The sequence below is a fragment of the Dendropsophus ebraccatus genome, chromosome 4, assembly GCF_027789765.1.
Source record: "Dendropsophus ebraccatus isolate aDenEbr1 chromosome 4, aDenEbr1.pat, whole genome shotgun sequence".
In the NCBI taxonomy this organism is placed as follows: domain Eukaryota; kingdom Metazoa; phylum Chordata; class Amphibia; order Anura; family Hylidae; genus Dendropsophus; species Dendropsophus ebraccatus.
In genome coordinates, this window is record NC_091457.1 from 96,840,226 (window position 1) to 96,912,314 (window position 72,089).

Consider the following 72,089-nt stretch of genomic DNA (forward strand, 5'->3'; position numbering starts at 1 on the left):
ACCGCTCCGGTTCCTTTCTCAAGAGTCATTAATTTTATCTTTTATCTTTTATTTTTTATCAATCTGACTTCAGCAGCAAAGAGAATAAGACAGAACACTGAAAGTGGAGTGGGAATATTTAGTTAAAGGGGTACTCCAGCCAAAAAGAAAATTTTTCACATAAACTAGTGCCAGAGATTTGTGATTTACTTATATTAAAAAATCTTCTGTGGTGTCCCACCACTGTGGTTCTTTTTCTTTTCTTTTTGTGTCTCACACACTTGTCCTAAAAGCTCTTTCCGTCAGCTTAAGTGGTGATGAAGTGTTCAGCAGTTATTTGCAGTGTTTCACCACTAGATTTCAGTGTTGTATATGTCTGTATTGCACAGCTGTAGTTTATGATGCGTCACAGTTGTTTCTGTACCTAATGGTCTGTGCTGACCAATGGAGATGCTTCTTTCTTTCAACCTATCTCTATCCTTTTATTCCTGCACACCGCCACCAATCTCAGGGAAATTTACCAGGGAACTTTTGCACTGGTGGGAGGAAGTGGAAGTTAGTCAGTCTTAGGTTCCTGTACAGAAAGGACACAAGACAAGACAGTCCCTACTGTAGTCATGCTAGGTCCTGGCTTATGCCAGGTCCCCTGACAGGGACAGGGGTGCAGATGCAGTGTAAGCTGTTAGTTCTTCTCTGAATCTCTGAGAAGTAGGACACACAGATCAGGCATCCCTGCTGAACTTAGCCAGGAGCCTGGCTCTGCCAAGTTCCTTGTCCTTGACAGACCAGTTGTAGTAAACACACATATGGAGAACGCAGAGACTTTCTTAGAGCAGCACTTCTACTTAAGATGCAGTGCTAAGCACTTAAGAGAGGACAAGTCAGAGAACACCTCAACCCACGTTGTTAACATCTCTAAAAGTGCAGGACAGTATCCTAGACAGAAGAACTGATCTGGATAGAACAAAGCAGCCAAGGGCCTACATACTCTGGCAGCGCAGGTGACACCGAAAAACTTCAGACACATTGCTCAACTCGGGTAACCAGGACTGGGTCTTGTGTCACCTTCGTAGGACAGGTACCCCGACACTGCAGGGCATATGGTGGTTATAGCGACGAAGGTCAAAACACGGGCACAAGTGTTCTTCTTCTTTTAAGTATTTCTTCTTCAAGTATCTCTTCTGCTAAAGTTCTGGCAGAGCACACTACTAAACTGGGTTGAGGCTCTCCTGACGAAATCCTCTGCTCTCCTGACTAACTCCTCTCTACTCTTCTGAACTCTACTCAGCACTCAACCAAACTAACACTACCGTTCTACCTCAGCACTTCCGCAAATCTCAGTATAGATCCAGTGAAAGCAAGTCTGTATCAGTCACGTATTATACTATTGCCCTGTATTATCAGAGACTTATCAGTAAAAATCTGTTTATTTATTCAATTGGGATTCAGTAATAATTGCACCAGCCACTGTCTACACCAGCTACACTATCCTTGGGTCACATTCACCTTTCTGTGGGTGGCGGTACCGACAGTCCAGGTGGGTCATATCTCCACTCCGGACCAACGTCAAAAGAGCCCAAGGGACCCATCACAACCTGGCAGGTCACCGACCATTGTGGAACAATATAGCCAGCCACACAATAAAGCAGGTAAACCATCACAATCGGCTGAGCTATATTCCACCAACCAACCACCATAGAAGTGGCGTCACCCAGAACAACTTAACAGGTGACCGATCACAGAGAAGCTACCACACTTCCAGTACTTCTGCAGTTCTATACCTAATAAGGGATTTTGCTCCTACATTGTTAACTTTCAATAAAACTGATATGTAATCTTTATTCTGTAGGTCAGTACAATTACAGCAATAGGCAGTTTGAATACGTTCTGGGTTTTATTTACTAACTTTAATAAATTAAAACTTTTTAGAAAAAAAATATTTTTAACCACCTCATTCTGACTTCCATAACCTCATAATTTTTTTTTGTCTATGGAGACATATGAGAGCTTACTTCTGGAGCTATGACCAGTAGTTTGTAATCAATAACCAATACACCACTAGGGTGCAATATAGGGAAGTCCATTTTTCATAACTCCCATGTTTATCTAAAACGTAACTTTTAATGAAATTATCCAATAGAAAAAAAGAGACACACTTTAAAATCTTATGTGGTCCGAGAAAGGTATAAGTAAAGTAGTATAAACAGATTAGACCGGGATCCTCCCGGTATTATTAGTCAGATTGTATAGATGCACTATTACTGCAGATTAATTGCTAGCGTCTTATGCGCTAATCAGTCGCATCATTAAGAAGAGATCACAGGCCCCCCTCAACATGTTTTGGCACTTGTACGTGCTTTTGTCAAGAGGTGGCAGGGTCTGGCATGTAAGCATGGGGTCTGGCGTGTGAGACTTGAGATCAGTAGTTTGTAGTGGCACCAAACTTGGTGGATGGGACATTTTATTTGATTTTTATTCCATTTTATCTGATAGATAATATAACCAAAAACAGGCAATTCTGGCATTTGGTGTCATTTTTTTGTTTATGCTTATCATCCTGTGTGATCTTTAATGATTTATTGTAATAATTTAAACAATTCCGCATACATAACATGTTTTGTGGGGGGTTTTAATATTTTTAATTTGAAAAATGGGAAAGATATTACCTTTTAAGGTAAGGGAGAGACGCACGGATCCTGTGGCCAAAGAGGAAGTATGAGCACATCCAAGTAGGAGTCGCTGTTCTAGTTCAATGGATCATTTCCAGTGAGATTTTGTTCCAAATACCGAGTGGTATCTCTCACATAAGCGGGAAGCAGTCTGATGATGGGTGACCATAACTCAAAGAAATTTTTAACTCTGGCTTCTTTCTGTAATGATGCCTCGACCCAGTCCATCCTAAGGAGATAGGATAGCTTCTCTAGGAGTATATGTAAAGTTGGTGTGTGAGGGGCCAACCAAGTTTGTAAGATCGTTTTTCTAGCTGCCCCAGAGATGTAGTATAATAGTCTAGTGTATTTGTGTGGAAGTAGCGTTTCAGTGGAGGGTAGTTGGCCAAAGAGAGCCCAAGCCGATTGTAGGGGGAATGAGTGAGGGATGTGTGTTGTAGCGAAGAGGTGTATTCTGTTCCAGAATGAACTTGTTTACTAATGATATTGAGTATGGAATTTGCAGCATTGTTTCTATCTTTGCAGATGAAACCAAGCTTTGTAGTACAGTACAGCCTATAGAAGATGTGCATATTTTGCAGGCACACTGAGTGTTTAAATTGTGAGCCCTAATGGGGACAGGGAGGAATAATTGGCAAAAGCTATGTGGAGTGCTGTGGAATCTGTGTGCGCTATACAAATAATATTTCACTCCACTAAAGTTGTTCTAACCAGACATGGCTGGCTCTGGAACTCTTTTGGTACTAAATAACTCACTCACTGGAACCTCTCCCCACTACTCTCCCACTAACTCCTTTTCTCTCCAACTGAAATCTGAACAAAAACTAAACTTACTCCATTTTATCCTGGACTAGACAGAAAGACACTTCAGGTTTAAGATTTTTTATTATATTTTTATTACATTTTATTACAATAAATTGACACATATTATCAGATTTTGCTTTGAGGACTGGTATGTTAAGAATTTTTTAAACTTACTCTTTCTCTTACATCCTGCGACTGGGTCTGAGACCTCTGATTGGGACTGGGAGTAAGGGGAGGGCCCTGCTTGAGGTCCCATCGACAGGGATTGGATCTCGGACAGCTTACAAATAAACATTTTGATAGGGCAAAACATATAATCAATCCAACAGTCAACCAATACATTACTTTTTCTGCAGCTGTACCTTGGTAGTGCAATGTGAAGCAGTGACACCAAGTGACAGAAGTAGCATACTACAGACCTTAGTCACAGAAGATATAGCGCACATAGGGGGAGATTTATCAAAGTAGTGTAAAGTAGAACTGGCTCAGTTGCCCCTAGCAGCCTATCAGATTCCACTTACTTCCATTTACTCCCCTAAAGGTGTTCTAGCCAGACATGACTAATTCTGGAACGCTTTTGTACTCATTAGATAACTCACTCTATGGAACCCCTCGCCACTATTCTCACACTGGATCTCGGATAGCTGACAATAGGAACTTGTGATAGGCTAAAACATATAATCCATCCAATCTGTGACACTGCATAATAACATCCCATACATTGGTAGATATGTCCCCTCCAATATGCTGGTAAGTCCTAGCTAGTGTGAACTGTACGGAACAGTGTGAACATAGCCATAAACAAACAAGCAAGCTAAGCTAGAGTCACTGATCATTTCCCATGACAAAACATAAATACTATAGTCAAAGAACTTAAGACTCTTAAGATTGCTTGTCATTTTCTTCATTGTCTCTATGTTTGCAAGACTCATCTGTGATGAATAAAAATCTGTTTCCATCTGCAGTGAAAACAAACATTGACCACCATGACATGGGCTGGGATAACACAGTTGTAACGTGATTAGTGAGGCGTCGCGCTGTGCCTCATGCCCACAGCTTTGCCCGCAGACATGCAGGTGTACAGGGTGTTGAAGAAGGAGCCATTGTCTGCTCAGGACCATGTCAGGGGCTTCCTGTTCCCTCTTCCTGACTGCGATCGCTTTGGGACCTTCAGCTCCAATGCAAAATGCATCTGCTGCTGGAGATGAGAATTTTCCCCTGTTCAGGAATCCTACAGGTCACTGTGGAAAAACAGAGTAAGAAGCAAATTCAGGACCTCCATGAAAGGCAAGATGCGGCTGACACATCACCCTGACTGAGCCCTGCCTGAATCATCACCATGACCGTGCACCATGTGACACACCACCCTTACTGTGACACCTTGACACATCAACCTGGCTTGGCGCTGCCTGATGCGTCAATCTAACTGTGCACAGATCCCCTGGACGTATCAATCCATACAAGAAACAAAGCAATTATTCGGCACTACAAACTTCAGTCCTCTCCATCTAAATATAGGGAGTTGCTGCTCCTTTTTCTCAATTATGTGGATTTATATTACCCTGACATATGACCCTGCCTAAACACTTCTTTAAAGATCACCCTAACTTTGCACTATTTAGCAATGCATAGTTCATGGCTCCTTACCTTACTGTATAGGAGGAGGGATTCCTGTCAAAATGACAGAAGCTGTGATCATGTAGTTTCTGTGTTAGCCTACACTAAGGTACTGTGTAGACAACATACCAAGCAGGAGACATACACTGTCTGCTTCCTGTTCAGAAACTAATTGCTGGGCCATGAGCAGAACATTGCCATTTACCTCCTTGTGAAAAGAGCAGACAGTGATACATAACTCACTGCTGCTTACTGTAGAGTAACAGGGATTCCAGTCAAAATGACAGGTGCCTCTGCTCCTTTGCTTGCAGTGTAGTAATACTCACCTGCTCTTGGCTCCTGTCTGTGGTGAAGCCCAGATTGTGTTTTTCTTCTGAGGACACAACACAAAAGCAAGTAAATTTACATCATATGCCTGGTCACTCAGTAAGCTGTGGTGTTGGGAGTTCTGCTCTTGTACTAGAATTTCCAAAAGGAATCGCATACTATTCTGACTCGAAGAAATTCACTACCTGACACTGGCATAGTGGAAATTTTCAGCTATGTGGAATGATGACCAAGTGTACTGTACATCAAATATGAAAGGATGGTAAGAAATGGATTTCAGACTACCAATAGACCAATAAACCTCAAAAGACAATGCAGCAAAGCAATGCAGCTGCGTCCTAATGGAGTAGAGGCAATATAATAACCCCCGAAGTGATGACAGAAATAGAAATATACTAACCATAAAATCAGGAATATTCACAGGATTATCTGGAACTTGAATGGGGATGTGTATTGGAGAATTGGAGAATTGGAGAAAGACGCAAAGACTAAACACTTAACCGCTGGGATTCTTGGCACAATGAAGTAACAACTAGCAACATCCTTTTAGCTTTGTATTTCTGATGAATTTCTGTTCTGTTGTTCTGGCAACAACTCCCCCACTGTCAATAGAGGGGATCCTACAGAAGGTGTCAGACATAGTTGGGAGGGTGAGACATGATTCCAATAATAAACTTCTGTGATGATCTTAAGCTGATATTTTGACACATTGTGACAGCTATTTGGAGTCATTCATGCAGACGTCGTCCGGGCAGGCAGAAACATGACCACCATGATCAATGATGATAAAAGTGAAGATTCCAGGCAGAATAGTGAAATCCCTGCACTAATGTGAGACAAGAGGAAGCCACAGAATATGTACAGAGAATGTTATATACATGTGAAGTATTTTAATCACTAAGGCCTAATGCACATGTTCAGTATTTTTTTCATGTCCTTAGATTCCTCCCTCTATCCACCCATACAATGTGCTAAAAATTACGGATTGGGTATCTGTACTGCATCCTTTCAATATGTGACTAATAGAGATGAGCGAACCTCGAGCATGCTCGAGTCGATCCGAAACCGAACGTTCGGCATTTGATTAGAGGTGGCTGCTGAAGTTGGATAAAGCCCTAAGGCTATGTGGAAATCATGGATATAGTCATTGGCTGCATCCATGTTTTCCAGACAACCTTAGAGCTTTATCCAACTTCAGCAGCCCCAGCTAATCAAATACCGAACGTTCGGGTTCAGATCAACTGGAACCCGAACCCGGTTCGCTCATCTCTAGTGACTAATGACTCCTTATCCTTATTTTTTTACCGCTGCCAAAAAGGTTACAATTCGTAGAAAATAGCGGATCCCATTGAGAATTTGCAAAAATATCTGGGTCTGCAGTAGGTCATGTCCTTTTTTCAGCATTGGTTTGCGTCCTTTTAATCTACTGATCGTGTGAAAAGCCCAATAGACAACAATCTGCACTAACTAAGTACAGAAATGTGGATCTGTATATTACGGGAAGTGTGAATAAGGCCTAAGATTTGATAGAAAAAATATAAGTATTGTAATCACTAATATGGTATATAAAATATATTGCTTTAATGTACTGGGTTGACATAATATTTGTTGTGTAGCTTTTTAAAATTGGTGGAGCCAGTGCATACAACATAGGAAACACCCACCTGCAGCTGTCTACCTACACTGTGCATAGGCAGAAAGTAATGCTGTGAAGAGTTATGGTATTTACCTACACAATATGAAGCCATCTACAGTTCAAAGTATATAGTAATATGCACGTCCACTTAGTGCTGGTGGACGCACATGCTCAGTCCCTCCTCCTCCTAAATTCAGGTTCCTGCACAGTGATACTCTGTTCCATACAAATCACACACTAGAAATAGGACTGATAAAGATTGCTTCTGTGAACCCCCTAGCAGCCCACAACACTACTAAACTGTTATTAATAGTAGTTCTGAATTTATTCTACATGTATGAAAATAAAACATGGAAGAATCTTATTAAGACTAGATAACATTGTAAAAGAAATCATCAGCTCTGAGATAAGTTAGATGGAGAGGTTTTGTGGCCTCTGAAGTAGGGAAGAAGGTTTCTGCTGAAGCAGAGATCTTAAAATGCAAGTAACTGAAACTCTAAAGTTTCAGAAACTTTAATAATACAATGGATAAACACATAAAGCTATGACTGGCACCTCTGATAAAAAGTAGGTTGATGGATATACAGTATATAGCATCTGCTGCCAGTTTTATATGAAAGATGGCACTTCTGCATGCGAGGGGTCAGAGAGGAGCAGGCATGGAAGCCTCCCCCAGCAACTCACACGGCTGCTGAGTAACTGTCAGTCTGTTTAGAAACTGGAATATTGGCTTCCATAGCAATTTCAGTCCAATGTCACATCATTAATAATGCAGGCTGGGCTGCCAACCATTCGCTAGCTGGCAGATCTGCAAATCAGCACAAATTCTGCTTCCATCACTATACCAGAAACCTCAGGTCTGTGAGTCCTACAGTGACAGGCCAAGAGCCACTCAAAAGCATAGAGGCTATGAGGAGGCAGCTGCCACTGGAGCGAGGGAGACCGAGGCTTACCCATATAACTGACCTTCTGCGCCATCTCACATGTTATGTGTGCAACAAGTTATTTTTTAACTGTTACCCAAATTTTACTCGAGTCCAGAATGGAAAACCTGCCATGTAATGTAGCCATGTGAGAGTATGTACTGTACATGCTTAATGTATGTACAATGCTTAAAGGACAACTCCCATGAAAAACTTTTTTCCAGTAATTGAAGCACATTACAAAGTTATATAACACTGTAATATACTTCAATCACCTGTCTGTCCTCCTTCCCTATCTTTTCCCCCCTCAACCCCCCACCAGGAAGTGTAAGAAACTCCTTCATACCTAATTACTGTCGTCACCAGGCTCCTCTGTCAGCTCCTTCTAGTGACGATGAGTCATCAGCAGGAGGGCGGGTCTAGGTACTGTTACACCAGCCTCCCCCTCCCCTGCCTGGTCAGGTGACTCAGCTTGCTCAGCTCCCATTGGCTGAGCAACTGTAAGCCATCTGACATTCTGCAACTCAATAATGACTGGTGACTGACTCCCGGCACATAACCAGCTACAGGACCCTCTCCCCCATACTCCCTCCCGTCCCCCATACTCCCTCCTGCTGCTGAGTGGACTCAGTGAGTGAGTGAGTCATGTCACTTGCTTATCTTTCTCCTCACTCCCGGCATGTCAGCTACACAGACCCCGTCTTATCTTTCCCCTGCTGCCCTGACCTAATTAGGGACGGCGATCCTGCAGAATGTACACTACAGTGAAGTGAAAGTATGTGTGTGCAGCTTCAGTGTGTGTATATAGCAGCCTGACTGAAGAGAGCGAGAGAGGGGGTCATGTTTAGTGTATGATGGGAGTTGTAGTGAATGAAGGGGCAGGCACTTGCAGTGTCACAGCAGGGGGCTAGCTTGTCGCAGCAGCCAAAGTGCATCATGGGAAGCTGAAACCAGGAAGCAAGGAAGAAATGAAGAACAAGACTAGAAATCAGAAGGTACACAGATGGTGGGAAATTCAAACAGTGACAGCTCAGGAGGAATGATAAGTATAAAAGCTATGTTTCTGATTGGTTTTTGTTTTTTTTTTCCTTAGAGCGGGAGTTGTCCTTTAACATAAGGATTTATCTGTACCTGAGAAAGCTGGGAGCTAACCAGCATAGCTCCCACTAGAGCTCCATAGAGGTTGTCATGTAGTTGTCAGATCTTCCCAGTCATGCAGTGATACATCCCATGCTCCTACATCATAACTAAACATGGCAGCTCCTGTAGGAGCTCATATGGCAAGCATCCTGGCCATATATATATATATATTGTAGGGATCTTCCCGGGGGATGGTGTGTTTGGACACAGTTCACAGCAGACTTGGACTTGTAAAATAACAGCTTGGCGTTTATTTGCAGCATAAACAGTCCATAACAGAAATATAGCAACACTGTGCTTTAAGAACAAAACAAAAGGTCTTGCCCGTCTGGGCGCTAACTAACAAAGCAGGTTACCTCTCTGGCCCTTCAGTCGGCAGTATTGCGGGGTGTGAACAGGCCCCAGCAGCGGCTGTCTTCCCAGCTCTCACCAAACAGCATGCAGGCTGTTCACTCCTGTCTGAGAGCAAGGACCTGTACACTGAGCCCACCTTTTGCCTTCTCAGGCTGATTGGGATCAGAGCTCACCTGATCCCAAAACCCACACTGGATCGAGGGGGAGGGAATGGCAAGTCCCACTACCAAAACCTACCTGCCATTCCATGTAAGTCCAGGCCCGGCAATACTAAATAATAGCTCAGCAGCATAACACTGCTGAGCACAGATGCCTCCTGGACTCACCATCTCACACTATGTATCAACCTGGGTGAGATGTACATCCCCTCGAGCACTTTACCAGTGACATGTCCACAATATATATATATATATATATATATATATATATATATATATATATATAGGGAATTTTCTCTCTTCTTCTGATGGCTTCCCCTCTAACTCCTCGGTGTGGTGCAGTACAACTGTGTGCGTCAGGTGGACAGAATTCCTATGCAGATCTTGGGAGGTTTTCAGCACTGTGGAGATTCTCAGTGATGCATCGCTTTAAATCCCACCGGCAGCCTCTAATCCTCACATTCGGATCATCTCTTCATTCTCGCTATGCTCATCTCTTCAGCAAACAGGAATTACAGTGAGATCGTCTTGTATGGGTCTGACCTGAGCGCAGAGCGAAGCACTGACCCATTAAAGATGCTTCTCACATGTCCAGCAGCTGCAGCAATGACCTGCACTCAGCGCCAGAGATCTGACACCTTCCCTATGACATGTGAGCCTAGATGACCACCTCCATTGTTCAGGTAGCGCATTTTCCCTTTCACTTACACAGGGGGATTCACATAGCTGCAAATGTTGGAAAGAAAAGCAGGATTTCATCAGTACAGAAGCCACTCATGAACAAGAAGTCCAAGGCAATAGAAGATATGGATGTACAGAAATCTAATGAGCACTCATCATATGTGAGAATTAGGGATGAGCAAACTTTTGAAAACTAACTTTCGTGAAATTCAGATTTGGCCGAACCGAACCTAAAACGAACCTTGCAATAACGGCTGAATAATTGCAGCTACAATAGTGGGAGTCGGATAGGGTATAGTTTCGTTTAGTTGCAGTTGCTATTACAATGAAAAAAGTGGAAAAAATAGTGAAAAAAAATTAGCCAAGGTGTAATTGATTACACAGGACATAGGACACAAAGTTCCTTGGACCCAGTAGGGTGGAAAACAGACATTTGACAGTGGACCAGCAGCAGTAATAGTACTGTATTGGACCCAGTGTGGAGGAGGGGGAGGAGGAGGCAGTAGCACTTGATTGCAAACAGTCCAGTATGGTTGAAAAGAGACTATTTGAGGAGGAGGAGGTAGAACCTGATTGCACTCAGGCCAGTATTATTGAGAACAGAATAGTCATGGAGCAGGAGGATGTTCAGCCTTGGAGTGGTGGCCTGGGATTCCTCGCTGATGATGTTGGTTACCACACTTTCCAGAATACGGCCGAGTGGGATGATGTCCTTGATGCCTGCTCACATTGCGTCCTCAAAAGGGATCAACAATTGGCACAACATGTTCGAATAAACCTGTGCACTATGAGGTTTATCACATGTGCCATACAAAGTGTATGACTCCCTGCTGCACTGCAGAGACAATATTCCTCCCATTGTCGGCTACAACACCGTTGTATTGACCTGGGGTCAGCCATTCATATATCTCCCTCTCCTCCCTGATGGTCCGGAGGAGCTCCTGCCCACTGTGGCTTCGTTCACCCAGGCTCACAAAATGGGGGACAGCCTGACATCGGCCCTGACATCGTTGGTAGGACACCGGGGCACCTTGGAATCGGTGGATGGTTGCAAGCTGGTGGAGGCAGAACTTGTGCAGAACTGGCCCCCTAAAGCTCCGGGGAGGTGACAGTGGCAAGAATGGGCTACCTTTCTGGTGGTCTTCTGGGGGAATGTTGACCCAATGGGCAGTAACAGACATGTACTGCCCTTGCCCATAATTAAAGGACCAGACATCAGCAATGGGGTGCACGGTCTTGGACACCAAGATACCCAATGAGTCGCCAACATTTTTCTACACAACTGTGCAGTGATGGGACAGCTGATGGGACTTTTTTTTTGGACTTTTTTGTTTCTGGGACAGTAATGGGACTTTTTTTGGACTTTTTTTTAATAACTTTTTGGTGTTGCAGGGGTTTTTCTATTTTGTTAACCTGATTTTAAAGATATGAACTGATTTTACCTTAATAAATTTGATAAGTTTGAACATTGAAGTTGCTTTCATGTGTCTTGGTTAATACTCACAGACAGCTGTCACATTACATTTTTGATTAGGCAGCACCCAGGTATATCTGAGGAGACTAATTTAAGGTCTCACCCTAACAGGGGTGATGTCACACATCTTGATATTCACAGAAAACCAGGATACAAGGGATTATAGGAGTAATAATCCCTTGTATCCTGGTGTATTTTGTGAAAAAAAGTACAATTTTGCGTCACCGTTGTTATTTTTAACAGATTCGTAACCAATTTTTTGCAAAGTTCGTAACAAATCTGGTTCCTAACGGTTCGGTTCGCTCATCCCTAGTGAGAATGCAGGAACTGGCAGCTAACATAATGAATGGAAAAGTGTAAAACATCCACATTGCCTACTGCTGCCCCACCCACTGCCAACTGATGACACTCACACTGCCAACTGATAACCCACCCAGTATTATCTGCACGGCCACCAAATGACATTGATACTGCATCTCGAATCAATATCCAAACTGAACTGCTCCCCAAAGTGCCATCTCAATGTCTGACCCCCGGAGTGTCAGTATCATTTACACAGAACCCCAAAATACCATCCAAAAATATCGTCCATGGTTGATTCTAAGGCACAAAACCACCTTGCTTTAATTCTGTACCTTGGTCTCAAATCTTGACCTTTACATAGATTCCTTATTGAAATGAGACAATTATGCTGGAATGTGGCTAGATGGGATTTTTACAACTGGCAAAAGGAGATTTTTTCTAGTTTAAGGTGTCACGACCAATGCTTTAAAAGGTACCTCGCCATCCCTTAAAAGGCCATTGTCATACTGTACATACCGGTAATGGGTTTCCAGTGATGCCACTGTCTAAAATGTCAGTTGTAGCATAACAGAAGAAAGATATAAAGTAGTATGAAAAATTGTGGCTGCTCCTGGTTTCTTAAGGAGTGACACAGTCCTGACTCCACTGGCATGCCATGGTCCTGGCCTTATCTATGCATTGTGTATGCACTAGATGCTGCTGTAGCTGCCTTGTAATATTGTGTCTCAGATTGTGGGATTAGGGGACCAGGAGCACATGCAGTTTTTTTTCTTCATGCTATGGTGAAAGTTTATGGGGGTAAACATATAATTATGGGAATTGTCATATTCTCCTATATTTGTTACTAATATAAGTGATATTAGAAACATTGTTGACAAAGCTCTTTATGTTCTGGCATTTCTATGGGATATGGGAAAAAGTAGCCAAATGTATGACCTTAAATTAACAACAGAGAGTAGAGTAAAGTAAAGCACCATTGTCTGTAGACACTTGAGTTTATAGAGTCAGGCTATGTTCACGCCACGTATATTTTCGTAAAATCACGACCATTGTACAATGGCCGTGATTATTGCAAAAATATACGTTCCATTGCTGCCTATGGGATCCTGGCCAGAGCGTATACACATAGTATACGCTCCGGCCGGGATCCCTCGCAGCGCCGCAAACAACTGACATGTCAGTTTTCATAGTTACATAGTTCATAGTTTTCATATCAAGCTTTATAGTGTGCTGTGATGAGTTCTGATGTGGGCGCCTGCATCAGAACTTTGCGGCGTAAAAGATCCTCCGGCCGATACTGCAGTACTGGAGGGGATGATCTTTTCAGAGACCGGCCGTTCAGTGACCTGGCTGGGTCACGGAATGGCCGGTCTCTTACGACGTGTGAACATGGCCACAGGGGTGGATGCTTCTTTTGTGAAAGTCTATTACCAATACCGCAATCCTTGATGCAGTCGGTAAAAATCCAACCTGTGTAGAAATGAGATAGTTGGAGGAAGCCCGCTATGAAGATTTTTGAGTTGTGGCCAACAAGCTTACAATCTAATTCTTGTAATGTAAGTCCACAGTCTCCTATAGGTATCAGGGTCCCATATTCACACAGCAATTACTGTAGGCATTATTAAATCAGGAATCCACAGATCTTAGTAGGAGTCAAACTCCATCTCTGTTTTTTGACCTGGCGCCAATCTATGAACTGACGCCCTCCCTTCACGGTGCACTGACTCCAAATGAAGTTGATGATTACAGTTACGACATAACCCAAATCTGAAGTGTGAACAATGTAATGATCATGGCGTCCTCCCAGGTTTGGTGAATAAATGTGAGCCTCCCATCATCATCTAGATTACATAAATATCAGATAATCATTAGGCCGCGATGTGACTCAGCTAATGATGGCGGCAGAACGAAAAGTGGGAAATAATCACGAGGATTTATTAGGAAGATCAACAAAATGTACAGAGTAATGAAGAAGTTTATTGCAGCACACATAGGTTGTAATTAAACTCAAAGCCATTAGTTTCCTAATCCCATGTAAATCTAGAACATAAACAATGGTGCATACTTGTGTACCAGCTATTTTATGTAGGAGCAGGGAGTTGACAAGGGGAAATAGGTTAGAAAAATATGGAATAATGAGATTTCCAGTATGCAATATTTATTTAATAACATATTCTCAAGCAAAATAAATAAAACTTAAAGTGTTACGGCCATTTGAAATAACGTTTGATATGTCATCAGGCATGTCAAAAGTTATTGATTGCAGCGGGTCTCACTGTAGAGGCCAACTACATTCTGCAGATACAGCTGTCAATGAAATCCTACTCTTTTGCTTCATTATAGTCTAAGAAGTAAAAAAAAGCCAGATCTTCAGCTGAACATGGAATTGTGCGCACTGCTCTCCCCAGCTGCATCTCCAGATCGCAGTGGGTCTCTGCAGTGTGTGCCGACCAGGGCAGATTGGTAGGGTTGTAGTCCCGCCAAAATGCCTCGTTACCATATGAAATAATCTACTAATATCCCCCAAACGACGCTAAGGATCAAGGTAGAAAAATTACCTTCTTCCTCAGTGCCCTGTGTACTATAGGAATATATACCAGCAGAAGATAGTTTCCCTTTAAAAGCTGATGAGCAAAATATTCATCTTTATTTCATATATAATATAATTTTTTACACATTCAGGCTATGATCCCACAATGTAAAAGTAAGTACAAATAACGTCCGTTGTTGCCATACAATAGCTGTTGTTAATGAACATGAACATTAATAATGCCCATTGCAACAATGGCTGTTATTGGTACATTGTGGGAACATAGCCTTATGCATGTTTTATATACACTGCGTATATACTTAATTTTTTTAATAACTTTGCTGTTTGCAATTGAATTGAAATTAATTATTCATTTGATTCAACTGATTAATAATATAAATTTATTAAAAGAATATAAAACCAGCATTTTTAATTAATATTTTCTTTATTTTCTATATTTATTTCTCATTTTCACATAACTTGTTTCACATAATGAGCACAGACTTTGCCTTTGATGATTTTAGGGGTAACTTTACAAAAGTAACTTATTATGTATTATTATTAGTATTTTTTATTGGTGTTATGAAGTAAAACACATTTGTTATTTCTACTCATGTAGGTCAAGCAACATCAAAACGAGGGAATTTTTTTTTTGTCTTTAAAAGCGAGAGTCTTTTTGAACATTAATGGGTGGCTGATTTTTATTTTTTTTTCACATGGTTGATGTTCTGTCAAACTACACAAAGAGGTTATGTGACAGCGCTCATAGAAGTTTAGCCAAATATCCCTCTGAAACGCATTCTCCAGGGATGGTCCCTCGCAGTGAAAAACGGCTGTAAGTTCATATAAATATTGAGGCAGGGAGCCAGAACAAACAGGGCTCTGCAGCTTTGCTTATTGCACAGAATTCCTCTTTTCTCTGCTCCCTCCAGCCATTTCTCTCTTAAAAGCCAAATTCCTTCTTTTTTTTGGCAAATTGGAATAAACATTTGTAAAATATTTTGTGTAGTTTTAAAAAAAAATTAAGTTATTTATACACAACGCAAATTTAAAAAGTAAAACCTCTGGTTTCCCAGCAAATGTGGAATGTAGTGTGACCGCTATTAGATAGCTACACTGGAGAATTTATATGTAATATTGAGATGAGTAACACCCAAAAAATGTTAAACAAAAAATTTAAATTTTGCTTTAGGTAAAGGTGACATTGATATGAAAAATACTAAAAATCTGTGCAATTCATCATCATCATTCATACATAAAACGTCCAGTTATTGATTAGATATCACAGCTCTGACTTATTGCACATAGGCAGAAGGCACCCAATGGAAATTTATAATTAATATAATATGTAAAAATTTTATTAGAATTTACTGGCAGTGAAGTTCAGTTTGGCAGGTTTTAGCAAAAAAAAAAAAAAAAATTACCAACAGCCCTAAAACTCATTTAATAACACTGTCTAATGCTGTTTTTTTCATCTCTCTAAGGGTAAACACATGGGGGGGGGGGGGGGCGCAGATTCTAGGTCAGCTGATTCTTTTTTTTTTTTTTTGCGCACAGAAAAATGATAAGGAAACCTATGCCAGCTCAGAGCTGGCGTAAGACTCCCTCCGAGCGTTTAGAGTTTATGTAGAGGCAGCGCGCCTCTACATAAATCGGCGTGCTGTCAGAGCTGCAGGGACATTTTTAAGCCCGGCGCAAAAAAAAATATGGATTTAATAAATGTCCCCCATGGTGTGTGATTGTAACTAAAAGCTTGTTTAAAAACACCGCGATTTTCTATGATTTTTAAATTAAATAATAATATAATGTAATACATTAAAACCAACAGATTCCGCAGCACTTTACATAGTTTGTCAATTTTGGTCCCTGTCCTCATTAGGGCTCCCAATCTAAATTCGCCTCTCTGTATGTTTTGGAAACCCACGCAAACACAGAGAGAACATACAAACTCTTTGCAGATGTTGCTCTTGGTGGGATTCAAGCCCAGGATCCAGTGCTGCAAGGCTCCAGTGCTAACCACTGAGCTCTAATAATGATCCCTCTGTTGGTAAATGCCTGCCAGTGTTAAGACACATACCAACAAATAAAGCAATGGTTTTTCCCAGAAGGTACAAAAATTCCAAAATCCAGAAAATTTCAAAATCCTGTTTTGGAAGTGGCAACAAGTTTTCCCCATGGAACGTGAAGAAACAATGGCTTTTACAAATGTCAAAAAATAATACAATTTTTTGGAGTAGCAACAGGATTCACATCCTAGAAAGTCCCCAAAAGTGGCACATAGACCATTGTTCTGCTTTTTTACAACAATTAGTACACCCCAAAACACTTGGCACTCTAAGCTTTAACACATATTGATTCAACTGACAGAAGAGATGCAGAACACTTTGTGCAGTGCTGCTTTAACTACAATTATTGTGTTTGTGTGGTCCTACAGTACACCGTTCTGTGGTGTGCCCCCGGATAATGTTATAGCGGTGGGGCGGCCAGTCACTTGCTAGATGGAAGTGTGACGCCAATACTGTGGTGGATGGCCGAGATACAGCGAGACCTTTGGGTTTTGTCATGTGATGGCAGTGCCTGGTGGGCACACAGGTGTGATGGCACGCCTGCCTTTACATAGTATGGCCATTCCGTGACACGGCCGGGTCATGGAGCGGCCAGTCTCTGCAAAGATCATCCCGGCCGGTGTAACAGGCCAGAGTATACCCTCAGCCCAGACTATACCCGGGGTTAAAATGGCCTAGGCTAGATTATTCCCCCGGGTATATTTTGGCCTAGGCTATTTTATACCCCGGGGTATATTTTGGCCTAGGCCAATTCATACCCCCCCCAGGCCATTTTATACCCCCATGAAATTAGCAGCACTGAGTGATAGACACAAGAATCACTTCAGTTTTTTACCATTTTATTGGGGATTCGGCTTTGTCTGCTGAGATAAGTGAGAAGCTGCTGATGGAAATCTTAAAAGTCTAAATACATTGGGGCAGATTTATCATTGTGTTTGCACTATTGTTTTATTTTTATTTTTTGCTAATAAGGCTAGGTTCACACTGCGTTTTCAGCATCCGTTTAACGGATCCGTTTTTTGTTAAAAACAGATTGCAAAAAAACGGATGCATTTGTGTGCATCCGTTTTTGATCCGTTTTTCCATTGACTTCCATTATAAAAAAAATGGATCAAAACGGATGCGTTTTTTTGACGCATGTACTGTTGACACTACTTTTTTGACCATTAAAAAAAACTGATCCGTTAAACGGATGCTGAAAATGCAGTGTGAACCTAGCCTTCGGAGATTTGTGCAAAATTTGTGCAAGATTTATTAAGGGTTTTCCATCAGTTTCCACCCCTGCACCTTTTTTCAATGTTTGCACTGGGAGGGGGCAGGGTTTTCTAGTAACTACTTTTTTCATTAGAGTTAAAATTTTCAGTTTTTGCGCAAAATCCTCCCCTAGCGTAGCTTTTTAGCAAAGCTGTGTTAGGCTGGGTTCACACTGCATTTTTGCAGTCTGTTTTTTTCCATCCACTTTTTGCAAAAAACTGATGAAAAATGGATGAAGAATACGGATGCCTGCTCAAAAAAATACTGCCTGCTCAAAAAAAAAAAGGTGTAGATGATAAATGCCCCGCATAGACTTTTATTACTTCAACCAGAAAAACTTGGCTGTTCATAATATCAGAAAATCATAACATCCTGAAACTTTAACTTTACATTGGCCAATTAGGCTGGGTTCACACTGCGTTCTTGCATTCCGTTTTTTTCATCTGTTTTTTGCAAAAAACGGATGAAAAAAACGGATGCATTTGTGTCCATCCGTTTTGATCCGTTTTTCCATAGTAAAAAAAAACGGATCAAAAAATATCCGTTTTTTTTATGGACGCAAAAACGTAGCTGACACTACTTTTGTGTCCGTTAAAAAAAACGGATCCGTTTTGATCCGTTTCTTTTACAATGGAAGTCAATGGAAATATGGATCAAAACGGATGCACACTAATGCATCCGTTTTTTCCATCCGTTTTTCGCAAAAAAACGGATTGTAAAAACAGATTGAAAAACGCAGTGTGACCCCAGCCTTATCGGGTGAATATGAATCAGTCACCTGAGCAGCACATGATGTGTCATACACTGATTAACACATGACGTGTCATACATGGATCAGTACATGATGTGTAAAACACCGATCACCACATGACGTGTCCTACACCGATCAGCACGTGACATGACGTGTCCTACACCGATCAGCACATAACGTGTAATACACTGATCAGCAGCACATGACGTGTCCTAAACCGATCAGCACATAACTTGTCATACACGGATCAGCACATGACGTCATACACGGATCAGCACATGATGTGTAATACACGGATCAGCACATGATGTGTAATGCATGGATCAACATATGATGTGACCTGGAAGCCATGCAGAGATAGGAGACAGCGCACTTTTTAACAAAGTAGAGACAGTGTGAGAAAACCAGTGAAGTGATAACATTGTGACCTGGAGAGATATAGTATATTTTAAGCAATTTTACACCCCCCCCGGGGTATACTCTGGCCTAGGCTATTTTATACAGCGGGGTATACTCTGGCCTAGGCTATTTTATACAGCGGGGTATACTCTGGCCTAGGCTATTTTATACAGCGTGGTATAGTTTGGCCTACACTATTTTACATCCCGGAGTATAGTTTGGACTAGGCTATTTTATACTCTGGCCTAAGCTATTTTATACCCCGGGGTATACTCTGGCCTAGGCTATTTTATACCCCGAGTATACTCTGGCCTAGGCCATTTTATACCCTGGGGTATACTCTGGCCTAGGCTATTTTATACCCCGGGGTATACTCTGGCCTAGGCTATTTTATACCCTGGGGTATACTCTGGCCTAGGCTATTTTATACCCTGGGGTATACTCTGGCCTAGGCTATTTTATACCCTGGGGTATACTCTGGCCTAGGCTATTTTATACCCTGGGGTATACTCTGGCCTAGGCTATTTTATACCCTGGGGTATACTCTGGCCTAGGCTATTTTATACCCCGGGGTATATTCTGGCCTGGAGGGGTATATTTTGGCCTAGGCTATCTTATACCCCGGGGTATACTCTGGCCTAGGCCATTTTATACCCTGGGGTATATTCTGGCCTAGGCCATTTTACACCCGGGTATAATCTGGACGGGGGTTAATCTGGCCTGCTACACTGGCACTGCAGTACCGGCCGGATGATCTTTCCTGCCGTAGAGTTCTGATGCGGGCGCATCAGAACTCCCCATAGCACATTAGCTCCGGCCGCGTGCTTCATAGTGTGGACTGACATGGTTTCCTACGGCTGCTATTCACTGAATAGCGCCCGCAGAAAACGGACATGTCAGTTGTTTGCAGCGCCACAAGGGGTCCTGGCCAGAGCGTATACTATGTGTATACACTCCGGTCGGGATCCCATAGACACGCGGCCAACGTATTTTTTCGTAATACGAAATACGAAAATATACGTTGTGTGAACATAGCCTAAAGGCGGGTTGTACCCTTCTCCCCTGTGGTCGGTGTCCTGTCGGGTTGCTGCAGGGTCTCTTGGAATACTGTAGTCACAGGTGTTGTTGTCACAGATGGCCAGAGCGGTGTAGTAACCCTCCAGAATACTAGGACTCGCCACCCACAGAAAGGGGAGATGTCCCAAGGTTGTGGTATAAGTTCTGTGCAGGTGGTAGCGAGTAATCACAGACTCAGGTGGTAATGTTGACTGGGTTTACTTCTTGTAAATGTGCAGCAGGTAATACAACGAATCTTGAAATACACTTGATACAGTTCCAATAAATACACAAGAATAGAACCACCAGATCTGTGTGATAAGTGCTGAGTAGGATGTAGTAGAGTTGATAAGGTTGTACTGAGTAGTAATGTGCTCTGACAGGAGGTTGGAGTGCATAGAAGAATACTTGTAGAAGTAGTGCATCACACAGCTTGTGTGGTGCTTCAAGAAGGAGGTTTGTAAGAGCTGACTGTTCTGCGCCTTACCCATGCGGGGTACTGTCTAGAACTCACTTGTAGGGAAGACCTGGCAGAGGGCCAGTCCCCAGGTAGAACCACAGTGGAGAGCTTTCTGAGCTGCGTCCTTTCTCCACCAAAGCTCAGCTCCTCTCTCACCCAAGGAACTAACTTCCTAACCAACGTGTAAGATGCACTGTGGTTGGGTGGAAAGAGTGCAATAGAGAAGGGGAAAGGAAAGAGAGGATAGGACAGAAGAAAAGAGTAATCCTACTGGTTAACAGAATCAGGAGGCCCACCTGACTGCTCCAGCCCTCCTTCATGCCGACCCTACCCTCCAGCACGCCATTAGCTGCTCAGCCGCGATTGGCTGAGCATAACAGAAGCCAGAAGCCCAGACGTCTTCTGTTATGCTCAGCCAGTCGCGTCTGAGCAGCTGATGACGGGGGAGCATGGGGAATAACAGAAATTACAATGTTGTATAACTTTGTTATGTTTGTTATTTAGTGAAAAATTTTTTATACCGCACTACCCCTTTAATTCTGGCCATATGTAGCGTTAAACAACGGCATTAATAAAAACAAAGTTCTTGAAAGATCACAAGATGTGACACTACTATTGATATATACACTCCACTGACTTTGTAATGATCTTTTCATTTTAATTTGTATGTACAATGTCTCAGACTAAGCCTGCTGCCTCCATCATTCTGTATCATTCTGCACTTTGCCCTTCACCTCCATTCCCTCCATGAAGAATCCTGTGGGACTAGAAGAACGAGAGACTAAACACAAGCATTACACAGGAGGATTTACTAACATGAAGGAACTGCATCTGTCCATCAAACTCGTTCCTCAGCTCTGCTGTGTGTATGTTGTCAATAGTGTTTACATTGCATATTATATGGTGTATGCTGTGTATTTTATATTATGTTGTGTATGCTTTATAATGTATATTATGCACCATATACTGTATTTTGTATATCATATAGTATTAATTGTAAAGTGTATGGTGTATATTGTAACGTTTACTTTGTATAGTATATACAAAGTATATAGCTTGTATTGTATAGTTTGCCCCCAGTGGGGGGAAACCCCCGCCCCTCTATGTCACTGAATGGAGGGGAGTTCCTCCCACTGGGGATGGATCGACCCACCTCCGGAGCTTCATCCCGAGCCGATGCTCGGTAACAGACCGGCGCCGCGGTTCAAAACAAGGACTGCGGCACCGGCTTCCCTGCACTGGGGCCATTCTATTCATATTCAACACAGGGTTCTATTAGACGGGCCGATAGGGGCCCGATAATAAATGTAAACAAGCGCTGATCTGCTAGATCGGTGCTCGTTTACTGGACCTATTACACGGCCCGATACTCGTTTAACAAGGGCTGCATGGACATTTTTACCGATGTCCTTGCAGCCCTTGCTAAACTGGTATACATTACCTATCCCGGGTCCAGGGCTCCTCCTGCTCCTCTTCTCCCTGGGTCCCACGCGCTGCAGCTTCAGAGCGACCTGTCTCAGCTGACAGGCCACTCAACCAATCACTGGCCACGGCAGTCCCTGCCTGTGATTGGCTGAGCTGCCGTCAGCTAAGACAGGTCGCTCTGAAGCTGCAGCGTGCAGGACCCAGGGAGAAGAGGAGCAGGAGGAGCCATAAACCATGGATAGGTGATGTATTCTTTTGCAAATTGTTAGCAGCCGACTAGAGATGAGCGAACCGTTTGGGCTGGTATGGGATCCGGTTCAGATTTTTCCAAAAATTTCCGATTTTTTTTTTTTCTTGCTTTCTAAAATGGCAGCCACCATTCTAGAAAGCAGGAAGTGTTCCGGGCGGGAAAACCGCTTTCCCATGATGCCTGGAACACATCCAATCAGCAGGGATCTTGCACTAGCCCACCCCCTGTGTAACGTCGGTATTGCTTTAAGAGGAGTGGTCACATGACCGCACCACGCAGTCTGCACAGAGAGAAGAAAGAGGTTTTTACTGGCTGCAGTGCACACAGCTCGTGATTATCAAAACGCTGCTGGTGCTGCTGCTGCTGTTGTGTACTACAGACTACTGAAAAGATATTGTAGGAAAGGAAAGATTAGGAAAGCGGAGAGGAGAAACATCTAGTTAATGAGAGAGAAATATAGAGAGGGCAAAAGATAGATAGATTAGGCATAGGACAGCAAAGGGTGCACGGAACAAAAACGTGCTGTACAGATATACAAGTTCTATACTTCTTATTCTGAGAGACAAAATACCTGGTGCAGGTGTATAGCATAAAAGTCTTTAAAAAAAGTGCTATACATATAGACAATTTCTATACTTGGACCCTTCTGATAGTGTGTATATCCCATCCGTCTTATCCTGACAGACAAAAATACCTGGTGCAGGGCCTTAACTGGCATCCAGGTTGACTACTGGTGTGCCTGCCCTTGCCTCCATGTTGACTACTGCTGCTCCTGTACTGGCCTCCGTGTTGGCTACTGCTGCTCCTGCCTGGCCTCCATGTTGACTATTGCTGCTCCTGCTTGGCCTCCATGTTGGCAACTGCTGCTCCTGCCTGAGCTCCATGTTGACTACTGTTGCTCCTGCCTGGCCTCCATGTTGGCTACTGCTGCTCCTGCCTGGCCTCCATGTTGGCTACTGCTGCTCCTGCCTGGCCTACATGTTGACTACTGTTGCTGATGCCTGTCCTCCATGTTGGCTCCTGCTGCTCCTGCCTGGCCTCCATGTTGACTACTGTTGCTGATGCCTGTCCTCCATGTTGACTACTGCTGCTCCGGCACTGGCCTCAAATGACTATTGCTGGACCTCCACTGGCCTCCAATGACTACTGCTGCTCCTTCACTGCATTTGTGACCTTTTTCCTGCATAGACCCAGTAATGGTGAATTTCCTGCATAGACCCTGTAATAGTGAATATTGAAGTCTAAAAAAAATTGACTTTGAGATATCAAAAAGATAATGATGTTAATGACATGAAGAGCCTTAAATTCAACCAAATACACTACCCCCATATCATATAGATGCTTTAAACTATGAAATCCGAAGAAATCCGAAATTCGGTCGAACCAAACTTTCCGAAAAAATCCGGAAGTCCGGTCGGAACAAACTTTTGAAAAGTTCACTCATCTCTACCGCCGACCACGCACCGCTATTACACGTAGCGGTGCGTGGTCGGTGGCCGACAATTATAGGTCTGAACCTATATCAACGATCAGCCGATGACAACGATCATCAGCTGATCGTTGTGTTTATTACACGGAACGATAATCGTCCAGATCGGGCTGATTTGGCCGGTTATCGTTCCGTATAATAGTACCCTTAAAATGACATTGTAACACTTTGCTTTAAGGATTACAACTTATATTAACTAAAAGAATTTTCAGTTTTATAAATGTAAATGTTGTGCAGTCATGACCTTGCTGAGCTCCAATGTTCCGTCTAAGCCTTAGCAGCTGAGTAGAGTGGTTAGGGAGCTAGGCGATGTTCCATCAAAGGTTAGCAATCGATACATGTTTTATAGCAAGCGTAAAATATATCTCTGATATCTAAAATATTCTTGTATTCGAAGCATTTGATTACTTTTGTAATTTCAGAAAATGCATACAAAATCCCACAGGGGTTAAACTCTAACCCTGGCCATTATTCCTGAAGGCAGCTGTCAGTCACAGCCATTCTTCAGTGGGTAATCATGCAAGTACAACTTTCCTTCAATCACAGTTATGTATATGTACTGTGGGGTGTGGAAAAGGGAGTCAGGGGGTTACTAAAAAAAAAAAAAAAAAAACTCCATAATATAGCTCACATTATTAACCCCAATGTGTGGTGATGTGGTGGTAGTGTTAAAGTTTCGCCACAAGATGTCGCTGTTGTTGTATTGTGTTGTGTTGTATTGTGTTGTATTGAAAGGGTTATTGTTTATTTGTATGTCACATGGATCTGTAGACCAATAAGAGTACTTTCTTCTTCTATCCTATCATTTCTCTCTTTACTTCTTCTGTATGCACTCTTCACCCATTCACAGCACACCTTACAGGGGCTGTAGATAGGAAGTCACATGGGTAGAGGAAGTGTAGGGTCTTCTGTCGCTAGACTCTGTAGAGGGAGGACACAAGCCAGAATGCTCTCTACAGCAGTCCAGTTGGGCCCTGGCCCCCTGCCAGGTCCCCAGTCTCAGTGTGCAGTCTAGAACCAGACCTAGGCACATGTAACCTACAGATTCTTCTCAAGAAACTCCACTCAACACTATGCAGTGTTAAACCCTTCACTAGAGAGGACAAGTCAGAGATTATCTCAACCCACGCCGTGGACAAGGAGAGACACAGTGCAGGACAGTATCCACAAAGAAAGGCTAGGAACTGATCCAGATAGAGCAAAGTTGCTCGAAGCCTATGAACTCTATTTCGCAGCTCGGATGTAAGCAGGGAACCCTCACCATTCTGTTCATCCCAAGTAACAAGGTCTGGGGTTTATGTCACCCACTAGGACGGGTCCCCCGACACTGGTAGAGCAATAGGTGGTGCAAAGACCAAAGAGTCCAAACACAGGCACAAGTATTCTCTCTCTCTCTCTTCTCAAGTATTCTTCTACTTCTACCTCCAACATCCCGGCAGAGCACAGTACTACTTGGGTTGGGACTCTCACAACATCCTCCTCTTTGCTCTTCTGATTCTTCTATATACCTCTCAGCACGCAACCCAGTCAGCACCACTGTACCACTCTCTATACTCTCACTACAGATCTGGATCCTAAGCTATCAAGTGTCTTATCAAGTGAAACGTCTTATATCAATGCAAAGCTGTATGATCTGCTGCATATAATTATCCTCAGAGTAAAACAGACTCTGTGATTCCTCGTCAAGCACCAGCACAGTATAGACACACTTCTTGGATCATCTCCCCTTTCTGTGGGTGGCAGTACCCAGGGGCTGGCTGGCAAATTTTAGCCTGGGGGGCAAGCACACAGCAGTGGTCCAAGGGAAGCCGGCTAGCGGCAAGGACCACTCTTGCCCTCACTTATTATTACGCTCCCCCCATCAGTGCAGGGAAGGTAGATGGCCACCCACTCCAATACTTTCTCCAGCGGCAATGTTCTGACACTTCGGATAACATATTTGGCCCTTCCAGTCATTTGTAAATTCCTACTGCTAGCTGTGAAGGGGTCGGAGATCTCTTTCTTGTATAAGTCTATGGGACGGCTAAGTGCTGACATGGAAACCTCTCATAGACTTACATTGAGAAAGTGACTTCTGGCCCCTTCACATAGAGCAGTAGGAATTTGCTGGTCACAAATGACCGGAGGGGATGGATACATTATCTGAACTGTCGGAACAGTGCTGCTGGTGGAAGTACAGGCCCTGGGTGCCATCTACCGTCCCTGCACTGATGAGAGGAGGGTAATATGAACTGGACTTCTCCTTAAAGGGAACCAATTTGCACAACTGGTTTTCAGCTGCACGTATAGATCTACTGTTCAGCTCCCTGAGGCTACCAGCCACTGAGTATAAGATGGTGGTAAAACTGGGTGACCATATTATACTGAGTGTAAGATGCTAAGAAAGCTGGGTGACCATATTTTACTGAGTATAAGATGGTGGTAAAGCTGGGTGACCTCCATCATACTGAGTATAAGATGCTGGGAAAGCTGGGTGACCTCCATCATACTGAGTATAAGACGCTGCGAAAGTCAGGTGTCTCCATCATACTGAGTATAGGATGCTGGGAAAGCTGGGTAACCTCCATCATACTGAGTACAATATGCTAGGAAAGCTGGGTGACCTCTATCATACTGAGTACAAGATGCTAGGAAAGCTGGGTGACCTCCATCATACTGAGTACAAGATGCTAGGAAAGCTGGGTGACCTCTATCATACTGAGTACAAGATGCTGGGAAAGCTGGGTCACCTCCATCATACTGAGAATAAGATGCTGGGAAAGCTGGGTGACCACATCATACTGAGTATAAGATGGTGGTAAAGCTGGGTGACCTCCATCATACTGAGTATAAGATGCTGGGAAAGCTGGGTGACCTCCATCATACTGAGTATAACACGCTGCGAAAGTCAGGTGTTTCCATCATACTGAGTATAGGATGCTGGGAAAGCTGGGTAACTTCCATCATACTGAGTACAATATGCTAGGAAAGCTGGGTGACCTCTATCATACTGAGTACAAGATGCTAGGAAAGCTGGGTGACCTCTATCATACTGAGTACAAGATGCTGGGAAAGCTGGGTCACCTCCATCATACTCAGAATAAGATGCTGGGAAAGCTGGGTGACCACATCATACTGAGTATAAGATGGTGGTAAAGCTGGGTGACCTCCATCATACTTAGTATAAGATGCTGGGAAAGCTGGGTGACTATATCATACTGAGTATAAGATGGGTAGTAAGCTGGGTGACCTCCATCATACTAAATATAAGATAGTGGAAAAGCTGGGTGACCTCCATCATACTGACTACTATACAATATGCTGGGAAACTGGGGTTTCTGTATTTTCACTATAGTTTTTATCACTTTTGCTGGAAGTCTAAAATTATGTTATCCCTGGAGTTTTCCTTTAAATGGGCAATGTCACCAGAAAAAATGTTTCATATGTCATAAAAACATATAAAAATTTTTTATTGTTTAGAGTGTGAATGTTCAGACAGAAATTAATCAGAACAAACTTTATGGGTGTATATTGCACTGTATGGTTCTGTATGAGTACATCATTGTTCTGTATGGTTCTGTATGGGTGTGCATTGTTTTGTATGGTTTTATATGGTGTATATTGTACTGTATGGTTCTGTATGGGTGTATATTGTACTGTATGGTACTGTACTGTACCAGGACAGATTATCAAGCTTGGGGTTATTTACGCTAGAAAAAAAGACGTCTTAGAGGCGATCTGATCACAATGTACAAATATATGAATGGACAGTACAGAGATCTTTGTAGTGATCTTTTTACTCCTAGGTCTGTAAACATGACTAGGGGGCATCCTCTACGTCTAGAGGAAAGAAGATTTTATCATCAGCATTGACGCGGGTTCTTTACTGTACAAGCGGTAAGACTGTGGAACTCTCTGCCACATGATGTTGTCATGGCCGATTCATTAATAAGTTCAAGGGAGGCCTGAATGATTTTCTTGAACAATATAATATCACAAGTTATGGGCATTAGATTTCTGGTGATATGTTGGTCCAGGGATTATTCTGGTTGCCATTGGAGTCGGGGGGGATTTTTCTCCCTGTGGTGGGGCGATTGTCGTCTGCCTCGTAGGGGTTTTTGCCTTCCCTGGATCGACACAGTAGGGTTTCCCTAAGTTGAACCTGATGGACTCTTGTCTTCTTTCAACCTTATTTACTATATTACTATGTTACTATGTATGGTTCTATATGGGTGTAAATTGTACTGTATGGTTCTGTATGGGTGCATATTGTACTGTATGGTTCTGTATGGGTGCATATTGTACTGTATGGTTCTGTATGGGTGTGCATCGTTCTGTATGGGTGTGCATCGTTTTGTATGGTTCTATATGGGTGTGCATCGTTCTGTATGGTTCTGTATGGGTATTCATCGTTCTGTATGGTTCTGTATGGGTGTGTATTGTACTGTATGGTTCTGTATGAGTGTATATTGTACTGTATTGTTATGTATGGGTGTATATTGTACTGTATGGTTCTGTATGGGTGTATATTGTACTGTATAGTTCTGTATGAGTGCGTATTGTTCTGTATGGTTTTGTATCAGTGCGTATTGTTCTGGATGGTTCTGTATGGGTGTATATTGTACTGTATGGTTCTGTATGAGTGTGTATAGTACTGTATGGGTGTATATTGTACTGTATGGTTCTGTATGGATGTATATTGTTCTGTATGGGTGTATATTGTTCTGTATGGTTCTGTATGAGTGCGTATTGTTCTGCATGTTCTGTATGAGTGCGTATTGTTCTGTATGGTTCTGTTTGAGTGTATATTGTACTGTATGGTTCTGTATGAGTGCGTATTGTTCTGAATAGTTCCGTATGAGTGCGTATTGTTCTGTATGAGTGTATATTGTACTGTATGGTTCTGTATGAGTGCATATTGTTCTGTATGGTTCCGTATGAGTGCGTATGGTTCTGTATGGTTCTGTATGTGTGTGAATTGTTCTGTATGGTTCTGTACGAGTGTATATTGTACTGTATGGTTCTGAATGGGTGTATATTGTACTGTATGGTTCTGTATGAGTGTGTATTGTTCTGTATGGGTGTATATTGTACTGTATGGTTCTGTATAAGTGTATATTGTACTGTATGGTTCTGTATGAGTGCGTATTGTTCTGTATGGTTCTGTATGGGTGTGTATTGTTCTGCATGGTTCTGTATGGGTGTTTATTGTTCTGTAGGGGTCTGTATGGGTGCATATTGTACTGTATGGTTCTGTATGGTTCTGTATGGGTGTGTATTGTTCTGTATGGTTCTGTATGAGTGTATATTGTCCTGTATTGTTCTATATGGGTGTATATTGCACTGTATGGTTCTGTATGGGTGCATATTGTTCTATATGGGTCTGTATGGGGGTGTATCATTCTATCTGGAGCAGTTTTGCAGCATCTGCATTTTTTCCCCATTCTTCTCCTTCAATGATCAGGAGTAGAAAAAAATAAACAAGAAAAAAAACCCACAAATGTATGTGTGTGTGTGTGTGTGTGTGTGTGTGTATTACTCACATAGGCCAGGTTCACTCTCTGTAAAGACAACAGCCGTATTTTATACCAATGGCCGTAGTTGTGCAAAGAAATGCATGAACCTGGCCATACATTGCAAATACACATACAGACATAATGGTACAGACACATATACATAGTTTAGTCATACATACAGAGTAAATTCTTGAATGTAGGAGGTGTCCCCATAAAAATTTGAGATTTTATGTCATGTCGTACTATTTATGTGGTTTATGTTATTTCCTGTATATGTGGACGTTTTTACATAGGAAATATTACACGCCCTGTTCACACACGATTCAGGGAGCATATACATTAGTTGAAAACAGGTATAGGTTCAACAAGGCTAATTGAACATGTGAACAATGAACATAAAGGAGACTTTAAAGCCTTGACGTTTTGTGGTATAGAGCGGATAGGTTACTGTTCAGATAGACGAAAGCGTCTGCAAAAAGCCGAGGCCAAATGGATCCTGAGAACAGGAGCTCAGGGTAACCTCGGATGAAATGACAAACTAGACTACAGTGTCTTTTTGTTATATAATGTCTTTGTAGCATAGTGAATTTGTTTTTAATGTCACATTTTATCACTTTGTTTTCACTGTGAATCCCCCGCTCTGTACGTCACTGAGGTAGGAGGAGATTGAAGGTATTTAGTAAGTGACGTACAGGGTAGAGGAGGGTCTTCAGCCTTAGGAGGTACATATCAGCTACAAAGCAGCCTCGGGGAGAGGGTGCAGCTGTAGAGGGAACAGGGCAGCAGCTGCAAGGGGTTGGGGGGGACAAATGCTAATGTGATTGCTTCTCTCAGCCCAGCTCCGCAGACTCCCTCATCCTGTCTAAAAACAGAAGATGCAACAGCAACCCACAGATGCAAGGGCTTACCGTATATACTCCTCCCAGTGTACACACGGTAGACACCCGCTCTGTAGATATTAAAAATTAAAATATAATTTATTTTTTTTTTAAAGTGAGGATCTTAGCAAACTATTTGATCAAACAGAGTGTACCATGTCGCCACGTTAAGGCATCCTCGAGACATGGTCCCTACTCTAGCATTTTCACACTAGCAATGGCCTCTCCTGGGCTGAATAAGCCTACAACTGGGCAGAGAGGAGCCAAATGATCTCTTTTATAGCAGCCTTGGGACATGGGTGGAGTGCAAGCCAACAGGAGGTAGCCACACCCACCACATTCAACAGAAAAAAATGAGAAATTTTGGCAGCACATCTATGACTCTGTTCACACTGCAGGTTACACGCTGCTTGTGGCTTAAGTACAGACAAAAAACAGAAGGTGCAACAGCAACCCACAGATGCAAGGACTTACCGTAAGATCCTCTCTTTTTAATTTTTACTATCTACAGAGCGGATGTTTACCGTATGTACACTGTACACAAAAATGCCTAAACCACAAAAAAAGATCATTCACATATAAAGTCCAAAAACGCCAGAAAAAATGGCAGAAGAAAAGTGAATGCATGGGGGGAAAATGCATTGGCAGTTTTTCTGTCTTTTGTTGGAGGCCTGAAAAACACCACACAAAAGGGATGTGTTAGGGCACCCTGCTACAGCTAGAACATCACCTGCTCAGAAATGGACAATGAGGGAGCCAATGATAGCACAGTCTGAACACCAATCGTGTAGAGCGGAATAAGCTTCATAAGTGGCAGGCATTTCCCCGCTGTTGGACAGTGTCAGTGACTGAGGCTGCTAACTAGAAGGCCAAGTGGTGTGCACCTGAGGATCAACAGAAAAAGAGTAACTGACTGGCCCTGAATAGCACTGAACAAGATAGATGGGCCAAGTAAAAGCCATAACATCTCCCGTGTAGCAAAAATGCAAAAAACGCTGTTGTATGGAATTCTAATTAAACTGTATGATTGGTAACTTTGTCTCAGGGCCGTTTCTACGTCATTTTAAGAAAAGGGCAATTTCCTTCCAAAAAGGTGAAACCTCCCCCCCCCGTGTATGTGTGTGTATATATATATATATATATATATATATTTATTAATACAGGCTGGTATTTGAAACAGTAACTTATGCCCAGGTGATGTTTTCTCTGATTACAGTCACTCACTTTTCTTTTATATTTGGCCAAGACTCTTCTCTTCAGAATTTGCCATCACATGTGTGCCCCCACATAGTAGCCCCCTCTGTGGCTGCATTATCCCCCTCCCCTCAGTGCCTGCTTAAAGTATAGGCCCCCACTATGCCCCTGCATAGTATAAGCATTGTGTACTGCAGTCTCTATATAGTATATGGCTCTTCTGTGCAGCATCGCCCATATAGAATATAGCCCCCTGTCCAGCAGTACCCTGTAATATAACCCCCTGTCAAGTGGTCTCCATACAGTATAGCCCCCTGTTTATTACTTCAGTCCCCATATAATTTACCCCCTGTCCAGTGGCCTGCATATAGTTTAACCTCACTGTCCAGCAGCCCCTATGTAATGTAATGTCCAGCAGTTCCCCTATAATATAGCCCCCTGTCCAGCAGTCAACAGGTAACATGGCCCCATGTTCATAAGTCCCCATATAATATAGCCAACCCCCGTCCAGCAGTCCCCATATAATATAGCCCCCCCCTCCGTCCAGCAGTCCCCATATAATATAACCCACTCGCCAACCCCCATTGAAGTGGGCGAGCGCTGAGTCCAGGGAGTTGCAGAGGGAGATGGGCTGTGCAGGTGCTTGCTAGTGATGTGCATTGTGCCTATGGTGGTGGTGGGGCGCTATGCTGTGGTGGTGGAAATAAGCGGACAAATCCATAGATTACGGCGCCCCCTAGCTGTTGCCCCCCCCCCCCCCCGCGCCATTGTCCGGCATGCACAGTGGTAAACTATGTATATGTATTATATGTGAGCCCAGCCTTGTACTGGTGATACCATTTCAGATGAACTATTGCTGTGTTGCCCTTATAGTCCTAAAACCTGTCAGGAGAACTAAAAAGGTCACAACCCCTGCAACCATTTGTGGGGCAGATCACCTCCTATCCCATTTTCAGAGACCTGTCATGTAAAACAATATACAAGAGGGGTGTAATTTTTTTAAAAGCAATTTTGCGGTTTAAAAATGTCACACAAATAGAGATTTCAATGTTAGGGGGTGTGAACCAGGCTCCCTGTCTGAATAGGGAAACCCTTATGTTACTTGGATCTCATTTATTTAATGCATTGTGCGTTGTCCTACTAAGGGTGTTTTTGTCACTCCTGTGCACCTCTCAAAAAGCTTCTCACTTTATGTTAAGTGGTGATGAAGGGTGCTTTGCAGTTTTACCACTAGATGTCAGTATTTATTATATTTCTATGTATTCCTATGTATAGCACAGCTGAGGAAGGTAAGGGGGTAACGGTTTTATGTGTGCCATGTGCTTTTGATGACCTATAGGAGGTGCTCTCTACTTCTAACCAATCTCTTTTCTTCTTTCTTATGCACACACACTCATCCCCACAACTCACAGGGTAGATTACTTAGCCCCTGTAGGAAGTTAGTTACTTGGTGGAGGGAGTGCAGTTCAATCTTATCCAGATTCTCGTGAGAGAAGGACACACAGAGCAGACGTCCCTGCTGTAGCCGCACCAAGACCCTTGTCCGGGACTAAAGTTGAGTCAAGTCTAAGACACGAGTGTGTACAGATGTGGTTACAGACAACCAGTTCTTCCAGGCTTAAGCTATATCTACTATGCAGTGCGAAGCACCTTAAGGGAGAAAAGTCTAGGAACATCCTAACCCACATTGAAAAAGTGCAGGGCAGTATCCTGAAACACAAAAGGAACTAGCCAGATAGGATAAAGCTACCAAGGATGGTCTACGTATCCTATCTCGCAGTGCAGGTAACTGGGACACCCCCAGAAACTTAGCTCCACCCGGATAACAAAGACTGGGGCTTGTTTCATCTTATTAGGACAGGTAACTCAACATTGTAGGGCAGAAGGTGGTCAAGTACAAGTACAAGTAACTCTCTAAAGAATTCTCTCAAAGTTCCGGCAAAGTACATTGCTACATTGGGTTAGGACTCCCTCGACCAACTCTTATCCTCTCGTCTACTCTCTTCCACTCTCAACTCTTCAAGTACTGCTACAACTACCTCTCTGTTACTCACGTTCTCCAGCATCTCCTCAAGCACAACTAATTTCAAGCACTAAAGTCTATGTGAAGATTCATTTATTCTGCTACAGTGTACTGTACTACTGAGAGACTTTACAGTAAAGTTGTTCTATTTTTAATTTCACTGGGACTCTGTCATCCTTCATGCGCAGCCATACACACGCCAACTGTAAACCTTGGATTATTTTTCCCCTTCTGTGGGTGGCAGTACCGATAGTCGTTGTGGGTCAATTGTAACTCCGGACTACCGTGACAAGAACCCAAGGGACCTGAACAAACCAGGTAAGTTGCCGACCATTTAGGCATCACGGCCAGCCACAACACAAAGCAGCTACCAACATCAGACCTGTGTGCTGGACAAGCACCTCACCCCAATTGGAAATTGTCCCCCTTAGCACTCCTGACTGTGTTTAAGGAAGCACACAGCTGACTTAAGGGGTAAGGGTCATATATGAGGCACCAATGACACTAAAGGGAGATTCTGAGAATTCAGTGCTCAATGACTAATCCCTCTTCTACCTCCCACATATATATCCTATTTAGTGTCAGAGACCTGAACATCTTTGGCCCATGACCTCGGCTGTGTCATCTCGTCTCATGAAAGATGAATGCAGATTATCAATCCTTTTATTCCAGGATTAAAATGCTGTCAACAAGTCCCACACCTGGTCCCTCTTCTCTGTAAGAAGGACAGATCACTAAGGTGCACATGAGACGGATGGGGATAGGTATTTAAAGACCAGAAGAATATTCCCTGGAAATCTCTGACCCGAACTCATCTTACAAAGTTTGTATAAAGTTTTTTCTCGAGTAAAGGAAAGTAAAGGCTCTATTACATGGAGCAATTACACTATGAAACAATTTTACAACAAATGTTTGTTCCCAGGTGTTAAGGGTGTTTTCCTAATTTCACCTAAACTGAATAGAAAAAAAGTTATTATTCCCCATAAACTTTACTGTGGACGGATACCTGGCCTTGGTTTTTTCCTTGTCATTACATTGACTCATAGGGCCACTTAATATGGTGGTTTTGGTGGTCTCCCTACAGGAGCCACCCCTTAGCTGGGTCCTTCCTGGAGGGATATCTGGCTAGTCCTGTGTTTTGAGACTCTTAAATGAGGCTCCACTGGCTCTTTTTTGCATGTTCGTATTTCCCAGGGAGCAATGCACCTAGGATTTCACTGCATTGAGCGCTTTAACCAGCAGCCAACATAAGGGCATGGGCATTACTGGAAACTACTTCGGCAGTCAGTAAAACCTTGCCTGTACAATGCAGTGTTGTCCAAATAGACAAACAACAGCCAACAGAAAAGGCAAAAATACTGAACCTCAGAAGACAAATTTCTATAACCTCCAAAAGCCAAAATACGGTTATTCAAACAGAGAACAAGAAAACAGAAATAAAACATGAAAACAGGCCTAGAATAAATTAACTCCATAGTCTGCATTTGAATGATAGATCCCATATCCTTATAAAGGCTTACAATTAGAGATGCAAAACTGTGCGAAGCAAAACTGATCGGCGCTCATATCCCTCAGGCTGCCGGCTCCATGCAGAGGGAGGATGCCACCCGGGGACAGCCTGGAAACCTGTATCCAGGTTTTCCAGACGGTCCCTGGGAGGCTTCCTCCCTCTGCACAGTCGGCAGCCTAAGGGATATAAGCGCAGATCAATTTTGCTTTGTATGAAGTAAAACGAATCTGCTTTGCTCATCTGTACATACAATTAGAAACTCTACCCAAACATCCAGACCTAAAATCAGATCCAGTAATCTGCCATCAGACTTGGGCTATGTTCACACAACGTCAAAAAAAGAGAAAAGGCATCTGCTTTTTCTATTTAAGAAGAGGTCGGTTATTGTCGCAATTTAACTGACTGCAAAAAAATGCATTGAAGCCATTGGGATGACGGACGTCCAATGCACACAATGTATAAAATGACGGATGTAATCTGCGCGGACGTGAAAATAATAATCATGTCAATTTTCAGACGTCTTTTGCAAACAACGGACTTTATTTTTTGTTGGTCACACACAGTTTTTCTTTTTTCACCGTCCTTTTTTTACTATTAAATTCAATGGACTTTTCAGTTAAAGACAGACCCAAAGGCCTATTAGTTGACCTAAACTAGAATAATGTACCAAAAGCTGTCATTGCCAATCCTCAAAATAACGGACGTCATTTTGGACTAATTTAAAAAATTATAAACAGACAAGAAACAACGTTGTGGAAACATAGCCCTAAGGTCCCCATACACTTTATACTTCTGCCGGCCATTATTATAAAATGCATGGGGCTCTCCTGACACTCCACTGACAGTTGTGCGGAATTTTTTAGAATGTACCTTTTCTTCTGATCATTTCTCTGTTTGTCCTTACTATAAGGACGTTGAGATACAGACATTGCTCAAATTGAATGGATAAGTTGGGCTGGAGTGAAATTATTGAATGGGCCTGTATCAGTGGCAGACATACTGCATGAGCAGCTGGTCCAGCTGCACAGGAGCCCAAGGGGGAAGAGGGGCCCACCACTGTAATATTCAGCCTGCTAATTGTAATGTGGTGTAAGCAGGCTGAACATCAAGAGGAGCAAAATATCAGCCTCAAAGGTCCTGCACACAGAGAGCGAAAGTGATGAAGGACCTGAATGACTACCAGCCGGTCCTCCCAGTGTAAAGTGATCTGCCTGTCCACAGGGAGGAAGAGGGGGAAGTGTGTGTGTCAGTTTGCATGTATTTACCGTATCTGTGTGTATTTATGCATATGTCAGTGTTTGTGTGTGTTGACTGTATCTATGTGTGTCAGCCAATCTGTGTGTATATCAGGAGTGTCTGTGTCAGTGGTGTGTGTGTGTCTGTGTTAGTGGCAGGGCCGGCCTTTGGGGTGTGCGAGCTGTGCGGTTGCACAGGGCGCATCACTCCTGGCCAGCTAGGGGGCGCTCTGGCAGTCAGCTGCACACTTAACTGGTCTGGCAGACAGACGTTCTGTCTGTCTGCCAGAGCGCCCCCCTAGCTGGCCGCCTACCCTCCTTACATAGTAGTTGGTTTGGGCGCTCCAGAAGATAGACGGGCTAGGGACCTGGCAAAGTAATGTTCCGGGTTGATCCCGGTAAGCTCCGCCCCCCGCCGACAAGCCCCGCCCCCGGCACCCACCACATGTGGGAGGCTGACTTTTTTCTTGCCACATTGCAGCCTGCAGGGTGCTCAGGTCCCATCAGTGTGGTGACCTGTGACCTCTGCCCAGCCATGTGCGTCCTCCCTCCTCCTCCTCAGCAATGCTGCAGCCTCCAGGATCCTGGGCCCCTGCTGTAAGTCTGATGATTCTCTCTCCTCTGTCTCTCTACCTCTTTCCCTTCTATCTATCTATCTATCTCTATCTATCTATATATCAGCTGAACAGTGCATAACTACTGCCCCCAGCATACCCAACAGCTAAACAGTACACAACTACTGCCCCCAGCATATCCAACAGCTAAACAGTGCATAACTACTGCCCCCAGCATACCCAACAGCTAAACAGTACACAACTACTGCCCCCAGCATATCCAACAGCTAAACAGTGCATAACTACTGCCCCCAGCATACCCCAACAGCTAAACAGTGCATAACTACTGCCCCCAGCATACCCCAACAGCTAAACAGTGCATAACAACTACCCCCAACATACCCCAACAGCTAAACAGTGCATAACTACTGCCCCCAGCATACCCCAACAGCTACACAGTGCATAACTACTGCCCCCAGCATACCCCAACAGCTAAACAGTGCATAACTACTGCCCCCAGCATACCCCAACAGCTAAACAGTGCATAACTACTGCCCCCAGCATACCCCAACAGCTAAACAGTACACAACTACTGCCCCCAGCATATCCAACAGCTAAACAGTGCATAACTACTGCCCCCAGCATACCCCAACAGCTAAACAGTGCATAACTACTGCCCCCAGCATACCCCAACAGCTAAACAGTGCATAACTACTGCCCCCAGCATACCCCAACAGCTAAACAGTGCATAACTACTGCCCCATCATACCCCAACAGCTAAACAGTACATAACTACTGCCCCCAGCATACCCCAACAGCTAAACAGTGCATAACTACTGCCCCCAGCATACCCCAACAGCTAAACAGTGCATAACTACTGCCCCCAGCATACCCCAACAGCTAAACAGTACATAACTACTGCCCCCAGCATACCCCAACAGCTAAACAGTGCATAACTACTGCCCCAGCATACCCAACAGCTAAACAGTGCACAACTACTGCCCCCAGCATACCCAACAGCTAAACAGTGCATAACTACTGCCCCCAGCATACCCCAACAGCTAAACAGTGCATAACAACTACCCCCAACATACCCCAACAGCTAAACAGTGCATAACTACTGCCCCCAGCATACCCCAACAGCTAAACAGTGCATAACTACTGCCCCAGCATACCCCAACAGCTAAACAGTGCATAACTACTGCCCCCAGCATACCCCAACAGCTAAACAGTGCATAACTACTGCCCCCAGCATACCCCAACAGCTAAACAGTGCATAACTACTGCCCCCAGCATACCCCAACAGCTAAACAGTACATAACTACTGCCCCCAGCATACCCCAACAGCTAAACAGTGCATAACTACTGCCCCAGCATACCCAACAGCTAAACAGTGCACAACTACTGCCCCCAGCATACCCAACAGCTAAACAGTGCATAACTACTGCCCCCAGCATACCCCAACAGCTGAAACAGTGCATAACTACTGCCCCCAGCATACCCCAACAGCTAAACAGTGCATAACTACTGCCCCCAGCATACCCCAACAGCTAAACAGTGCATAACTACTGCCCCCAGCATACCCCAACAGCTAAACAGTGCATAACTACTGCCCCCAGCATACCCCAACAGCTAAACAGTGCATAACTACTGCCCCCAGCATATCCCAACAGCTAAACAGTGCATAACTACTGCCCCCAGCATACCCCAACAGCTAAACAGTGCATAACTACTGCCCCCACGGTAAACAGTGTAATTGCCAAATAGGCCAAGTCCAAATTTGCTGTTTTTTAGTGAAGTCACATCCCAGAGAAAAATTCAAAAAGTGATTAAAAGGTCACATATATAACGGGGGGGGGGGGGGGGGGTAGATGATTGATAGATACATACATAGATGGTACTTCTATCGGGGTTTGGGGGGGCTGGGGTTTAGGGGTGGAGCTTGTTGTAGTAGGATTTAGTATATTGTATCTAAATCCTACAGCCTCCTGTCCCGTTTGTGGTTTTATTGTGGGGGGTTGTCTGGAGGGATGGGAGGCTGTGAGATTTAGTCTATGTCACCATTAGGGGGTATCAACAGGGGCGGGGGGGCGCCAAAAGAAAGTTTCGCACAGGGCGCCATCTACCCTAAGGCCGGCCCTGGTTAGTGGTGTGTGTGTGTCTGGTGTGAGCCCCCGGTGATGTTGTTGTGTCAGAGGATTTTCTGGTCACTTGCTAGATGGTGAAGTGTGACTCCACTCCGGTGGTGGTTGGCCGAGATACAGACAGACCTTGGAGTGTTACTTTGTGATGCCAGTGCCGGTGGGGCACACAGGTGTGATGGCACACCTGCTTTTATTTTACAAGGCCGGTTTTTAACCTTTTCCCCCTGTGGTCAGTGTCCTGCCGGGTTGCTACGAGGTCCCTTGAGTTAGTGTAATCACAGATGGCCAGAGCGGTGTAGTGACCCTCCCGGGCTATCGGATCTGCCACCCACAGAAAGAGGAAGTGTCCCAAGGTTGCGGTGTGTGCTGTGTCGGTGTAAGGCGAAGAACCACAGAGTCTCTTTACCATAAATATCTTGGTTTTACTTGCTGTACTTGTGTGCAGCAAGACATACAGCTGTGCATGGACAAGATAAGTTACACTTGATAGTTCCCTTGATAAAGCACTAGATAATACACTTGACAACACTTGTAGACGAAAAATTTGACAATACAGCAACCAAATCTGCGATAGGAATGTAGTGTAGGATACAATCGTGCCGACTGAGTAGCGTGTTGAGTGATACAGAGAAGCAGAGTAGCAGAAAGGAGTGAGAGTCTCAACCCAATTAGTACTGTGCTTTGCCGGGATGTTGGAGGATGAGGTAGAAAAATACTTAGAAGAAGAAGAACACCTGTGCCCGTGTATTGACCTGATAGTCTTCACACCACCTTATGCACACTAAATTTGGCTGAACCATCGTAGAGGGTGACACAGGCCCCAGACCTTGTTACCTGGGATAAGTGGAATACTGAGGGTTCCCTGCTGACAACCACGCTGCAAAATAGAGTTGCTAGACTTTAGGCAAATTTGCTCTATCTGGATCAGTTCCTCGCTTCTGTGGCGTTTGTGGATACTGTCCTGCTCTGTGATACTCCTAGTCCACGGCATGGGTTGAGGTTGTCTCTGACCTGTCCTCAGGGGTTTTAACACTGCATAGTGTTGTATGGAGTTACTGAGTAGAAAGTTCAACATGGAGAGAGAGGAATGGCTGCACATCCCATCTATGTCTGACACTAATGCCGCTAGGCCTATTTTAAAATGCAACACCAGGGTGTTTGTATATAATTTGATCAAACCATAATAGCCCTGTGTACCACATGCAGGTCCCCTGGTTCACATGGGTCCCTACGCTAACTCCACACCGTGTCGTCAGTGACCGCCAACCCTGCAAAGCATGCACATGCAGGGAAGGGAGGCAATGGAATGGCCCTGCAACCCCCATGTCACAGGGCCAAACCCAAAATGCCCCACCAGAACCCGGCCAGCACCAATGGAAGGGAAGGCTGCCCCCAAACAACACAAGTATGAATAAGGTATTACACTCACCATTGGTGCTCACACAGAATGGGGGAGACATAAGGTACTGACATGTGAGCACAGGCATATCCTGCTAATTTTGGTCATGTGGGTCTTATAAAGGAGTGCGAGCTGTTCAGAAAAGGGAGAACTGTAAAACACGACATGGAGAGAGGAACGGCTGCACATCCCAACTATGTCTGACACTAATGCCGCTAGGCCTATTTTAAAATTCAACACCAGGGTGTCTGTATATAATTTGATCAAACCATAATAGCCCCGTGTACCACGTGCAGGTCCCCTGGTTCACGCGGGTCCCTACGCTAGCTCAACACTGTGTCGGTCAGTGACCGCCAACCCTGCAAAGCGTGCACATGCAGGGAAGGGAGGCCATGGAATGGCTCTGCAACCCCCATGTCACAGGACCAAACCCAAAATGCCCCACCAGAACCCGTCCAGCATCACCGGCAAGGAAGGCTGCCCCCAAACAACACAAGTATAAATAAGGTATTACACTCACCATTGCTGCTCACACAGAATGGGGAAGACATAAGGTACTGGCATGTGAGCACAGGCATATCCTGCTAATTTTGGTCATGTGGGTCTTATAAAAGAGTGCGAGCTGTTCAGAAAAGGGAGAACTGTAAAACACAACATGGAGAGAGAGGAACGGCTGCACATCCCACTGACCGACACAGTGTGGAGTTAGCGTAGGGACAGTGAATCGGGGAACCTGCACGTGGTACACGGGGCTATTATGGTTTGATCAAATTATATACAGATACCCTGGTGTTGAATTTTAAAATAGGCCTAGCAGCATTAGTATCAGCCATAGATGGGATGTGCAGCCGTTCCTTTCTCTCCATGTCGTGTTTTACAGTTCTCCCTTTTCTGAACAGCTCGCACTCCTTTATAAGACCCACATGACCAAAATTAGCAGGACATGCCTGTGCTCACATGTCAGTACCTTATGTCTTCCCCATTCTGTGTGAGCAGCAGTGGTGAGTGTAATACCTTATTCATACTCATGTTGTTTGGGGGCAGCCTTCCCTGCCAGTGGTGCTGGCCGGGTTCTGGTGGGGCATTTTGGGTTTGGTCCTGTGACATGGGGGTTGCAGGGCCATTCCATGGTCTCACTTCCCTGCATGTGCATGCTTTGCAGGGTTGGCGGTCACTGACCGACACGGTGTGGAGTTAGCGTAGGCAGTGTCGGACTGGGCCACCGGGGGACCGGGGATTTCCCCGGTGGGCCCCGAGCAGGAGTAGGCCCCGCCCCCCAGTCAAAGGACTCAGGGCTGGAGACCACATCAATGTGGTCTCCACCCAGTAAGCCCAGCGGGGCCCCCCGTGCTCCTGGGGGGCCCACTCAGCCGCCGACTGCCGCCCCTCACCCTTTTAACTGGAAGCGATCGCTTCCAGTTAAATGTGGCAGTCTTCCGATTGACAGCGCAAGAAGCCATAGGCTTCCCGCGCTGTCAATCACTCTTGGGACCGCAAGCAAGAAGCTGCTTGCGGTCCCAAGAGTGATTGACAGCGCGGGAAGCCTAAGGCTTCTTGCGCTGTCAATCGGAAGCGTACCTCCGCAACCCCTGACAGATGCGCAGCTCCTGGTCCCGGGCAGCTCCGTCACCACTGAGCTCTGTGTGCGATGCGGCAGCTGGGACTTCCGGTACACGCAGCGCATACCGGAAGTCCCAGCCACTGCGGCGCGCACAGAGCTCAGTGGTGACGGAGCTGCCCAGGAGCAGGAGCTTCTCGTCTGTCGGGGAAGAGAGAAGAAGAGGCCCGCGACCGACGGGGGAGCGTGGTGACAGGTGAGTTGGGTTTTGTTTTGTTTTTTTTATCATAGGGGGACATCACTGGGGGCTATAGGGGGGGGGGTGGACATCACTGGGGGCTATAGGGGGGGAGATGGACATCACTGGGGGCTATAGGGGGGGGATGGACATCACTGGGGGCTATAGTGGGGGGATGGACATCACTGGGGGCTATGGGGGGGGATGGACATCACTGGGGGCTATGGGGGGGATGGACATCACTGGGGGCTATAGGGGGGGGGATGGACATCACTGGGGGCTATAGTGGGGGGATGGACATCACTGGGGGCTATAGGGGGGGAGATGGACATCACTGGGGGCTATAGGGGGGGTCATGGACATCACTGGGGGCTATAGGGGGGGGGGATGGACATCACTGGGGGCTATAGGGGGGGGTCATGGACATCACTGGGGGCTATAGGGGGGGGGATGGACATCACTGGGGGCTATAGGGGGGGATGGACATCACTGGGGGCTATAGGGGGGGATGGACATCACTGGGGGCTATAGGGGGGGGATGGACATCACTGGGGGCTATAGGGGGGGATGGACATCACTGGGGGCTATAGGGGGGGGGTGGACATCACTGGGGGCTATAGGGGGGGTGGACATCACTGGGGGCTATAGGGGGGATGGACATCACTGGGGGCTATGGAGGGGGGATGGACATCACTGGGGGCTATAGGAGGGGATGGACATCACTGGGGGCTATAGGGGGGGATGGATATCACTGGGGGCTATAGGGGGGGATGGACATCACTGGGGGCTATAGGGGGGGATGGACATCACTGGGGGCTATAGGGGGATGGACAATATAAGGGGGGCTATAGGGGGAATGGCCAGCATGAGGGGGCTATAGGGGGGATGGACAATATAAGGGGGGCTATAGGGGGGAATGGCCAGCATGAGGGGGGCTATAGGGGGGATGGCCAGCATAAGGGGCACTACGGGGTTATGGACAGCATGAGGGTGCTACAGGGGTTATGGACAGCATGAGGGGGCTACAGGGGTTATGGACAGCATGAGGGGGGGCTACGGGGGGATGGACAGCATGAGGGGGGCTACAGGGGTTATGGACAGCATGAGGGGGGGCTACGGGGGGATGGACAGCATGAGGGGGGCTACGGGGGGATGGACAGCATGAGGGGGACTACGGGGGGATGGACAGCATGAGGGGGGCTACGGGGGGATGGACAGCATGAGGGGGCTATAGGGGGGTGGACAGCATGAGGGGGGCTACGGGGGGATGGACAGCATGGGGGGCTATAGGGGGGTGGACAGCATGAGGGGGGCTACGGGGGGATGGACAGCATGAGGGGGGCTACAGGGGGGATGGACAGCATGAGGGGGGCTAGGGGGTTATGGACAGCATGAGGGGGGCTACATGGGGGATGGACAGCACTGGGGGCTATAGGGGGGTGGACAACATAAGGGGGGCTATGGGGGTGGAAAACATAAGAGGGCTATATGGGGGGGGGGAATGGACAACATAAGGGGGCTATAGGGGGATGGACAACATAAGGGGGCTATAGGGGGATGGACAAGATAAGGGGGCTATAGGGGGATGGACAACATAAGGGGGCTATAGGGGGATGGACAACATGAGGGGGCTATAGGAGGGAATGGACAACATGAGGAGGCTATATGGGGGGAATAGACAACTTGAGGGGGCTATCTATATTGAAGAAGGACAACATGGAGGGGCTATATATATGGGGATGGACAACATAAGGGGGTCTACCTATATGGGACATGGACAACACTGGGGGCCATCTATATGGAGGACTGAACAAAGGACCATCTATAAAGTGTCTACACAGAGGGGACCATATACTATAAGGGATATATATTTTATATATATATATATATATATATATATATATATATTTATATATATATATACATACACACACATACATAGAGTCGGGGCTACCCACCAAATGAGGGTGTAAAGGGGCCAATTCAGATGTGCAGTTAGCATAGAGATGAGGATGGTGACAGGGTGAGGAGCCTAATATTGTTTGTCTGGCAGATTCTGTGGATTCGTGGCTCGGAGAAGTTCTCATAATGGCCCAGGACAGATGGAGAAGAACAAGAAGAAGAGGGAAGAACTCTGATTAGAGAAGACGTCCCCTGTGAGTCACCTGATATAACTGCACTGTAATGTATATGGTGTATAGAGCCTGTGTAGAGCTGCGTCCACCTCTATATGACTGGATGAGGTGATAGTGATCTATGTACGGAGGATTATTCAGTAGCAGCGATGGTATTAGTCAGTATGTGGTGGTGTTAGTCAGTATGTGGTGGTGTTAGTCAGTATGTGGCGTTGTTAGTCAGTATATGGTGGTATTAGTCAGTAGATGGTGGTATTAGTCAGTATGTGGCGTTGTTAGTCAGTATATGGTGGTATTAGTCAGTAGATGGTGGTATTAGTCAGTATGTGGTGGTATTTGTCACTTGTAATCCGGTACTGTGTTTTATTGGTCTCAGTATACTGGATTTGGTCAGTAACAATATGGTAGTGATGGTTGTGGTGTGGTGTAATATTTCCCCCTTGTATTCTGGTATTATTGGTATACAGGATTTGGTCAGTAACAGTATGGCGGTAATATGTATGATGATAATAATTCCCCCTTGTATACTGGTATTATGGTAATATCACTCTCAGTATACAGGATTTGGTCAGTAATAGTATGGCGGTATGTGTGGGGATATTTGCTCTTTATATACTGGTGCTATTGGTAGCATACAGTAGTATACAGTGTTATCATGCAAAGAAAATTGTCTTATAGCCCAATTACACCGGCCAATTATCGGTAACAAGCGCTCCTAGGAAGCCCCATGTAAAAGTGCCAGAGATCAGCTGACAAGCGAGCAAATGGCCGATAGTCGGCTGATTTGATCTTTTGTGCGGCTGTAAAAATCGTTGTTGGCCGCACATCTCTATATAATCCTGCCCTGCTGATTAGCAATCGTTTGCAGCCCTACACTGCCCCATATCACGCCGTGTTACTGGACCCTTATTAATGTTACCATAGATAAGTATGGTGGCAGAAGGGTGGGCCCCAAGAATGATTTCCCCTGGTGGGCCCAAGGACTCCAGTCCGACACTGAGCGTAGGGACCTGTGTGAACCAGGGGACCTGCACGTGGTACACGGGGTTATTATGGTTTGATCAAATTATATACAGACACCCTGGTGTTGAATTTTAAAATAGGCCTAGCGGCATTAGTATCAGCCCTAGATGGGATGTGCAGCCGTTCTTTTCTCTCCATGTCGTGAGTAGAAAGTTGTTAGCTGTGTTCTGACTTTCTTCCTACCCATACGGGCATCTGGCCGTACTCTTCCTGTCTCCCACGTGACTTCCTTCCTCCAGGGCATCTTAAGTGCAATGTGAGTGGGTGAAGAGTGCAAACAGAAGAAGTAAAGGGAGAGGTGATAGGAGAGAAGAAGAACAGTTTCCTATTGGTTCGCAGATGCATGTGACATACAAATAAGCAATAACCCTTTACACACTTCAGCTGCGCAGCATCTGAACACACATATCTAATACAGCGACATCTAGTGGCGAAACTTTATCACAACTTTCATCACCGCTTCTATACAATAAGTACAGACTTTTCTGAAGGGTGTATATAATCGTAACACCGGTGGTAGGACACCACATGTGTCTGTGTCAGTGGTGTGCGCATGTGTGTTTGTGTCATCGGTTTTTTAAGTGATTGACAGGTTTGTTCCCAAAGATAGTGTGCTTATGAGGGGCCCAGGATTCAGCACTGAACACAGAAGCATTCGGCAGCTCTATAAAGAATGATTGTAGCTAAGGCCATGGTGGCAGCCCATGCTCACTGGGCTTTCTATTCACTGCTGGGGTGGAGAGCAGCCACTGGGGACTGAACACAATGTAATCATAGTACAATTATAGTAAGTGATGTTAGTTACAGAGGCAAGGCTGTGTCAGTCCCTCAGTCACAATATGGAGGCAGATATGGAGTACCCTAGTTTGTGCTATAGAGTGATGCAGAACAAATAGCGTCTGTTCTTCTTCTGCGCAGTGATTAACACGGTTTAAGTTCAGCTAATAAAAGTTATCGCTTTAATTCAAAATCATGTTCAAGCTGCGAAGAATAAACTCCAGGCGCGGCTCTATAAAATGAGCCTGGCTTATAGGGAAACTGTGTGTGAACGGCTCAGGGAGGGGGGCTGATAAGAACAGATGCTGGGAGTCATTGTACAAGGCCAGGGCCGGGATTCTGGTTTCACTTACTACACAAATAATGCGGTGACTGTAAATATCCTCCATAAGTGTTTACGATAAATCGGTGTGACGGCTTTACGACCTTCACAAGCAATAAATGCTCCAATTGGCCTCATTACCATTAACCCTTTGTGAGCTAGGGGGAATGCACAGCCGTCTGCTCCCATCAGGAAGTCAACTTGTGGGACAATTGGCTAGCAGATAACAGGTTCACACAATGTGGATTGTATTATCCCTGGCTGCATCTTGTCATAACACATTGAGGCCATTCCTCACACTGCAGCGACATTGTTCACTTTTAATGGAATCAGCTGTTTCCTTCCCGCAAGTTTTAATGTCGTCTCTGCGCTGACATCTCACAACACAAACAATGGCCATTGTAATCACAACTGAAAGTCGTGCTAGAAAGGGAAATTATCCACAGTAAGGCTCAGCTTAAAGGAATGGACTACAATCTTAAGCAAAGAAAAAAAAATGTAAAAATGTAAAAATGTATCATTGGTGCAGATTTTAAATCTTTACTCAATTTATGTTACAGAAACACTACAGATTTTCACCGTTGACTTCAATGAGCCAGTCCAAATCCACTATAAATCTGCAGTGTTGTGGATTTTGCTACAGAAACTGATCCACAGCCAAACCTGCAATTATGGATTTCTAAATTATTGATATTTGGTGCCTCTGTCCTTGTGAATTTTGGTACAGGAAGGGGTGTTCTGGGTTACAAATTTTTTAAAAGCGCTAAACTGAAAGCGACTCTGTACCCACAATCTGACACCCCGCCAACCCACCCACCCCCAACCACTTGTACCTTCAGATAGCTGCTTTTAATCCAAGATCTGTCCTGGGGTCCATTCGGCAGGTGATGCAGTTATTGTCCTAAAAAAACAACTTTAAAACTTGCAGCCCCGTGCCCAACGTCCGGGGCTTAGAGCATCTGTGCCCTAACTTTGCACCACCCCTCTGTCCCTCTTCCCCACCCTCTTCATCATTAGAAATGCCCCTAGAACATTTTCTCTTGTCTGAACACTGCACAGGTGCCTTAATGATCCAGCCCATGTGCCGTGCTGACACAGGTGAGGAATAGGAGACAATCTGCCTGGAGCATTCCTAATGATGAGGAAGGCGGGGAGGAGGGACAGAGAGGTTGTGCCAGCCTAATGCATACACAATCTAAGCCCCGGCCGTTGGGCACAAGGCTGCCAGTTTAAAAGTAGTTTTTTTAGGACAATAATTGCATCACCTGCCGAACGGACCCCAGGACAGATTTTGGAGTAAAAGCAGCTATCTGAAGGTACAAGCTGTTTGGGGGGTCAGATTGTGGGTATAGAGTCGCTTGAAAGGAAAACCTTAAAGCATACTTAAAGGGAATCTGTCAGCTGTAATTCATGTTCCAAACTGCTGTCAATGTTAAGATAGCTGTTTGAAGAAAGTAAGAAGAAAGTGACTCTGTGAATACTGGTTACCAGTCCAAATAGACTATGGTGCTCTCTATGTTCTTTCCATACTCCCCCCCCCCCTTTTTTTTTTCTTTCAAGTTTTACTCCCGTATTTTTACTCTCGTATTGTTACACCTTGTCTTACCCCTTTCCCTTACTTTTTATAAAGTTACATATATTATTATATGAACCTTGACATGAATCTGTATATTGCACTGCTATATCACATTGCCTGGCTGATTTACTTTATCTTTATTTTTCTACGATATGTCAATTGATAATACTAGTTGGAATGTTTTTCTTTCTTTCTGTCCTTAATAAAAATACAAGTATAAAAAAAAAACGATAGCCGTTTGGACAAGGCGACACCTGGTACCTGTCATATATCCAGCTGGACTTCCATGATGTAGAGCAGGGATGTCAAACTCAGGCCCTCCAGCTGTTGCAAAACTACAAGTTCCATCATGCCTGGACAGCCAAAGCTAAAGCTGTCCAGGTATGGTGTGAATCGTGGTTTTAAAACAGCTGGAGGGCCTGAGTTTGTCACGTCTGATGTAGAGAAATGCTTTTACTCTCTGGTACAAGCAGTCACAAAGGTTTTTCCAAGAGCCTGAATAGCTGCATGCTAAAATGCCTCCTTTCTCCCCCCTTCCTGCTAGATTGAAGCTAAGTCCCAAGCAGTATCAGGTATGGGAGGTATTACAGCTTGCTGCACTTCAGGATATCAGGAAAGATTCCTTCACTCCTCTTACTATATTATAAAAGCATTTTTCTACATTCAGGAGGCACAGACAGATACATGAAAGGTACCATGTGTCTCTGACATCTAATAGCTACTGTATCAGACAGTGTCAGCAGTTTGGAATGTAAATTGCAGAATTATATTAACTTCCTCATTCCTACTGCCACCATTTTCCCGGAGCTGGTCCTGGTGTACAGGGCTACGTGTTTCTGGTGTCAGTGTGTTTCTCGCTTCAGCCGATGATTGGCCAAGTCAGTGGTACATGCACCAGCCCAAAACACAGGTAGCACTGGGACCAGCTGCAGGAAAAAGAAATGAGAGAGGAATCTATTTTTTTGGTTTCCCACAGACTGAGAAAACTTTTTAAAAAATAAAACTTTAACTTTTAAACTTTTTTGTAAGCACAAAAAAATGATGAGAAAGGAGCCTGGAATATAGCACAAAATCATCAAGACAATTTCTGTCTGTTAGGACATCTAAACATTATATAAGGGTTCCCCCACTCATATCCCCCCTCTATGGGCCAGGACAGCTGCTGACAGTATTTGGACTTTTCCACTTTTTGGACTTACAGAGTAAGGCCATGTTCAGACGCAGTTGAACATTGGTCATTGTTTGACACAGCCGGTGTTTGATGTGTCAAACAACGGCCAATGTCTCAGATGTTCACCCGGCCGTTACTACAATATCTGCCAGGTGAACATCGCTTTATTTGAATTGGAATGAAGGCACATTTGGATGTGTCCGCATTCAAATAGGTGAGGAGCTGTACTTTACACTGTGTGCACAGGCTAACTTGTGCGGCTGCTGTTCAGTGAATAGTGCCGAACCAAATAGCCCTGTCAGTTATTCTGAGCAGCCGCAGAGAACAATGGCCGCAGTGTATACAGAGTGTGTACACCACGGCAGTGATTCTATACAATCTAATGTAATGCCACACTGTCAATAAACAGCGGCTGTTGTTGCAACCTATTTTTGTAGATATATGTATTGTGAACGTGGCCTTAGGATTTACAGTACATTTTGGACTGAAAAGGCATGTGGAGACTTATAAGCCATTCTCAGAAAAAGAAAGAACTTGTTTTATGGTGCCACCTACTAATACCCCATTTGTCTTTCTGACAGTGATCTCCAGAGCCAGATGAATCCCATATTAAAGAGGTGTATTCTTTCCAGTCTGACACAGTGGTCCCTGTTGCCACTTCTGTCCCTGACAGGAACTGTCTAGACCAGTAGCAAATCCCCATAGAAAACTTCTTCTGCTTTGGACAGTTCCTGTTAGGGACAGAGGTGCAGCAGAGTGCACTGTGTCAGGCTGGAAAGGATACACCACCTCCTTCAGGACATACAGCAGCAAATAAGTACTGGAAGACTTGAGACTTTTAACCCCTAAAGGACACATGACGTACCTGTAGGTAATGTGGCCGCTATGGGGATTCAGAGAGGGGTTGTGCAGTGACCCCACTCTAAATCCCGCCGCTCCCGGCAGCTATGAGCTGCTATGAACTATCTCTCTATGAAAAATTACACATCTATATACTTTCTGACACCAGTGGATTTGAAAGACTTTTTTTTTTTTGCAGGAGTACCCCCTTTAAAGGGGTTGTCTATGATGTGACAGGCCCTTTATTAAGAGGAATCTCCTGATGGGTTCCATTTTGTCATCTTGCATAGTTTTGTTTTTCACATTGAAATTATTCACTGAGAACCAGCGCTGGATTATAATCTATCCAGAATATTAGGTGGATTATGAGACCTTGACTATAACAATATTATGTCAGTGATCATAGCACTATATGATAAATGCTCCTAGTAGTTAAAGATAGACAATGCCCCCCAACATTTCTAATCAAGAACTCCAGGAAGATTAGCGATTCCTGCAATGGCTCCATGAAATAAGATGATCAATCAGCGTCTGTTGTGGTGGGTTACTGAGCTCCACTGACATAGAAAACAAGCTCTGCAGGGGGCTTTGTTATTGTGTGGGGAATTATACCCATTGAATATACAGGGCTGTGTCTTTATGGATGCACCTAGCTTTTCTGCTGTCTAAGGCAAAAAGTGAAACTGCACAAGCCAGGAGGACAGAAATGGCTGTACATGGCACCCATGGTTGATACGAAAGCCTATCAGCTACATTAAAAACCAACATCAGAAGTTAGTATATATTTTGATCAAACATTATTGCCTCATGTACCACGTAAAGGTCTTCTGATGCACATGAGTCCCTACGCTACACGACACTGTGTCAGTCAGCGAACACCAACCCTGCAAAGCGAGCGCAAACAGGGAAGGGAGGCTACTGAATGGCCCTGCAACCCTACTGTCACAGGACCAAACCCCAAGAGCCCCCCTCAAACCCCTCAGGCACCACTGGCAGAGAAGGCGGCCACCAAGCAACACAAGTTCAAGTGATCAAGGTTTTACTACTCACCAAACTACCAGTATGTAGAATGGGAGAAAGAGGAGGTACTTACCATATGAACACAGGTACTCCCTGCTAATTTGGATCACATGGGTCTTACAAGGGAGGAGTGCTAGCCACAATGAAAAAAGGGACAGAATACATAAAATATGCACAAGCCAGGAGAAGAGAAATGTCTGCACATTGCACCCATGGTTGATATGAAAGCCTGTTCAGCTACATTAAAAACCAACATCAGAAGTTAGTATATAATTTGATCAAACAATATTGCCTCATGTACCACTTGCAGGTCTCTGATATACATAAGTCGCTAAGCTAAACTACACTGTGCCAGTCAGCAAACGCCAACCCCGCAAAGCAAGCGCAAGCAGGGAAGGGAGGCCACAGAATGGCCCTGCAACCCCACTGTTACAGGACCAAACCCCAAGGGCCCCCCAAACCCTGCAGGCGCTGCTGGCGGAGAAGGCGGCCGCCAAGCAACACAAGTGTGAACAAGGTGTGAAAAAAAGCGAAACTTCCCCCACCACACATGTAATATTTTACCAGTGCATTTATTAATTTACCATATATATACCGCTTGTACACACACAGAATCACACTTTAATCTGCCACCCAGTGGCCTGTTGCCCTAGGGCAGCAATGTTAATGGCACATAATTGACTTTAAAAGTTCTATGTACTTTTGATATAGCTGGTAGTGGAAGCACTACTGCACCCAGCTAGCCCTGCACTACGCACCCTGTCCTGCTCCATGTTCAAGTTAAATGATTAGCTATACATGATTTACATGAGAAGATCTGTAAAGGACTTGTAACTTCTCAGTGCAGACCCCCACCCCCACACACAAATAATTGATGTTATTTTGATTCATATTTCCTGTCTGGAAAAACACTGGCGTTTCAGGACTGGAGCCAGGACAAGACCATCAGCGAACAGAGGCTAGAACCCAACCAGCTGTGGAGCACAGCGAGATGCCCGATTCATGTTTGCCTGCGGAAATGAGCAGTTTCCATGTGGGTGGAGGTCACTGTACCTCCTAAATCTCAGTCTAATGTAAGCCTCTGGGGAGACAGTGTACCAAAGATGATGTTCTGCGTAGTAAAGAAGGGACGAGGAAGACTTCAGACACGTAGTAGAGATAAACTGCGGGAATGAAGAATGTTGCACCACAGGAGAGATAGTGACGAGATCAATGGGGAACGCACAACAGATGATTTGGGATGTATAATATCTAGGATATAGAACTCAGACTCTAGGACAAGTTTACAAGATGAATTCTTCTATAACAAAGCTATGCAACTTTTTTAGCAAAAAATAGGTGGTGGTAAAAGGATTGGATTGCTGCAAAACATGACATAGGCTTAAATCAGCTGATGAGCGAGCCGGCCCATTTACACAGGAAGGTTATTGGGTGAATGAATGGTCCTAAGGAATGCTCAATAATGATAATCGTCCTGTGTAAAAGGGATTTTTATATTCTCAGGCAGATATGTAATGATTACACATTCACTGATAAGACACTGGGCCTTGCCACAAGAAGGTGTAACAGACACTGTTCCCTTTAAAGCGACTCTGTACCCACAATCTGACCCCCCCCCCCCAAACCGCTTTTAACTTCAGATAGCTACTTTTAATGCAAGATCTGTCCTGGGGTCCGTTTGGTGATGCAGTTATTGTCTTAAAAAACAACTTTTAACCCCTAGACGACCCAGGGCGTACCTGTACTTCCTGGCATCGCTAGGGGTGTTCAGAGCGGGGCCGCGCGCCGGCCTCGCTCTGAACCGCCGTGGTCCTGCGTGCCCTATTAGCCTATTGGGTGCCCTATTAGCCGTTACGGTCCGATCGCCGTGCCGCTAATTATGTTTTCACATTCAGCTGTCACAGTTGACAGCTGCATCTAAAAAAATTACTACAGCTGTTCCCTGGTGTCTAGTGGGCAATCCTTGCCTCTGACCTGGGCCAGGGTCTGTGCCGTAAAGGCGCTGATCCCGGCTCGGCACTCGATTGCTTTCAGCTGCAGCAGCCGAAAGCAATAGAATGCCTATCTCATCGATCTATGCAGTATAACTATACTGCATAGATCTCAATGAGAGATCAGTGTACTTATACTAGAAGTCCCCCAGGGGGGCTTCTAGTATAGGTGTAAAAAAAAAAAAAAAAAAAAGTGTTGTTATTAATAAAAAGCCCCCTCCCCTAATAAAAGTTTGAATCACCCCCCTTTTCCCATGTTACAAATAAAAATAAATAAACATGTTTGGAATGGCCATGTGCATAATCTCCCAAAATATTAATTTATTTCATTTCTGATCGCGCACGGTAAACAGTGTAAGCGCAAAAAATCCCAAAGTGCAAAATTGCGCATTTTTGGTCGCATCCAATCCAGAAAAATTTTAATAAAAAGTGATCAAAAAGTTGCATATGCACAATCAAGGTACCGATAGAAAGTACACATCATGGAGCAAATATTGACACCTCTCACAGCCCCATAGACCAAAGGATAAAAGCGTTATAAGCATGGGAATAGAGCGATTTTAAGGAACATATATTTGTTAACAATGGTTTGAATTTTTTAAAAGCCATCAAATAAAATAAAAGTTATACATGTTACATATCGTTGTAATCGTAACAACTTGAGGAACATATATAACAAGACAGTTTTACCCCCGGAGTGAACGGCGTTAAAAAATAAAAAAAAATTAAAAAATGCGTTTTTGTTTTTTTTTCATTTTCACCACAATTTTTTTCTGCTTTTGCAGTGTATTTTATGAAAAAATTCAGCCATCATTGCAAAGTACAATTAGTGGTGCAAAAAATAAGGGCTCATGTGGGTTTCTAGGTGAAAAAATGCAACTGCTATGGCCTTTTAAGCACAAGGAGGAAAAAACGAAAATGCTAAAATTTAAATTGGCCCAGTCCTCTAAGGGTTAAACTGGCAGCCCTGTGCCCAATGGCCATGGCCTAGATTGTGTATCCAAACATAAGGAAAAACGATCCAGCTTGTGCAGTAAAACAGATGCTTTTGCTTTATTGAAATTTGTTGAAAGTCAGGACAATCACACCATCGTGCTACACGAATGAGCCCTTGCTCACAGACATCAATTGATTGTGTATGCATTAGGCTGGTACAACCTCTCCGTCCCTCCTGCCCACCCTCTTCATTATTAGGAATGCCCCAGGCAGGTATTCTATTCATCAGCTGTGTCAGCACGGCACATGGGCTGGTTTGTTAAAGCACCTGTGCAATGTTCAGACAGGCGAAAATGCCCTAATGATGAAGAGGTGGGGAGGAGGGACAGAGGATTAGTGCAAAGTTAGTGCACAGATACTCCAAGACACGGCTGTTTGACTCTGGCCTGCAAGTTTAAAAGTTGTTATTTAAGAAAATAACTGCATCACCTGCCGAACGGACCCCAGGACAGATCTTGGATTAAAAGCAGCTATCCGAAGGTACAAGTGGTTTGGGGTGGGCAGATTGTGGGTACAGGGTTGCTTTAAGTTGCACGGCGCGCGGCTGCTCAGCTGAAAGGGAAGCCCTGTACACTGCCACCGGACGCCTGCTGAGCGGCATTAAATATTGCCCCCCTAAATGTAAAGTGAGTGGCAATATGTACACATCACCACTCACTACTATACAGGAGCAGGATATCCAAGCTCCTGTACGTACATTTTGTTGCATACCACATAATTTACGTACAGTATAGAAGCAGGGACTCCCTGCTTCTGTACACAAGAGCGACGCACATCTTCTCCTGCGGGCAAAGTGTGATGACATCCTTCAATCACATGCCGCAGAGCCTACAGGAGGATGAGAGAAACAGATTGCTAATCTCAGGGGGACCAGCCAACAGGGCCGGACTGGGACTAAAAATCAGCCCTGGCATTTCAGAGCACAAAGGCCCACTCGCCGTGCCGTGATAAGTTATGAGAGGATGTTGTGAGCGCAGCATGGCTACATGTTGTATCATCACGGCCATGACTGGAATTACAGATAATAACACAGTAAATGAGGTCAGAAGCTTCTGTCTCTGTACTATGTAGCTGAGCTGCATTTACAGGTCGTCACCACTACACAGTGTACATAGACAGAAGCTTCCGGCCGCAGTCACCGTGCTCAGTTTAACACCACCAACACATACTGACTAATACCACCACATACTAATACCACCACACGCTGACTAATACCACCACACACTGACTAATACCACCACATACTGATTAATACCACCGCATACTGACTAATGCCACCACATACTAACTAATACAACCACATACTGACTAATACCACCACATACTGACTAATACCACCACATACTGACTAATACCACCGCATACTGACTAATGTCACCGCATACTAATACCACTGCATACTGACTGACACCTCCACATACTAATACCACCACACACTGACTAATACCACAGCATACTGACTAATACCACAGCATACTCACTAATACCACAGCATACTGACTAATACCACCGCATACTGACTAATGTCACCGCATACTGACTAATGTCACCGCATACTGGCTAATACTACCGCATACTGACTAATACCATCACATACTGACTAATACCACCGCTGCTACTAAATAACATCCACTGTACACATATCACTATGACCTTATACAGTCATATAGAGGTGGACGCAGCTCCACACAGGTTCGGTGCACCATATACATTACAGTGCAGTTACATCAGGTGACTCACAGGGCACTTCTTCTCTGATCAGAGTTCTTCCCTTTTCATTTTCTTCTCCATCTGCCCTGGGCCGTTATGAGAACTTATCTGAGCCACGAATCCACAGAATCTGCCAGACAGACATATTAGGCTCCTCACTCTGACACCATCCTCATCTCTATACTAACTGCACATCTGTATTGGCCCATTTACACCCTCATTTAGTGGGTAGGCTGACTCTATGTGACCCCCTTATTGTATATGCATCCCTCTATGTAGCCCCCTCTATGATGGCCCCCTCTCTCTTATCCCCCCTCTCTTATAGATGGCCCCTTCTCCCCCCCCTATAGATGGCCCCCTCTCTCTCCCCCTCCTTTATAGATGCCCACCTCTCTCTCCCCCTTCCCTTATAGATGGCCCCCTCTCTCTCCCCCCTCCCTTATAGATGGCCCCCTCTCTCTCCCCCCTCCCTTATAGATGGCCCCCCTCTCTCCCACCTCCCTTATAGATGGCCCCCTCTGTTATAGATGGCCCCCCTCTCTCTTCTCCCCCCTCCTTTATAGATGGCCCCCTCTCTCTTCTCCCCCTCCCTTATAGATGGCCCCCTCTGTTATAGATGGCCCCCCTCTCTCTTCTCCCCCCTCCTTTATAGATGGCCCCCTCTCTCTTCTCCCCCTCCTTTATAGATGGCCCCCTCTGTTATATATGGCCCCCTCTCTCTTCTCCCCCCTCCTTTATAGATGGCCCCCCTCTCTCTTCTCCCCCCTCCTTTATAGATGGCCCCCTCTGTTATAGATGGCCCCCCTCTCTCTTCTCCCCCCTCCTTTATAGATGGCCCCCTCTGTTATAGATGACCCCCTCTCTCTTCTCCTCCCTCCTTTATAGATGGCCCACCTCTCTCTTCTCCCCCCTCCTTTATAGATGGTCCCCCTCTCTTCTCCCCCCTCCTTTATAGATGGCCCCCGGTCACTGCAGCCCGCTCCTGTTACCTCCTATCACCACAGCTCGCTCCTGTGGCCTCCTGTCACCGGAGCCCGCCTCTGCCCGATCCGGTCACCGCAGCCCGCTCGGTCCGCCTCCTGTCACCGGAGTCCACCTCTGCCAGCTCCGGTCACCGCAGCCCGCTCGGTCCGCCTCCTGTCACCGGAGCACAGCCTCTGCCCGCTACAGTCACCGCAGCCCGCTCGGCCCGGCCCGGCCGGAGGGTGCTGGCGTGCTTTGCCGTCGTCTGCTATGGATCATATCTATACTAACTGCACATCTGTATTGGCCCCTTTACACCCTCATTTAGTGGGTGGGCTGACTCTATGTGACCCCCTTATTGTATATGCATCCCTTTATGTAGCCCCCTTATAGATGGCCCCCTCTATCTTATCCCCCTCTCTTATAGATGGCCCCTTCTCCCCCCCTATAGATGCTCACCTCTCTCTCCCCCTCCTTTATAGATGCCCACCTCTCTCTCCCCCTTCCCTTATAGATGGCCCCCTCTCTCTCCCCCTCCCTTATAGATGGCCCCCTCTCTCTCCCACCTCCCTTATAGATGGCCCCCCTCTCTCCCACCTCCCTTATAGATGGCCCCCTCTCTCTCCCCCCTTCCTTATAGATGGCCCCCTCTCTTCTCCCCCTCCCTTATAGATGGCCCCCTCTGTTATAGATGGCCCCCCTTTCTCTTCTCCCCCCCCCTTTATAGATAGCCCCCTCTCTCTTCCCCCCCTTCTTTATAGATGGCCCCCTCTGTTATATATGGCCCCCTCTCTCTTCTCCCCCCTTCTTTATAGATGACCCACCTCTCTCTTCTCCCCCCTCCTTTATAGATGGCCCCCTCTGTTATAGAAGGCCCCCCTCTCTCTTCTCCCCCCTCCTTTATAGATGGCCCCCTCACTCTTCTCCCCCCTCCTTTATAGATGGCCCCCTCTGTTATAGATGGCCCCCTCTCTCTTCCCCCCCTCCCTTATAGATGGCCCACCTCTCTCTTCTCCCCCCTCCTTTATAGATGGTCCCCCTCTCTTCTCCCCCCTCCTTTATAGATGGCCCCCGGTCACTGCAGCCCGCTCCTGTTACCTCCTATCACCGCAGCTCGCTCCTGTGGCCTCCTGTCACCAGAGCCCGCCTCTGCCCGCTCCGGCCACTGCAGCCCGCTCGGTCCGCCTCCTGTCACCGGAGCCCGCCTCTGCCAGCTCTGGTCACCGCAGCCCGCTTGGTCTGCCTCCTGTCACCGGAGCACAGCCTCTGCCCACTACAGTCACCGCAGCCCGCTCGGCCCGGCTGGAGGGTGCTGGCGTGCTTTGCCGTCGTCTGCTATGGATTGCGATTTTAAATGGACTCAATAAAGAAAGTTTTTATGGTGAGTGCACTCTCATTTTTTCTTCTATGACTAATAGTGTATGGATTGTATTCACTCGAGTAGTTTGCACCACCTGAACTTTGGTCACAAGCCTTTCCCCTTACCACCTGCATAAACCGATCCCATCCCGTCCTTAATATCCTGTAGTGCCGACTACTTTATCTACTCTATTGTTATAATAGAAGAATACTTTTGATTTTTGATTAATAAAACACATTTTCGTTCTAATAAAGTTATTTTCGTTGTTCAATAGCTTAATAAAACGAATACATACTTTTGCAATTAAATATACTGTAAATAAATAAATATACATATTTATTTATATATTTATTTTTTATTAACAGTATATTTAATTGCAAAAGCATGGATTCATTTTAATTAAGCTATTGAACAACGAAAATAACTTTTTTAGAACTAAACTTTGTTTTATTAATTAAATATTAACTATTACAGGAATCAGCATTATTGCTAACCCCGGTAATACCGATCCCTGTAATATTGCTTCCCTGCTTTCCCAGGGAGCAGTAAACTTTATTATAACAGCTAAATAATTGTTTAGCTGTTTTAGTAAAGTTAATTTAGATTCGAATATTCAATCACATATTCGATCGAACTCGAATCTTTCAAATACTGCAGTATTCGATCGAATAACTATTTGATTGAATACTATTTGCTCATCTGTACTAGGAACATCCTGGAGGAAGCAGGGGTTAACTACAATGCTAGGGGCATCCTGGAGGGGGCAGGAGTTAACTACAATAGTAGAGGCATCTTGAAGGAGGCAGGTGTTAACTATAATACTAGGCGCATCCTGGCAGTGAAGAAGTTAACAATAATACAAAGGGCATCCTGGAGAGAGGAGGGGGGCCTTTAAACTATATAGGGGCACAGAGATGCTTAACTACTATATGTGCTGGAGCAAGGAACCTAAAATGTTTTTCTCGCAGATTCTGGAGTGAGGACTTGTGTCCAGGAGAAGTTTTCAAGATGGCCCAGTCTGGTTGGAAAGGAAAAATGAACGACTGATCTTAAAAAACACCCCACATGAGTCACTGGATGTAACTGCACGGATTGGATGCTGTGTAAACCGATATAGCTACATTTCTAAATATTCTATAAAATCTGCAACAGATGTCCATGTGAATGTACACTAACTGTTCTAGATATGCTATGCTACATTACACTAAGGTACCGACATTCCTGTGTTAAGTTTTTGGTTTGCCCAACTTTGCTCGAACATTGCACAGCTCACTGGCCATTCAGCTCAGCAGTGGCTGAAGCTTAAAGGGAACAATGGTAACAGGCCTTCCCCTGCTCTCCTAAACATGCTCTTAGAGGCCAAGTTTGGGTAGTGTACTTCATGGGGAGAGATCACTGACTGCTATACAATAAAGGAAATAATTATTTGACCCCTTGCTAATTTTGTATGTTTGCTCACAGACAAAAACATGAACAGTCTATAATTTTAAGGGTAGGTTAATTATAGTGCTTGAAAAAGCACTATATTGTAATCCGTATTCTTCTTCTTCTGCTTCCTCTTCTTCTTACAGCTATTCTTCTGCGATTAATACAGCCCAAACCGCTTAGCGCACAGACTCTGCTCAAACTGTGTTTCAAAGCCCTCTGTGGGTTTTTTTGTTTATTTTTTGTTCCCATAGGAAATAATGGCCACACTATAAATGTTAACAGCCAATCACAGCACATATGCAAACAGCTGAAATATAGCAGCCAATAGAAATTCTAAAGTCTTGTAAGTCAATGCTTGACAACATCCACACAGTCACATGTCCACTATTGGCCAATAGAACATGTAGAAAATGGAAGGTCCTTAACGATTTTGTCTCACTGACATGAATAAGATTGTCATGGTAACCGAGTAATGTTCTTTACCATTATCAGTAGCAGAGTTCAGTCAGTAAAGTAGCAGAGGTCAGTCAGTGATGTAGTAGAGATGATACCTGCATGACGTAGCAGAGGTCAGTCAATGTAGCAGGGCCAATTACCGCATGACAAAGCAGAGCTGAGCCAGTGATGTAGCAGAGCCGATAACCGCGTCATACAGCAGAGCTGAGCAAGTGATGTGGCAGCTCCTATACCCGTGTGACACTGCAGAGCTGAGTCAGTCATGTAGCAGAGACAAAACCGTTATGACACAGCAGAGCTGGGCCAGTATTGTAGCAGGGCCAATACACGCACGACACAGCAGAGCTGAGCCAGTCATGTAGCAAAGCCGATACCTGCAAGACACAGCACAGCTGAGCCAGTCATGTAGAAGAGCCGATACCCACACGACACAGAAAAGCTGAGCCAGTGATGTAGCAGAGCCGATACCCGCACAACACAGCAGAGCTGAGCCAGTAAAGTAGCAGAGCCGATACCCACATGATACAGCAGAGCTGAGTAAGTGAAGTAGCAGAGCTTAGTCAGTAAAAAAGCAGAGGAGAGTCAGTGAAGTAGCACAGGTGAGTCAGTGATGCAGCAGAGCTGATACCTGCATGATACAGCAGAACTGAGTCAGTGAAGTAGCAGATCCATGTCAGCGAAGTAGCTGAGCTTAGTCAGTAAAAAAGCAGAGGAGAGTCAGTGAAGTAGCACAGGTGAGTCAGTGATTCAGCAGAGCTGATACCCGCATGATACAGCAGAGCTGAATCAGTGAAGTAGAAAAGCTGAGTAAGTGAAGTAGCAGAGTTGAGTATGTGAAGAAGCAGAGTTGAGTCATTAAAGTAGCAGAGGAGAGTCAGTGAAGTAGCAGAGGTAAGTCAGTGATGTAGCAGTCATGTATCTGCTTGACTCACTTAAATAAAAGAAGCATTATCTAATTGTGAGTGCCGGGATTTATCTACTACTTTGGCATTCAATTAGCTTGAAATATTTGGAGGAGGATAAATGCTGCCTAGGACCCAAAGAACACCGTCCTCACTGTCAAGCATGGAGGTGAAATGTATGATGTCCATAATAGCTAGTCAAGCACCTAAAAAACAGATCTCCATGATAAGGGATAGTGAGGGGAAATTAATAAGATCCCAAAAAGGAATCAGAGAGGTCTTTGAGAATTATTGCAGGAAGCTGTACAAATCATAAAGGAGGGTTGGGGAGGAGGAGATAGAGAACTACCTAAAATCGGTGAACTTTCCAACTGTGTTGGAAGATCAAAGAGACGAGTTGGGGGCCCCATTGACAGTAGCTGAATTCGAAATAGCATTAAAAGGAGTGAAGGGTAATACCACAACGGGGGTGGATAGCCTGCCCTTGGAAGCCTACAGGAGATATGGTAAGGTAATGATCCCTGCCTTGTGCAGGGTAATGGAGGGTGCTTTGGGGGTAGGCCATCTACCAAACTCAATGAAGGAAGCAGGGATCACTTAATCCCCAAGGAGAGGAAAGACCTTCAATCTGCAGGGTCTTATAGACCCATTGCATTATCGAAAGCGGACATTAAATTATATGCAAAAGTCCTAGCCAATCGCATGAAAAAAGTGATTTTGGTGCTTATACATGAAGATCAAGGGGGTTTTATCCCGGGGCGGTCAATTATGAAAAATATTGGTAGAGTCTTTTACAATATTCAGGGAGCCGGGGGGGGGGGGGGGGGCGCCCACTCCATCCTGTCATTGGACGCGGAGAAGGCCTTTGACAGGGTGGAGTGGGAGTTCCTCTGGAAGGTAATGGAAAGATTCGGGTTAGGGAATGAATTTCTGAAAAAAGTACAGCTCTTGTATAGCGAAGTGAGATCGCATGTTGTAGTGAATGGAGTTGGATCTGAGAGCTTTAGCCTGGAAAGATACACGACAGGGATGTCCCCTGTCTCCCTTACTATATGTTCTAGCGCTAGAGCCACTGGCAATATTGGTTAGAGACGATGAGAATATTCGGGGCTTTGGTGTGAGGGGCGGAAATGATAAGATTAGCCTTTTTGCTGATGATACACTTTTATTTATTAGTAACCCGGAATACACAGGGAAATATGCAAAGGAATTAATAGAAAGTTATGGAGTTTTCTCTGGTTTAAAAATTAATTGGGATAAGTCCATATTGCTTCCGCTCTCAGAGGGTGTGGTTAGTGGGGTGAACCATGGAGGATACGATCAAGTGAGAGTGTTAAAGTCAGGAGATAGTTTTAAGTATTTGGGAGTAGAAGTTACGAAGGACGTTAAAGACTTCCACGAAAGAAACACCTTTAACATTATGAAGGAGATAGATAAGAAGGTGGATATATGAATAAACCTGGTACGGTCCAAAGCGGAAAGTGTTATGCTAGTTAGCACAATAATCCTGCCAAAATTATTATACATCTTTTGCGCTACACCTATTTGGGTAAATGATAGTACATTTAAAAGGGTGGAATCAACCATAAATAAGTTGATATGGGGAAGAAAACGAGTGAGGTTGAGACAATCGGCTTTATGCCTGCCAAAGGGTAAAGGCGGAGTGGGTCTCCCGGATATGAGATCATATTTCCTGGCGTCTCAGCTGTACCACCTGTGGAATAGAGATAATGTGGAGTTATACAAATTTTTGGAAAATAAATTGAGTGATTCCTATGGTGGTGTGGTCGAGATCCTGGAATCAGATGTCCTGAGGGGGGAAGAATGGGAGGGCTTCCCAACAGTTGGTATGTTGCTTAAGACGTGGGAGAGGTGCAAGAAATGGTGTAACGTACGTAATTCTACTGAATGGACGCCTCTCTGGAAGAACTCCAGACTGGAGGAAATTTATAAAGTAGCGACATTGGTAAATCTCAAAGGGGCGGGCATAGTGAGGGTATGTGATGCCTTTAGAGATGGGAACCTAAGGTCTTGGCACTTATTGAAGGAGGAATACAGATTGGAAGGGAAAGAGTGGTACGAATATACACAACTGAGACATGCCTTTCCTTTCCTTTCCTAGTTTCCTTTTCCTTTCCTAGTTGACCCTGCACCTGATATACTAACACTAATACATAATTGGCAGCCTAAAAAAAAAGGGTTATCTAGGATGTATAGAAAGTTGAGAGAAGAAGTCTATGAGGGAAATAAATTAGGGTGTAGGGGGAGGTGGGAAAAAGAAGTTGGGAATCTCTTGGAAAGGGCATGGGAGAGGATTCTAAGTAACACCAAGGATGTCTCGTTGAATCACAATCATCAACTAGTACAGTTGCATATCTTGCACCGTCTTTACTATACCCCACACTTTCTGAAGAAAATAGGTAAAAGAGGAGAAGCGAATTGTGCGAGGTGTGGGGAAATAGTAAAGGATTGACTGCATATATTCTGGCTATGTCCAGCTTTGGAGGAATTTTGGAAGGGGGTAGTAGGGGAAATAGAAGAAGAGCTTGAGATGGCAATTGTGCCATATCCTTCCCTGATTGTTTTGAGTGGTGATACCCATTTAGTAGGTGTAGGTAGTATGAAGAAAAGAATTCTAAATAAGAGACTTTTCGTGGCAAGATTGATGATTGTGCAAAAGTGGAATTCTAATGAGTTAATATCTGTCCAAGCATGGAAAAATAAGGTGAAACAATATATTAGATATGAAAAGGTATGGAGGGAAGAGAAAAAGAGAATAGATGTCAACTAAAAAAAAAAAGAAAAAGCAGGGAGGTGAAAAAATTATGTTTTGGGGATGTTTGTCTGCTAAGGGCACAGGACTACTTCACATGCCTCTGTCTCAAGAGTGGCTCAAGAAGAAGCAAGTCTCCTGACCTTAAAGCGGAACTCCACATGTGGTGTCCCACCACCGGTGTTGCTATTCTATACAACCCTCGCAAAAGCCTGTACTACAAGTAAACGTGGTAATGAAGTAGTACCTAAGTTTTAGATGTCGCTATTATTTGTATATGCACTTGTATATTGCACAGCTGTAGTGAACAAGGAGTTATTGTTTGTTTGTTTATCTGCGTACCAATGAGAGCTCTTTCCTTCATCTATCTCTATTTTCCTTCTCTCTGCGTTTTCTTCTCCACCACTCACAGGAGATATTACACATCCTGTAGGAAGTTGTCACATGGGGAGAGGAAGTACACACCCACACTTAGTGAGTCTTATCCAAGTCTTGGTGGAGAGAGGACGCAAGACAAGACGGTCCCTGCTGTAGTTCAGCTGGGCCCTGGCTCTGCCAGGTCCCCCACCAGTCTAGTGTAGTCTAGTCGGGAGTGTAGTAGTGGACGGACACACATGGGAGACCGAGAGACTTTCTTCTTAAACACTATCTTTGTTCCAACTATTCAGTGCTAAACAGGTAAGGAGAGGACAAGTCAGAGATCACCCCAACCCACGTTGTGAACATCTCTAACAGTGCCGAACAGTATCCTAAAACAAGAGGAACTGATCCGGATAGAGCAAAGTTGCTACAAGCCTAGGTACTCTATCTTGCAGTGCGGGTGTAACCAGGTAATTTGGCCACCCTGCTCAACTCAGGTAACAAGGTCTGGGGCTTGTGTCACCCTAGGACAGGGGTGGGGAACCTTTTCCATGTCGAGGGCCGGTCGGGCATTAATAAAATCATTCGAGGGCCGCATACCGTGCGTGGCAGTTAGTAGCGGGGGTTTGCAGCACCCAGGACAAGGCATAGTATTGTTCCCCTAGTGCCCCTGCTATTGTAGTTAACCCCCAGTGATGCCCCTTGTAGTCTAGTTAACCCCCAAGTCATGTCCCTGGTAGCCTAGTTAACCCCCATCAGGCATGTCCCTGGTAGCCTAGTTATTCCCCCCCCCCCATCAGTCATGTCTCTGGTAGCCTAGTTGTCCCCCCCATCAGTCATGTCCCTGGTAGCCTAGTTATTCCCCCCCCCATCAGTCATGTCCCTGGTAGCCTAGTTATTCCCCCTCCATCAGTCATGTCTCTGGTAGCCTAATTGTCCCCCCCCCATCAGTCATGTCCCTGGTAGCCTAGTTGTCCCCCCCCCATCAGGCATGTCCCTGGTAGCCTAGTTATTCCCCCCCCCATCAGTCATGTCCCTGGTAGCCTAGTTGTCCCCCCCATCAGTCATGTCCCTGGTAGCCTAGTTGTCCCCCCCCATCAGTCATGTCCCTGGTAGCCTAGTTGTCCCCCCCCCCATCAGTCATGTCCCTGGTAGCCTAGTTGTCCCCCCCCCCCCATCAGGCATGTCCCTGGTAGCCTAGTTATTCCCCCCCCCCATCAGTCATGTCCCTGGTAGCCTAGTTGTCCCCCCCCCATCAGTCATGTCCCTGGTAGCCTAGTTATTCCCCCCCCCATCAGTCATGTCCCTGGTAGCCTAGTTGTCCCCCCCCCCCCATCAGTCATGTCCCTGGTAGCCTAGTTATTCCCCCCCCCCATCAGTCATGTCCCTGGTAGCCTAGTTGTCCCCCCCCATCAGTCATGTCCCTGGTAGCCTAGTTATTCCCCCCCCCCCCCATCAGTCATGTCCCTGGTAGCCTAGTTGTCCCCCCCCATCAGGCATGTCCCTGGTAGCCTAGTTATTCCCCCCCCCCCATCAGTCATGTCCCTGGTAGCCTAGTTGTCCCCCCCATCAGTCATGTCCCTGGTAGCCTAGTTGTCCCCCCCATCAGTCATGTCCCTGGTAGCCTAGTTGTCCCCCCATCAGTCATGTCCCTGGTAGCCTAGTTATTCCCCCCCCCATCAGTCATGTCCCTGGTAGCCTAGTTGTCCCCCCCATCAGTCATGTCCCTGGTAGCCTAGTTGTCCCCCCCATCAGTCATGTCCCTGGTAGCCTAGTTATTCCCCCCATCAGTCATGTCCCTGGTAGCCTAGTTATTCCCCCCCCCCCCATTAGTCATGTCCCTGGTAGCCTAGTTGTCCCCCCCATCAGTCATGTCCCTGGTAGCCTAGTTGTCCCCCCCCCATCAGTCATGTCCCTGGTAGCCTAGTTATTCCCCCCCCCATCAGTCATGTCCCTGGTAGCCTAGTTGTCCCCCCCATCAGTCATGTCCCTGGTAGCCTAGTTATCCCCCCCCATCAGTCATGTCCCTGGTAGCCTAGTTGTCCCCCCCCATCAGTCATGTCCCTGGTAGCCTAGTTGTCCCCCCCATCAGTCATGTCCCTGGTAGCCTAGTTGTCCCCCCCCCCATCAGGCATGTCCCTGGTAGCCTAGTTGTCCCCCCCCATCAGTCATGTCCCTGGGATCCTAGTTGTCCCCCCCATCAGTCATGTCCCTGGTAGCCTAGTTGTCCCCCCCCCATCAGGCATGTCCCTGGTAGCCTAGTTGTCCCCCCCCATCAGTCATGTCCCTGGTAGCCTAGTTGTCCCCCCCATCAGTCATGTCCCTGGTAGCCTAGTTGTCCCCCCCATCAGTCATGTCTCTGGTAGCCTAGTTGTCCCCCCCCCCATCAGGCATGTCCCTGGTAGCCTAGTTGTCCCCCCCATCAGTCATGTCTCTGGTAGCCTAGTTATTCCCCCCCCCCCCCCCCCCCCCATCAGGCATGTCCCTGGTAGCCTAGTTGTCCCCCCCCCCATCAGTCATGTCCCTGGTAGCCTAGTTGTCCCCCCCATCAGTCATGTCCCTGGTAGCCTAGTTGTCCCCCCCATCAGTCATGTCTCTGGTAGCCTAGTTGTCCCCCCCCCATCAGGCATGTCCCTGGTAGCCTAGTTATTCCCCCCCCCCATCAGTCATGTCTCTGGTAGCCTAGTTATTCCCCCCCCCCCCCATCAGGCATGTCCCTGGTAGCCTAGTTGTCCCCCCCATCAGTCATGTCCCTGGTAGCCTAGTTGTCCCCCCCCATCAGTCATGTCTCTGGTAGCCTAGTTGTCCCCCCCCATCAGGCATGTCCCTGGTAGCCTAGTTGTCCCCCCCCATCAGTCATGTCCCTGGTAGCCTAGTTGTCCCCCCCATCAGTCATGTCCCTGGTAGCCTAGTTGTCCCCCCCCATCAGTCATGTCCCTGGGATCCTAGTTAACCCCCAAATAAAAAATAAACATCCCACTCACCTTACCTCCGCTCCCACGCAGTCCAGGTCCTCTTCTCTCCCAGGTCCTCTGTGCCGGTCTTCTCCTGCAGGCGGCGCGCGATGAAATGACGTCATCGCGCGCGGCCCGCAGGAGACTGAAGACACGCGCCGCTCTGCTGGGGACAGACAGCATCCTCCTGTGTCCGCCAGCTGTCACAGACACCGGAGGATGCTGTGTATGCCGGCTTCTTCCTCCTCCAGAGCGGCGAGCATCACAGGGGAGCTGCGGGCCGCGGGCCGCATCGGGAGGTCTCAGGGGCCGGATGCGGCCCGCGGGCCGGAGGTTCCCCACCCCTGCCCTAGGAGGACGGGTCACCCGACACTGTAGGGCAGCAGGTGGTACAGCGACAACAAAAGTTGAAACAAAGGCACAAGTATTCTTCTATTCTCAAGTATTCATCAGTATTCTACTTCTTCTTCTTCCAAAGTTGCGGCAGAGCACCCTGGGTTTGGACTCTCAGCCCAAACTCCTCTCTACTACTCTGAACTTGCAGCACAAACTACTCTTTACTACTCTAAGCTCACTTAGCTTAGCGCACAACCACCTCAGTACAGCTCTTCTGCTCCAACAGCTCTTAACGCAGATTGTGTCTAGTCAAGTCAGAAGTCTATTATCAGCTGCTGTATTAAGTGTCTCTACAGTAAAGAAGATTTTATTTATGGTAACAGTGGTTATTGTTCCGGCACCTACACAGTAGTTACACCATCCTTGGGTCATCTCCCCTTTCTGTGGGTGTCGGTACCAATAGTCCGGGTGGGTCACAACTCCACTCCGGACCACTGTGATAAGCACCCAAGGGACCCCCTCACAGCCCCGCAGGTCACCGACCACAGGGGAAAGGGTATAGCTAGTCACTTTAAAATAAAAGCAGGTGTGCCTCCATACCTGTGTGCCCCACAGGCACTGGCGTCACGACAACCTACCAGCTGGCTGAGCTATATTCCGACCAACCACCATAGTAGTGGCGTCACACAGTACCATCTGGCAAGTGACCGGTTGAGCACCCCAGGGGCGCACCACACACATAAGAAAATCTTGTTTCTATTAAAAGTACATTAAAAGTTTTATAGATGTGTATATATAATGCATTACCATATCTGTATGGTTCTGCCATACTGGTAGCTGATTGACATCCAGGAAATTAAGACAACTGGCCTCTGCGCCAATCCATATTGTCTCCTGCTCCCACTGCTCTCCCACCTTAGGAGACAAAGGATTACATGCCTCTGTCTCACACTGTGTGTGTTTGCTGAGCACAGGCTGATGATGCAGACAGGGGGCAGGGCGTGATGTCACAGGAGGCTTGACTGGATCCCCCAATGCCCTGAGTGATCCACCATCTCTCACCAGCCAGAAGCAACTTCACTGATTGTCCAAAACTCTGCAATGAAATTAGGGCTATGTTCACACGTGTTGGAGTTTCATTGCAGTACTGCAGCGTTTGCACAAAAATAATACAGTAAATGATGCTAAACAGCAGCGAGGATCAGCGAGCCAATCCCACCTGGAGAAAAAACAAGACATAAACAGTATATCCCATGTAAGATAATATCAGATAAAGTCCTTAGTGTGGGACTCAACTTCAAAAATAAAAGATGCTTGATCATAATATGTACGTGGACATAAAAAGAAAAAAAATGTAATTAAATTCAAAAAGTTCTTTACTTTATTCCAATATCGGCGTTACAGGTAGAGAAAACAGTGCGCTGTGGGGGTGGGACCACAATGAATTGATAAAATACTACAAATAATTCAGTAACAGTGAAACTGCAATGTGTGAACACAGCCTAGATGTTCTTCAAGAGATTTGGGCGGGGAATGGGCGGGTGGAGGACTGGGGTGAACAGCTGAGGAAAAGCAATGCATTCTGGAACCTGTAGTACTGTGTACAACTGCTTGACCAGGAAGTACAGCCACAAAATACAGAACCAAACCCCCAATACAAATGGATTTAGGTAGTTTCAAAACTGGGATAGATAAGTAAGTAATGCCTGGAGTTCCCCTTTAATATAAAGGAAGCTGAAGCTCCGAGTTGCCAAGCCACAGCCTCAAAATCTTAATGATTTAGGGATGATCTGCAAAGAGAAGTGGACCAATATTCGTTCTGACGTGCACAAACCTCATTATCAACTATCAAAAAAACGGCTGACTGCTGTGCTTGCCAACAAGGGTTTTGCCACCAGGTATTAAGTCTTGTTTGCCAGAGGAATCAAATACTTATTCAGGGGCATAGCTAATGTCTCCTGGGCCCTGGAGCGAGAGGTCAGCTTGCCCCCCCCCCCCCTCCTTTCATGACCAAGTGATGCTATTGGTATATATATATATATATATATATATATATATATATATATATATATACACACACATATATACTGACCAAATCCATACTGAGACCAATAAAACACAGTACCAGATACTGACTGACTAACACCACCGCTGCTACTAAATAATACCACCACATACTTACACCACTGCTGCTACTGACTAATACCACCACATACTGACTAACCCCACCGCTGCTACTGAATAATCCACTGTACACAGATCACTATCAGCTCATACAGTCATATAGAGGTAGCCCGAGCGGTACACAGGTTTTATACACTATATACAGTAAAGACCAAAAGTTTGGACACACCTTCTCATTTAAAGAGTTTTAATAATTTTATTACTATCAAAAAAAGTAGATTCACACTGAAGGCATCAAAACTATAAATTAACACATGTGAAATTATATACTTAAAAAAGTGTGAAACAAGTGAAAATATGTCTTATATTCTAGCTTCTTCAAAGTAGCTACCTTTTGCTTTGATTACTGCTTTGCACACTCCTAATGAGCTTCAAGAGGTAGTCACCTAAAATGGTCTTCCAACAGTCTTGAAGGAGTTTCCAGAGATGCTTAGCACTTGTTGGCCCATAATCCTTCACTCTGCGGTCCAGCTCACCCCAAACAATCTCGATTGGGTTCAAGTCTGGTGACTGTGGAGGCCAGGTCATCTGGCTTAGCACCTCATCACCCTCCTGCTTCGTCAAATAGCCCTTACACAGCCTGGAGGTGTGTTGGAGGTCTTTGTCCTGTTAAAAAATAAATGAAGGTCCAACTAAACGCAAACCGGATGGAATAGCATGCCGCTGCAATCTACAATTTTCATAGTCATGAAAATAAAGAAAACTCTTTGCATGAGATGGTGTGTCCAAACTTTTGGTCTGTACTGTACATTACAGTGCAGTTATATTCAGTGACTTACAGGGGACGTCTTCTCTGATCAAAGTCGTTTTCATTTTCTTCTCCATTTTTCCTGAGCCACTACGAGAACTTCTCCGAGCCACGAAACCACAGAATCTGCATGACACACATATTAGGCTCCTCATACTAGCACCATTCTCATCTACAAACTGCACATCTGTATTGGCCCCTTTGTCTTAATTTAGTAGGTAGGCTGACTCTATGTGACCCCCCTTATAGTATATGCCCCCTCTATGTAGCCTCCTTATAGGCCCCCTCTCCCCCTATGTAGTCCTCTTATAGATGGCCCCCTCCCCCCTTACTTATACCCCCTTATAGATGCCCCCCCTTACTTATACCCCCTTATAGATGGCCCCCTCTTCCCCCACCACCCTTATAGATGGCCCCCTCTTTCCCCTTACTTATACCCCCTTTTGGATGCCCCCCTTACTTATACCGCCTTATAGATGGCCCCCTCTTCCCCCACCACCCTTATAGATGGCCCCCCTTCCTTATACCCCCCTATAGATGCCCCCCCTCCCTTATAGATGCCCCCCTTTCTTATACCCCTTATAGATGGCTCCCCTCTCCCCCCTTTATATAGATGGCCCCCCTTCTTATAGATGGCCTCCTCTCCCCCTTCTTATAGATGGCCCCCCTTCTTATAGATGGCCCCCTCTCCCCCTTCTTATGGATGGCCCCCCTTCTTATAGATGGCCCCCTCTCCCCCTTCTTATAGATGGCCCCCCTCTCACCCCTTCTTATAGATAGCCCCCTTCTTATAGATGGCCCCCTCTCCCCCTTATTATAGATGGCCCCCTCTCCCCCTTCTTATAGATGGCCCCCCTTCTTATAGATGGCCCCCCTCTCCCCCTTCTTATAGATGGCTCCTCTCCCCCTTCTTATAGATGGCCCCCCCTTCTTATAGATGGCCCCCCTCTCCCCCTTCTTATAGATGGCCCCCCTTTTTATAGATGGCCCCCTCTCCCCATTCTTATAGATTGGCCTCCCTCTCCCCCCTTCTTATAGATGGCCCCCCCTCTCCCCCATTCTTATAGATTGCCCCCCCCTCTCCCCCCTTGTTATAGATGGCCCCCCTCTCCCCATTCTTATAGATTGCCCCCCCTCTCCCCCATTCTTATAGATGCCCCCCCTCTCCCCCATTCTTATAAATTGCCCCCTTCTCCCCCATTCTTATAGATTGGCCCCCTCTCCCCCCGGCCGGGATCCCATTGAAAATAAGGCTATGTTCCACCCTCAAAACTACGGCCGTAGTTCTGCAGCGAGAACTACAGCGGTAGTTTTACGTAGTGTGAACATACCCTTAGACTGTTCATGTCTTTGTCAACAGGCAAACTTACAAAATCAGCGAGGGATCAAATAATTATTTCTTTCACTGAACATGTCTTTATGATGCATCCAAAGACATTTTACCAAGTTGACAAACTTTATGAGGGGGTGCACCATTGGAGAAAAGTAGGATAGTAATTTCTGTGAACTGGTTGCCCTCTTAATCAAGTCATTAGAAGGTGTTTATGCTGTGGCCCGGGTTGGTGGAACAGATGTTGGGCCTCCTGGAGGGTTCTGGTGTTTTGGAGACTACTTGTCACAGTGGCCAGGAGTGGTAACACCTACCCCCAGACACACGGCAGCCGGACCTTGGTTAGAACTAAAGTGAAGTGCGAGAGTGGTGTCCCACTGTTAAGTGTCTTAGGCACCTGTTGTAAAGTTCTCACTCCAGGTTGAGTGGTGATGAAGGTAGTATTCTATAGTTTCACCGCAAGATGTCAGTGTTCTTTATACACCTCTGTTCTTGGGGGCACAGCTGAAATTAGCAATGAGTCTACTCTACTCTACTTCCAACTCTTCAAGCACTGAAGTCTGTGTAAAGATCTATTTTCTACAAAAGTGTATTGTACTACCAAGAGACTGTGTAGTAAAGTTGTTATATTTTTATATCATTGGGACTTAGTCATCCTTTCCTCCACACCAGCACCTATACACACTAGCCACACACCTTGGGTTATTTTTCCCCTTTCTGTGGGTGGCAGTACTGATAGTCCGGGTGGGTAAATTGCCACT